Consider the following 72,089-nt stretch of genomic DNA (forward strand, 5'->3'; position numbering starts at 1 on the left):
GAAGCAGCACGCAAAATGCACCGCACCTGCAGCACAGTGGTGTGAAGAGTCCCAAAGAATTTAAAGGGATTGCTTTTTTGTTGCGTTTTTAGCACAGTACAAACACAACAAAACACATCAGTGTGAAAGCAACCGAAGATATTTAAACAGCCTAGTCAAAAAATATTTTTTTACAAGCATATAGCCCAGTGCTTAATTTGGTGTCATGCACACTGGGAGTTTGCACAGCTCTTCTGAATTCCTTTTCTCCTCGCAAGAGGAAAGCAGCGTTAAAAAGTGTGCCTAAAGCCACATTTTGCATTGGGCATCCAGTCGTTTCTTTACCAGCATATTAATTTACTCTGGTCACTGAAATGAATGAATACTCCCACACTCCAAAGCAGGGGTGTATTTACCACAAGGCGCTTGCCTAGGGTGGCATTTTTGAGTGGGGCAGCGTCTCCCCCAGAAGAAGGGATGAAAGAAGGGACACACTCACCATGGAAACCATGTGAGATCCGAGAGAGGCTGTGGGCTACTTGATGGTGTATGTAGAGCCTGACTCTTGTTCCCGGGGATGCCTGGAGCTGTGAAGATGAGTGTCTTTTTCTCTATCGCCGGGGGGGGGGGGGGGGTAAGTGGAAGGCTGTCCTGTGAGGGGGTAGGGGTGTAGTTGGTCAATGTCAGGCTTTCTCTGAGGGAGGGGGAAGGGGGGGGGGGGTTGACAATTTTTGTGTTGCCTAGGGCAGCAAAAAACCTAAATACACCACTGCTCCAAAGACATGTTGAGAGGTTAACTGGCTCCTGTCTAAATTGGCCCTAGCATGTGTATGTATGAATGTAAGTTAGGAACCTTAGATTGTACACCCCTTGAGGGTTAGGGACTGATGTGAATTTACAATATATGTATGTAAAGCACTGTGCAAAATTGACGGCGTTATAGAAGTACCTGAAATAAATACTCAAATGCGTTTAGATGCATTTACACATGTTTAAGCGCGTTCTGCGTTTTTTTTCTGCCAAAATGCCCCTCCTGAACATGCAAGTGATGGGGCTTTTTTTTTGCCTCTAAATGCCTATGTGTGCGTGGCCACATAGACTAACAGAGCAGCATTTAGGCAGAAAAAAATGTCAAAACGCCCTTAAAAGTGGCGTTTGATGCCCAATATGCATAAAGCCTTAAGCAATAATATCACACAGGTGCTAACAATCAATGACAAAGACTTGGTTGACATAAACGGATTAACTAAAATAGATACAGCAGCATGGAGAAAAGGTGCAAGGAACAGCAACAAAATGTTGTGATGCAAGACATGCTTTAGCATACCACTAGAACATTCCTAAGTGTGAATGTCTAAAGCCTTTGCACCTCAGTAGACCATGACAAAGGCATCATCATGTTCTCATTAGGTTAAAAAGTTACTAGAAACTTTGTGGACCTGGTCCAAAGTTCAGATTACCTTATTGTCATAATGAGACTGTTTACTTTATTTGCGTTCTGAAAAGTTTCTTCTTTCTTAGCAGAAGCCCTCTTCACAGATGAGGATGTGTACATTGTGGATTTCCAGGTATTGGAGTAGTTTTGGCTTCTAGAAACGTGACAGAATTAGTATGTATTTGTAATGTGAACTGAAGAGCCTGTGCCGTCACCCACTACCCCACCACTTTCCACTCCCCCTACATCAGCCTCTCTACCTTTTTTCCCTAAATCAACCCTTAAAATTATTTTAATAAGGGGGAAATGTCCCTTACATTGATATTCAGTGGAAAGAATGTCCATTAACAGTGGTGGTCAGAATGCCAGCTAAAAATATCACACGTCATGCTGCTGACTCTGCTTGGTGGTGTTAGAACTATGAAGGCACCAGATGGGAGGCCAAGCAGCCATGACCTAAGGAACCCCTTACAACCTCTGGAGAAACTCTAGAGTTCTACATACCTCTGGCTGAGAATGGCTACTGTGGATATGCTTTCAATATAGGCTGACTCACCCAGTATCCTTCCTACTCCATAATGAATATCCACCTTTCATGAGTAAAGCTACCACATCAAAGTGCTACACAGAATATCATTGTCAGCAGAGGGTTCCACACTTGAGTGTTGAACTATCCATCCATGCCTGCAAGCATAACTACGTCTTCCAATACAGAGGCCACTGGGTATTAATTCTGATGGAGTGATTGGCTTGTGGGGAGTGGAGCTAGTTAGACAGCGAGCTCCTCTCTAATGCCTGCAACTCCTAAAAGGCTTTCTAATGTCTGTGGGAAGAAAAGCAGTCAAAAACTGTGAAATTAAGCAGAATCTTAAGATAAGGCACAATTGCATTTACAGATTTAAAAAGAGAAGCTCTGGTTGAGGCAGCCTGTCATCAGGTTTGAATTTCCAAAGAATCAAGGGAACTTTTAGTGACTGCTCAATGGATGTTTGATCAGGCCTGTAACCTTTACACTGTCATTTTGAATCCATTGGAACTTTGAGTTCCTCTATGTGCCATGTCCCTGTGTGCTGTTCTGCTAAGATTTGCACCTCTTGACTGTGCTGCTGGTACTGCTTTACCTGGACTTTTTGTGTGGAACCATCTCTAATGTAGGGGGATTTCTAGGATCCGTAGTCCACCCTGAAGATACCAGCCCTGGATACTGCCTACATGGACTCAGCCAAGCATGCACTCTTACCTATGCAGGTACACTGGGGCAACCACAAGCCTGAGTTAGGGATTAGAGAAGATAGGGAAAACATGTTACTGTTGTTATCTGGAATGACCACGTTTTCCAGTAAAGCTTTGAAACTTTGTCTTTGCCTGGTCTCTTGTTATTCCAAAGAGGTGTAATGCAAGTAACTGGCACACATGTGGTTTTCAACCTGGGTCAGTAGAAACATTGGGGTCTGACGGCAGCAGTGGTTGCCAAGGGTAATTGAGGTCTAGCAAATAGCCTGTCATGAAGCATGTAGTGAGGGAGTTGTTGGCATTATCTCCACTGGAGGCCCATCTCCCATAGCAACGGGACCAGACCAGCACTCAGAGGTCCCCAGCCTGTGCACTAAGTACAGAAGAGGAAGAATTAACAGAGGACGCATGGGGGGTTATTTACTAAACCTGGTTGACTCAGAATCTTGGGCACCTGTGCATGGTAGCCAATCAGCTTCTAACCTCAGCATGTTCAGTTAAGCTTCAGCAATAAAACCTGGAAGCTGATTGGTTTTTATGCAGAAGTGGACAAGATTCTGAGTCAACCAGGTTTAGTAAATAAACCCCATGGGGTCTGTGCTAGGTGCTCGGTGTGGTTCCATTCTGTTACTGGGTGTGAGGTAGTGAGATACGCTGGACAGGTGGAGTGGACATTGTCTCAGCGCGTCCCTGCTAAATGCAGCAAGTTACATTGAAGGTGTACATTGACACGGGGACAGAGAATGTTAACTGGAGGACAGTTTATTGTTCAAGTGTACATGATGTACCAGAGGTCAGAGGTCCGCCTTAAAGTTGAGTTATCCCTGTAAAAGACCCCCTGCTTTGTCCCATGGTATTGATGAGCACGGCACAGTAAAGGTACCCCATGTGTAAAGTGAGTGACCCTGTTCAAGGTACCTAGCATAGCTCAGAAGAATCCAACCTAAGTAGGCCTCCTATGTGACCCACATTTGGTGCATAATGAGGAGGGGAACATGGAGGACTTGTCATCCGCCTGCCCTACAATTAGACTCTTATTCTCCATTAACCATTTATATGACCTCTACAAGCTTTGTGTGTGCATTCTTCATGTCATTTAACAACCCTTTCATTGATTTTCAAGTTTCTGGTCTCTGCGTGCTTTTTTTGTGCTCTTTGACAGTTGGTTTTATTCTTCTATGTATAGTATATAGCTGTCAGCATTCCAGGTTCCAGATTTCTCATGAACTTGAGAAAGGAAGTCGATGTCCAAAAACATTTCTTGGCATGTTGCATACAGTAGAACAGCTACACAGTTAATAATGAAATAAAATTGATAATGAAGCCAATGTTAAATGTCTCTGAAATGTATCACAAAATACTGTCCGAAAGTCCACTTAAAATTAGGGGTCATATGCATATCAGTTTAGTTGGGCTGGCTGCAGGTGGGCAGATGCCTCACAAAAAAGTAGTTGGCATTGCCTGTTTTTACTTGTGTCAAAGAAGCTTTAGACCCCCTTCACAATCTTCTCTCCAGAAAATTCCACAACTGGATACGGGGAAAATGCAGTGAAAGCCTCAATTCCTTGCCTCCATAGAAAAGGGGATGATCACTTCCTACTCACACAATTTTATACTTTATTCACTCCTCTAGTAAACACCTACATGGTATACCTAGTATGTTAATCAGTGCTCACATTTGTTGCATTGTTGGCTATCAGTAGGATGTGTTTATCTATCCTGACCCATGACTTCACACCACTGTACAGATAAGGGCTGGTCCTCTACAGATTTAATTCTGAAAATAGTTAACAAGGACTCATCTTTGTCATTTTAGATGTTCCATAAAGTTTTTCTTTGATGGACTGATTTTGTTTTACCAATTCAGCATCTACCAGAGGCAGATTCATTTTTTACCCCTATTTATATTGCGATCTTACCTACCACCACAGTTGCTAGGTCAAAAGTTAATTTTTGATGAAGATGAAATAAAACCAAATTTACAAGGTTTCTTAACAGGAGATAAGCTGAAATGAGATAAAGAAATTCCACTGGGAGGACAGATTACATAGGGTATAAAGAATTTACAATAAGCAAATAGTTATTTATTATCTATATACTTGTAGTGCTACCCCTGTAGGGGACGCTTGATGATGCTTGTCCCCAGTGGTTGCCCTGATCTTGCAAGCCTCCCAACACCTCTGACACTCTGGGTTCAGACATATTTCAATAGTAGAGAATAAGAATGCCAGAGACAATTCTTTGGTAACACCTCTATTTTACACTTCAACAGAGTAGACCAAAGTAATGATGGACTAGGCTCCGACTCCAAAGTTGCAGGCTCGTGGACTCCATCACAGATGCCTTGACAGAACTCGGGGCCAGCAACAACCAAATGGGTTTCAAACTCAGAATTATATTCGGGCCTTATCACCAAGCCTCCATTACTAGGGCCTTCTGAATCTCGATGCCCCGTCCTGTGGGTGGACTAGCTGTTTTCAGTTTTAATTTTGGTGGCGTGAGGGATATTGCCACTCCTGGCTCTCAGGCTTCTCCTCCGTATTCCCCAACTGGGGGAGAGGTGTCGTTCTTTTCATGAGGCTGTGGCCACAAACAATCAGTCACCATCTCTTCTCCATCACTTTCATCCTCTTCCAATGCTTGAATATTAGTTTGACATTGCCGGCGTGATCTGGGCCTAAAGGTTGCGTGGTTCAATTGGTTCTGAGTCAGGACGCTGAGGTATTCAGATGGAATCTGACATCGGCAGCAAGTGATGCCAAACAGCGGGTCTGTTTCCCCTTCAGGGTGGATTTGATAAACTGGTAGCCCAGAAAATTGCTTGCAGACGATATATTGTGGGATCGCCAATGATCAGCTAGCTTGTGTTTCCCAGATACTTCCAGGTTTCTCAACAGCACATGATCCCCCGGCTGAAGGTCCTGTACTTTCACTTGTAGGTCAAAGTTCCTTTTATTTCATTGCTCTCGCGTGGTTGCAGTCCCTCTCGCCTTTTCATAAGCTTGCTTCAAATTTATCGTAGTCTGTCAACATACCCCTTCTTAGAAGTCAATCATGTGTGATCTGTGGGGGTTCCAAAAACTAGGTCAACTGGCAGTCGATCTTCTCTACCAAACATTATTCTGTAGGGGGAATACCCAGTGACATAGTTTGTCCCTTTGTCACTCTGTAGTAACTCATTGAGTAATCTTTGTGAAATTCACTACAAATCTCCAATAATAGGAGCAGAACCCCAAGAAAGACCTCAATTAAGTGACTGTTCTTGGTCTGGGCCACGTGGTAACTGCCTCCATTTTCTTAGGGTCAGTGGCAATTCCTTCTACTGAAACGACATGTCCTAGGTAGGTGACAGAAGTCTGATAGAACTGATATTTGTGCAATGACAACTTCAATCCTACTTCATGGAGCCTCAGAAGAACCTTCTCAAGTCTCGCTTTGTGTTCTTCCAAAGTCTTCCTGAAAACGACGATGTCATCCTAGTACACCAAGACCTCAATTAGGTTCATGTCTTCCACTGTACGACCTATGAGCCATTGAACTGTGGCAGGGGCCCCTCATAGCATTTGAAGCATCTAATTGAACTCGAAGAACCCTAATTGGCAGATGAACGCCATCTTTTCTCGATCGTCCAGATCCATGGGGATCTGCTCGTACCCACTTTTCAGATCTAAGACACTGAACCATTTCACCCCTGCCAGACATTGAAAGGCATCTTGAATTCGAGGACTGGTGTACTGATCAGGAATGGTTCCTCTGTTCAGAGTTTTGTAGTCAATACACATCCGTAGGGTCCCATTTTTCTTCCTCACTACTACTATAGTATAAGTGTAAAGGCTCCTGGATTCTCAAATGATTCCCAACTTCTTCAACTCAGCAAGTTGTTCTCTGAGGTCTACTAGGTCACCCAAAGGTATTTGCCTCGCTCTCTCTCTAAACAGTCTGTTTTCCTGCAGCCGAATCCTATGCTGAGCACTTTTAGCACATCCCACATCAAAGTCATTCTTGAAAAACATCTTTTCCCATCTTAACAACTGATCCTTGACACTTTTTCTCCACTTAAGAGATAATGGGGTGTGCGAGGAAGAAGACTTCCCTTTCGAGTTTTCTCTGGACTCTCCCTTCACCAGATCAGTAGATGTTACCAGAGTAGCTGAACTCACTTGTCCAATCAACATTCTGGGCTTTAAACCGATAGGGAAGTTGGTAACATTCCGGACTAACTGGCACCTTTCCTCTATTCTGGGAAAAGGCTCTTATGGGCATTATTTCTAGGAGCAGCTCCACTCCCATCTCTCCTTGTTGCGAATCAGTCCCAAAGACGACGAAAGGTCCTGGCTGATCCCAAGTTAAGTTGACCGTGGCCATCATACACACGGAACAAAAAATGTGGTCGGCAACTTCAACATCCATCTAAACTTCTTTATTTCTTGCACAGGAGTAAGTAAAATGTTACCATGTTTCGGAAAATAGCCTTGTTCACATGTTAGCATTTTACTTACTCCTCTTCAAGAAATAAAGAAGTTTAGATGGATGTTGGAGCTGTCAGCCACATTTTTTGTTCATATTGAAATTCGGTGTATTGAGGACACTCAGTGAGTCAGAGCACCTGTCTTTTGAATTCCATGTTTGATTCACAGATCTGTTACCTGCAGTGAGTGCTGCACCTGTTTCTCTTCATATCACTATATCACCAGGCTGCAGCACTCTTTCTCTGGCTCCTAGCCTCCACAATCTTCCCACTCCTTCTGTTGAGGCTCTCTGCTCGTGGACCACCTGTCGAAGGGCTTGATGCAATTGAGGTTGTATTTCTTTGAGTGTGAGGTCTTCATTTTGAGCTAGGGGAATAAGCAACCTTCTCACTAGATCAGTGCTGGTTCCAGTTAACAGGGAGTTTTGTCTTGTTCCTGGCAATCTGGAACATACAATTTCTAATATATCAAATGTCTCCATCTTCCCTTTGATGGACCAAATGTTATTTTAACTGGAATGTAGCCATCATAAGGAAATTTTTCAGAGTCAGTACACAAGATCTCCAACTTATCCAACTTGCCCAAAGGGATATTTTTTGGATACTTGTCATAAAAGTCTCTGTATAGCAAAGTTACTTGAGCCCCGGTATCTAGCAGTGCCTTATGTGATGGGCGCAGCGTCAGACCCCCAGCCCTTCTCACCAACTTGTGACCGATTGACTAGCCAATCTAAAACTGCGCTATCACGTGCGTAACAATGCCACGCTCAGCTGCACCCTGCAAAAAGATTTTCCAGCTCACTGGACCACAATCTATATGCCGCAGCCTGAGAGCGATTGTTGCTGGGTCAGGTTAATTACGCAATTAACCCTTCACACTGCCACCACTGCCTTTTTGTATGGAGAAGGAGGAAACTCGCCAATCTTAGCAGTAACACTATGATGTTTGAATAAGCGTCTGCATACACACTGTCACCGCAGGCAGATGTATGCAGAAGTTTAAAGCACACAGTAGCGCTCTTCAGAGACAGGGATTCTTAGTTTGCATTAAAGAGCTTTAGAAACAGTTCAAAACTTTTCAGAAAATAGGATTTATTACTAAAAAGGTCAAAATGGTGCAATAAAAATATTTACAGAAAAAGATGTAGCCATTATATATATATATATATATATATATAAAAATACAGAGAGCAATAACACAGCAGAGAGATAAAGAAAGAAGTTTAAGAAGGTAGAATACTTGCAGAAGTCCTGGTTTAAGCAGCGTTCAAGTGTCCTGAACAAAAGGGTACAATTTCTCCCAAAGTTGGTTCCTGATGTTAAAAGGGAGACCTCTTCATCTTCCTTCCCCAGGCATAACAGCCTTTTTCTAGGAACCCAGCAGGGTGTCTCCTTAAAGCAGAGAACCAATCGCCACATTTGGGGAGGGGTGTTTAGGCGGGGAACTCAGACTATGACCAAATCCCTTGCGGTTTATATCATGGTCAATAACCTTCCATAGGTACATGTAGCATCCTATTCACTGGTAGGATAATATGCAGAATGATATTCTGAACATCCAGATACCAGATATGACATATCAGCTTGGGACGGTTAAGGAGATATCGCTTTCTGCTCTCGGGTAGGTGTAATCTAGGGGTGTAAGGTATCAGGTGACTCGCAGTAAACTGACCAATCTGAATATATGTTTTGTGTTATTGTATGTATTCCCTACGAGAAGTTATGAAAGTGTATGAAAAAGTGGTTTCCCAAATGAGATATAAGTTTTACTGCTATTTCGGAAAGCTTTTCAAGTCCAGTGACTGACGGATTTATAGCTTTACGATCACCTCAAAGCAAGAGTCTGCCAGACACACTGGAATCTGCTAATTGGGTTTACAATCATGAAGTGTATCCAGCTGTGCCTGATGCACTCCTGAACTCAGCCACACCAGACCACCTGCCACTCAACAGAAAGAGAGGGGGGCTGATTTGGAGTTAGAATGACACAAGATGGAGGATCTTTAGCAAAATGGATGTTTGCATCCATCTTTGTGTGCACGATTGCTACACCTTAGTGTACACTCCCTCCACCTGAACCACCACTATAGAAAAGAGGCCTACAAGCTTCTCAGGTAAATAAACTGGTGTTACATGGTTGCTTGACCTTTCGTTCTCCCTGCTAGTTGTTGGCAGTGTCACAGTGTCTTTAGAATTAAATGGTGCATTGACTATCTGTGCATTTCCACCTGGCTCTGGTGGCTTCCGACTAAGCATCGTTGAGGTTTCCGTTGAGCTTCTAGGAGACTTCTTCCTACATTTGTATGGATTTCAGACTCTTCTGTCTTTTTGAGCACTGGCTTTTCTCAGAGCCCTCCGTTAACTCCTTCACAGAGTCCTTATGAGGTTTCCCCCTTTCTTGGTGAGGAGAAGCTTCTGTATAGCCTTTAGTACTTCAGCCATTAGATCTGGCTCAGCCTTGTTCCTGGGGCATTGAACTGTAAATTTTCCAGAGTACTGAGCCCTAAAATTCAATGAAGTTAAACAGATATGCTGTGGTACTGCTCAAATCAAAGGTCTCCTTGTGACAGAGATGTAAAGATGTCTGCATGCAGTGGCTCTAGAGTGAAGACAGAGGTTGAGCATCCACCAGCTCATCAATCTTGTAGATAGCACTGCCTCCTAGAAACAGGCTCTTGGCTGTCTGCAGAGATGTGTAGAGTTACCACCTGACAGTCTGTCAGCACAGCGGGGTCTGTGTGGAGGCCGGACAGTGACAGCCCCAGTGCAGAGAGTGAATGATGCAAACCCAGTGTGGCAATTGGCGTCACAGCTATGTCGAACTGCTGCCTAGTATCCCTCAGCTGCAGGCCCACAATTTTTCTCTTGAGGAGAATGGCAGTCTCCCTGCTTCCATCTCTGAAACTCACGCCAAGAGAGCTAGCCCACCCCATGAGAAGAATATATCCCCTCCCAGAATCCTTCTGGTTTGCCAGCTCTCTGGTATGTGTAGTTCAGTCAGCACTAAGGAATACAGTGTTCAATAACTATAGGACTACAGATCCCAAACTTCTCTGCTGTAGGCAAATTGTTCCACTCTGCTAACAGGAACTGATGTAGCTGTCCCAGTATTTGGCACTACGGGAAAAGGCTTAATTATAATCCCATCCGTAAGTGTCCCTGAATTGCACAGTGACATAATAGGCACTTGGCTGCATACTAGATATCTAGATTTTAAAAAATAAACAAAAAAACTACAAAGTATTCTGGTGTAGTTCATGCCTTTCAACTGTGGCCATGGTCATTCAGCTTCCTGGCTTCAAGGATACCATTCATTTAAATATATGCATTGGTATGTGCTCATTCTTACCACTACCCTTTCACTGCCACAAATGTATCAACGGAATAAAAAAAAAAAAAGGGGAGGAAGCAATGCCATCTGAGTTTATATTAAAAGCAACAGAATTTAATAACACAAAATTAGCAACATATCTATCTGTATGCCACTAACATGACTGAGCTTACCTTTGTACCATATGCCTATAGAGATGGAGAGGGCTTATTTTTTATTAAATGCTCGATATACCCCAAAGTTAGAACCCCTGCTTGTTCTCCTTGTCTTTAGTGGATTTCTCCCACTGCACAATACACACTGGGGTTACCAGTGCATAATTTGGTCCTACTCAAAGTTGAATTCCAGGTTAGACTTTAAATAGTTTGTTTGGGCCAAGCTAGCCCAAACAAATAATTTCCTGTGTGTGCAATACTATACTACAGTAACATCAGCAATATACAATATATGGCACTGTATTCTGCAACAGTACAGGCAACTTCTTGCCTGTTGCCAAAAATAATTCAAATTGGCCTGAACATTTCCCCACTATTCGGGAAAGGTTTTTTATCTTTTTTTTTTTTTTTTTTTAGGTGGAGAGGTAGGCAGATGATGTCAAGATTTTCACCTTGGCCAGCCAGAGGAAGCCTTTATATAAATATAAGGCTTTTCCTGAATGACTGAGAAGCATTCAGGCTGACTTGATTAATTTCCAGCAGCAGATATGGAATTGAGCATACTGTTGCGGAACACAGCATGTAAGTAAACCTAGAATTCCACTTTAAATTCCTGCTTCCTAACTGCTAGTTTCCAGTCTACCTTGAAACCGGGGGAAGGTTGAGCTCAGATCCAGCAACTCAGCCCCATTAAATTCTACAAGTGCTGTGTAATAAACTTAAATGAAGGAATGCGCTAAAACCACAAACTATTCCTAATTTAGTGTAGAAACATTAGTGCAAAAGATATATATATATATCTATTCTCAATTAATATAAAAAAATATCAAAATTATGTGCAAAACTATTTTTTAGTGCATAAGTAATTTAAATAATTAAATTTGTGAATATAAAAAAATGTCCAATTCTGAATTTCTTCAAATGTCCAAACAAATCCTTTTCAGATTCAGGTGCTCTCAAAGAAATTGTGCCAAAATCCACCACCAAAATAAAGTTGGGTAACTCACCAGAGCTCCATGCTGATCAATCTCTAGATCAGCAAAAAACGCTTTTTGCTCTGGGAGCAGATGCAATGAATCAACTTCTCAGGTGTGATGATCAATAGCTACACAATCATCCATAAGGTAGGTATCCACCACTCAATATAATGGTTCCAGGAGCATTATATCACTCTCTCTTTTTATATCTCTCCACTGAGGTCATGTTTGGGAATGAAAGAGAAAATCATGGTGCAGCCAGTTTTTTTATAAAAGTATCCAACAATTTAATAAAGATTTACACTCACAAAAAGGGTGTCTTCAACGACGTCTTCAAGGGGCGGCATTCATGACGAAACTAGTAGGGCTTGGCTTGCTGGATGCTGACGTCTGTGAAGAAAATTGAGTCACGAGCGCTGTAGTGAGTGTGAGGGGAACAGGAGACTGTTATACCATTTGCTGTTTTATGCTGTTATACTGGTGTCGGTGAAGACACCCTTTTTGTGAGTGTAAATCTTTATTAAATTGTGTAGCCTGGTGGTGATAGCACCATGCTGTGGGGATGTTTTTCAGCAGCAGGGACTGGGAGACTGGTCAGGGTTGAGGGAAAGATGAATAGAGCAAAGTACACAGAAATCTTCAATGAAAACTTGTTCCACTGCACTCAGGACCTCAGACTGGGCCAAAGGTTCACCTTCCAACATGACACAGCCAAGATAACACAGGCATGGTTTAGGGACAACTCTGAATGTCCTAGAGTGGCCCAGCCAGAGCCCTGACAATAACCCTATTAAGCATCTCTAGAGAGACCTAAAAATGGCTTTCCACCAACGGTCCCCATCCAACCTGTCTGAGCTTGAGAGGATTTGCAACGAAGGTGAGAAAATCCCCCAGTCCAGATGTGCAGTGCTTTTCGGGTCACACCTAAAAAGACTTGAGGCTGTAATTGCTGCCAAAGGTGCTTCAGCAAACTACTGAGTAAAGGGTCTGAATACTTAAATACATGTGATATTTTAGTTTTTTATTTTTAATAAATTCACAGACATTTCTAAAATTCTGTTTTCACTTTGTCATTATGGGGTGTAGAGTGTAGATTAATGAGCATAAAATAAATGTAAAACTGTAGTTTCAGGATGTAACATAACAAAAGAGTGACGGGGTGTAAATACTTTATAAATGCTCTGTACCTGAATTCTTCATATTCAGCGGAGATAGCAAGAAAGCTGTTGAACAGGTTTCATGAATTTGGAGCAGTACTTTCTAGTATGACCATAACACCAGAAAAGTGTTGCAAATGCTTTATTGAATAGCTCCCACTGAAATTAAAAGAAGAAAAGTTGCAAAAGTGTGAAAAATATACAAGTAAAGCAGTGTGTGTATCTATCTATCTATATATATATGACCCCCTACAGTCTGGCTTCCGTCCCTTGCACTCCACCGACACCGCCCTACTTAAAATCACCAACAACCTCCTAACCGCCAAAGCCAATGGCCACTATTCTATCCTCCTGCTCCTCGACCTCTCCACGGCTTTCGACACTGTTGACCACCCTCTCCTCCTTGCCAAACTGCACTCCCTTGGCATCAGGGACGCTGCTCTCTCCTGGTTCTCCTCCTACCTTTCCCAACGCTCCTTCAGCGTCACCTACAACACTGCCACCTCCCCCTCCCTCCCCCTCTCTGTCGGGGTCCCCCAAGGCTTTGTCCTCGGGCCCCTCCTCTTCTCCATCTATACCTCCTCACTTGGCAAACTTATTCACTCCCACGGCTTCAATTACCACCTCTATGCCGACGACACCCAAATTTACCTCTCCACTCCCCACATCACCCCCTCACACTCTGCCCGCATCGTCCACCTCCTAAATGACATATCAGACTGGATGTCGCTCCATTTCCTCAAACTTAACCTATCCAAAACCGAGCTCCTGGTCTTCCCCCCACCCCGCGCCCCCTCCCCATCCTCTCCATCACTACTAACAATGCCACCATCTCTCCCACCCCACATGCTAAAGTCCTGGGTGTCACCCTAGACTCCCACCTCTCCTTCCTACCCCACATCCAACTGCTATCTAGATCTTGCAGGCTCCACCTCCGCAACATCTCCAAGATACACACATTCCTCAACCCAGACACCACCAAACAACTCGTACACTCCCTCATCATCTCACGCCTGGACTATTGCAATTCCCTTCTCACTGGCCTACCCAAATGAACGCTATCCCCACTCCAGTCGATCCTAAACTCTGCGGCTAGACTCATCCACCTCACCAACCGCTCCACATCTGCCTCCCCCCTCTGCCAATCCCTTCATTGGCTCCCGATTGCCCAACGCATCAAATTCAAACTGCTAACTCTGACCTACAAAGCCATTCACAACGCCGCCCCAAACTACATAACTGACCTGATACCCAAATACTTCCCTGCCCGTGCCCTCCGCTCCTCACAGGACCTCCTATTCTCTAGCTCCCTGGTCTCCTCCTCCCACGCCCGATTGCAGGACTTCTCTAGGACTTCCCCCATCCTCTGGAACCCCCTCCCCCAATCCATCAGACTGTCACCTACCCTCCTCACCTTCAGGCGCACCCTGAAAACCCTCCTCTTCAGAGAAGCCTACCCCAACCTCACCTAACAACTAACCTCCTCCACTCCTCCCACCACTCCATCCCCCACAGCCATTTCCTCCTGTACCACCTTCCCCTCCCTCCTAGATTGTAAGCTCGAAAGAGCAGGGCCCTCGAACCCCTCGTGTATTGTATTGTTACTGTCTTGTGTCATGTTCTGTGCCCCCTGCTACTGTACAGCGCTGAGCATACCCTTTGACGCTATATAAATACTGTATAATAATAAATAATATATATATATATATATATATATATATATATATATATATATATATATATATATACACACACACACACACACACACACACACACACACACACACACACACACACAGTTGTATTCAAAATAATAGCAGTGTGTTGAAAAAAGTGAATAAAGCTCAAAATCCTTCTAATAGCTTTTATTTCCATACACACAAATGCATTGGGGCCACTACACATTCTATTCCAAATCAAAACATGAAGAAAAATATATCAAATTTGTGTTGTTCCTCTAAAAAAAAAATTGAAGAAACGTGAATATTAGACTGTTCAAAAAAATAGCAGTGTTTGTATTCTTCTTTACAAACTCAAACATTCACTATATAAACTGAAAAATGTTTGAAGATTTTGCTTTCCTTTGAATCACTTAATTAATATTTCGTTGTATAAGCACTGTTTCTGAGAACTGCTGTACATCTGTGTTGCATGGAGTCAACCAACTTCTGGCACCTGTGAACAGGTATTCTAGACCAGGATGATTGGACTACATTCCACAGTTCTTCTCTATTTCTTGGTTTTGCCTCAGAAACTGCATTTTTGATGTCACCCCACAAGTTTTCTATTGGATTAAGATCCGGGGATTGGGCTGGCCACTCCATAACTTCAATCTTGTTGGTCTGGAACCAAGATGTTGCATGTTTACTGGTGTGTTTGGGGTCGTTGTCTTGTTGGAACACCCATTTCAAGGGCATTTCCTCTTCAGCATAAGGCAGCATGACCTCTTCAAGTATTCTGATGTATTCAAACTGATCCATGATCCCTGGTATGCGATAAATAGGCCCAACACCGTAGTATGAGAAACATCCCCATATCATGATGCTTGCGCAACCATGCTTCACTGTCTTCACAGTGTACTGTGGCTTGAATTCAGTGTTTTGGGGGTCGTCTGACAAACTGTCTCTGGCCACTAGACCCAAAAAGAACAATCTTACTTTCATCAGTCCACAAAATGTTGCGCCATTTCTCTTTAGGCCAGTCAATGTGCTCTTTGGCAAATTGTAACCTCTTCAGCACATGTCTTTTTTCCAACAGTGGGACTTTGCGGGGGCTTCTTGCAGATAGCTTGGCTTCACATAGGCGTCTTCTAATTGTAACAGTACTCACAGGTAACTTTAGACCTTCTTTGATCTTCCTGGAGCTGATTGTTGGCTGAGTCCTTGCCATTTTGGCTATTCTTCTATCCATTCGAATGGTAGTTTTTCGCTTTCTTCCATGTCTTTCAGGTTTTGGTTGCCATTTTAAAGCATTTGCAATCATTTTAGCTGAGCAGCCTATCCTTTTCTGCACTTCTTTATATGTTTTCCCCTCTCCAATAAACTTTTTAATTAAGGTGCTCTGTTCTTCTGGACAATGTCTGGAACGACCCATTTTCCTCAGAATTTCAGAGAGAAATGCACTGTAACCAGCATGTGCAACATTTGCTGCCTTCCTTCCTTAAATAAGGGCAATAATTGCCACCTGTTTTTCAAAGAATGAATGACCTCACTAATAGAACTCCACACTGCTATTATTTTGAACATGCCCCTTTCAATTAGTGATTCAATTACACAGAATCATCAGCATGCATGTCATGACTGTTGGGTCTGTTGGATTTCTATTACTCTACTACACCTGCTAGTAAATTATTTGCCATGTAGAAATATAATTTCTACCAAAAACAGTGACTGATCAGGTTAGTGATGTCTGACTGCTATTATTTGGGAGGGGGAGAGAGGGGGAGAGGGAGAGAGGGAGAGAGGGAGAGAGGGGGAGAGGGGGAGGGGGGGAGAGGGGGAGAGGGAGAATGTGAACTTGTTTCTTTGGCCTCCATATGTAAAGTATGGGTTTCTTTGTAACATGTTTAAGGTCGATTTTCTTTCTTATCTATATATTTTCCCTTTTAGCCTAGGACTTTTTTTTTTTGTTAACAAATATTGTCTTAAGTTATTTAAGCTGATCTTTCATAAGGAGTCAAGGTTCAAATCTGTCAGCAAAATCTGAATTCTGATACTAATATATAAACACCCATCTAAGTACAGTCTTGAAGCCCAGGCCAAAATACTATAGGGCTTGAGTACGCAAGCATTGTTTTTCTGTGTTTGATATGCACATCAAACACAGATCAGTTTGTATTACTTTAAAGTAGTGTAGATGAAGGTTCAGAGGTTGCATTTGACCTGATTTGCAAACTTGTTTGTCAAACGCTGTGCTTTGCATTCAAAAGCAAACCTTTGTGCAGTGCTGTTTTTCAAAGGAAAACACATTTGTCAAAAACGTACATCTATACAAGCCCCATGATTTCTTAGCTATAAATTAGGCAAAGCAATTTCAAATATGAAGCCAGTGCATATAAAATAAACTCTGAACTCATGTACGTAAATGAATGAATGTAAAAATGAGACAAAAATGGCTCCCACATAGCTATAAGAGATGAGATAACACATAATGTATGATAAAACTACATAAAACTGCCCTTAGCAGAGCTGCATAGATATCACAAAGGATAGACATCTGCTATAGCTTTCATGTGGTAAGGGTTTTCAAGTATGCAGCCACTGATTAAGGATGCTTTTTCTAAAGGAACGAGTAGGCTGCCAAAGCTGACTTCTCATTCTGCAGGTGCTAGTTACCTGGCTGTCATTCATAGCTTCTGCTTCCTTCAATTTGAGTCACTGACCCAGAACAACTGTGCACATCAGACGTTCTGAGTTTATGGATCTACATCAAAGCATTCAAATCAGAAAGTCAACATAACAGCCAGGAAACTAACATTTTCAGGATGAAGACAGCAATGTTACATGTTTCTCTCAGGAAAGGTTGGTTCATGCCATGACCACACATGAATCACAGAAATGATTCACAGGCTGTGTTTATTTCAACCCATTTATTTTGAATGGGCTAAAATCACACTGCACCAAAAGCATTGCAAGCACTACTTTTTAAAATGCACTGCAACTGAATCATATGGTACAAAAGTACTATGCAATCCGGTGCGCACAAGGGCACTGTGTTTGTGACCTGCATTTGGGGTGTTGTTAACTTTGTATTGACATACAAAATGGAGTGCGTATCTGTGCGATTCATGTGCAGGCATGGTGTGAATCCCACTAAACCCACATCATAAAAAACTATCAAATGCTGTATTGCTTGATGATCATACTACATAGTTACATATAGTTACATAGTTAATCTGGCTGAAAAAAAAGACAAAAGTCCATCCAGTTCAACCATATAGTCCTATACCCACAGTTGATCCAGAGGAAGGCAAAAATGAGACAACACATAATGTATGATAAAACTACATAAAACTGCCCTTAGCAGAGCTGCATAGATATCAGAAAGGATAGACATCTGCAGACCTCATTCACTATGGGATTTGTTTTCTGTATTCTGCAAAAAAAACCTTGTTAATCCTGCTGTTCTCTGTCTCCCACTTCTATCCTTTTCCCGAAAGCAGCTAGTGATTTTGCAGAGCAGTGTTGTCAGCTAGTGCACATGCTCAGTTTTCAGTGAGATTTTATGCTGATCATTTCCTCCCTATCATGTCTGAGCAGCAATGACTATAGAGTCACTCATGTGCATGTATACACAGAAATGACAGCCCACTCCCTCCCTTCTCTTCCTCTATGGCCACTAAACAGCTAAACACAATAGGGGTGGGAGATTCCTTGACTGATGGAGGGTTTACCTCTCTGTTATTCTAAGACAGGCTTGAGAGGACTGACACATCCTGTGACTGGCAGAAATCCACCTACACCATGTTATTTTCAAAAAATAATAAAGATTTGAGATATATATATATATATATATATATATATATATATATATATATATATATAAATAACAATTTAAAACAGTTTATTGATATTAATTTATTTTCACTCAGTATTCCAAGGGCTGTTTTTTTTTTTTTTTATTTTGAACATGTGACCAGCAGCACTACAAGCTGCTCCTGCAACTGTTTCCCTGCAGAAAGGTTGGGAAAGAGCTGAGTCATGTGACAGCTGTATATCACATAGGAAAAAAGTACTTAGATTTTTTTTCACTAATACAGTGCCATCATCCACATACAGAAAGAGAAGGGATAATTGAACGTAAATAGTGTTTAGTGTCACTTTAACGGTACTCATGGTGCTCAAGACCAAATGTTGATCTGAACCAGACTGGAGGAAGGACAGAATACATACATGGACTACTTTATATAAGGACAGTTCCTCATCTTGCACAAAGCAAACTAGGCCTTCCAGGTGTGATGGATGTGATGGTAGAGTTTATGAGAAGTTGACTTTCTGCTCTTCAAGAGGGTAAGGATGTATTGCTATGGATATGTGATTTTTTTTTATAGCTTAGACATGTGATTTTTAAGTTCGACTGATTTATGAGCAGCACAGGAAGCTCCTTACAGAAAACTAGGTAACAGGTGGAGGGAAGGAGGAATTTTGAACAAGCCATGTGCAGGGACAAAGACAGAGTTGTTTAGAGAGACAAAGGAGAACAGCTGTCCTGGAGACTTGAAAGAAAAACAGTGTGTTGAAGGACTTTGAGATGTTTTTTGTGCTGGACTTTGAAGGAAAATCCCAGAACCATGTGAAGACTCCATTACCAGAAAGAACTAAGTTAGGTGACTCTTAGTGTATGACACAGATAGTCAGCTTGTACATGTTTTGAGCATATTTTGTTATGATATGTGTTTTCTGCAGTTGTAGGTGCAGATTTTTTCTCTTTAGTAAAAGCATTAATGCACTACAGAGGTCTAAGCTTCCTTGGCTTTTATCGCAAAAACCTTTAATAGATGCAAGCAAAACAAGGGTTGAATCCAAAAGGCCCTTGTCCTTCAGGACAATTGCTACAACAGCCATGCCATTAAAGCCATTGACCAAGAAACAGGTACATTGGCCCCTGGGACAGGAGATCTTGATGATCCAAAAGTGCTGATGAACAGTCTGTCAGGAGCTTGGGTATCACTGGAACGCCCCCTTTCTAATCCTGCAGAGTGGATAAGGGTGAAACAGGGAGGGCAGAAAGGCATTGGCTAGTGCTAAATGGTTAGTAGATCCGCCTGGCAGTACTAGGGTCGTTGGTTCGAATCCCAGCCACGGCACCACCTGCCTGGAGTTTGCATGTTCTCCCTGTGTCTGCATGGGTTTCCTCCAGGTACTCCAGTTTCCTCTCACACTCCAAAGACATGCTGGTAGGTTAATTGGATCCTGTCTAAATTGGCCCTAGTATGTGTATGTATGAATGTACGTTAGGGACCTTAGATTGTACACCCCTTGAGGGTTAGGGACTAATGTAAACATACACTATATATGTAAAGCACTGCATAAATTGACAGCAATATATACAGCAAGTACCTCTAATAAATAAATTAAATTAAAAAATAGATCAAGTTAAACTGATCCCACAGCATTACCAGAATATCTACTGTGAAGGCCCAGGGTTCCCTGGACTTGAAACCGGTCCATTTTGCTACTGGATCTGGGAAGTAGGGAGTCTATCATCTGATGCTCCCCCTTGTAGCAAATTTCTTGAAAGACCTCTAGATAGAGAGCCCATTCCCACAAATGACTGAAAAGATGACAAAACACACCTGTCAATTTTTCACACCTGTGAGATGTTGGCAATGGAGAGGTCTGGAATGGGAAAGTTCTGCCCAAGACAGGATTAAGTCTGCTTCCCTTTAATTGAAACTTATGGTGCCACCTTGAAAACTGATGCAGGTCATGGCATTGTCTAACTATATTCTTGCCAGATGTATTTGCAATAGAGGAGTCTAGCAGTGAAGGGATAACCAAGTTGCACCGAGTTCCAAAATGTTGAGTGGAAGGTAAGCCCCCTCTGAAGATCAAGTCCATTGCACCAAAAAGTTCAGGAGTGCTCCTGCTCCCCAGCCCAATAGTCTGACATCTGTCACGAGAACAGCTCACAACTGTGGAGGAGAAAGGTTTCCCTAAATCCAGAGATTGAGCAAGAAGTTTAAATGCAACTGGTTGATTTGTACCACCCGGCCAGAATGTTGAGTTGTAACAGGCTGGCGTGAACTGGGCATATGACACCACCTCAAAGGAGGTCACCATTAAATCCAAGATCCTCACGCATGCAGAAACCAAGGTCTTCCTTTGACATAAGAACAGAGATAGAAGTTTGTCTTCAGACAGAAAGGCTCTAAACAAATTCCAACATCCAATCTAGTTACTCCAATCTGTGAGATAAGTCTGGTGATGGCATCTGTAGATTGAGGATCCAACCAAAGTTCTGCAGAACCTGTACGGTCTGATGGATGTTGGCTGACAAGAACAGGGATCACTGATCCTTTAAAACTGGTAACGCTGATCTTCTACTGCAAAATGCAGACATAGTTGACGAGTTGGAAATATTGGAATGTGCATCCCAGATGTCTGTTGAGGACAGAAAATCACCCAGAAGGAAGGCAATGACTGACCTGGTATTTTCCATGCAGAACTGCTTAAGAGTTTTGACTAAAATATTAGAAGCATTCTCCTGGTGGAACTGGGGTAATGACCCCCTGGCTTGATAGCTGGCGGACAGCTGAAAACATCTCTGCCTACTTTGACAGGGAAGGAATAAAGTTGGAGAATGAAGCGGGAGGAGGTACAGTGCAAAACGTCAGTTTGCAGCCTCTAAAAACAATATTCTGGAGCCAGGCTCAGATGTCTTGGAACCAGAAGGCCAAGACGTCCAAGAGAGATCACCCACACATTTCTTTTAGGAAAGGAAGTGGCAGCATCCCATGGTCATTCACAGCTATCTTATTTATTGTAAATTATATTACAGAATTATTGAAACATGAAATCCCATTTAGCGATTTCAGCAGGAGCAACCCACTGCCCAAAATGCCTTAGGTGCCCTGATATTCCTGGGTTGATGGTGTAGCAATTGTGCACACAGAGATGGATGCGGTCATCCATCTTGCTAAAGACCCTCCATCTTGTATCTCTCTCTCCCTACTCCAATCCCCCCTCCCTCTCTGTTGAGAGACACGTGGTCTGTATGATGCCGATTCAGTTTCAGATAGCTCAGTTTAATACAAGTCGCCTGATATCTTACAGCCCCTAGTTGAAGTCTACAAATAGTGAACTATGCCATGTTTGATATCTAGATGTTCAGCAGATGATTCTGCATATTAATCTACCCGTGGATAGGATGTTACATGTACCTAGGGAAGGTTATTGCCCTGGTATAACTTGTGAGGGATTTTGGTTCTAGCCTGAGTCCCCTGCCTACAACACCCTCCCCAAATGAGGCGATTGGTTCTCTGCTTCAAGGAGACACCCTGCTGAGTTCCTAGAAAAAGGCTGTTATGCTTGGAGCAGAGAGTTGAGTTGAAGAAATCTCCCTTTTAACATCGGAACCAACTCAGGAGACAGTACCATTTGCTCTGAAACTTGATCTGCTTAAACCAAGGCTGACGACAAGTATCTACCGCTCTAAACTTCTGTTATCTCTTTGCTGTGTTATTGCGCTCTGTATTATATAATATATATATATATACACACATATACACACACATATGCGCGCTGCATCTTTTTCTGTAAATATTGTTATTGCAACCTTTTGACCTTTTTAGTAATAAATCCTATTATCTGAAAAGTGTTGAACTGTTTCTAAAGCTCTTTAATGCAAACTAAGAATCCCTGTCTCTGAAGGGCGCTTAAACCTCTATATATCTCTGCCTGCAGTGACAGTGGTATACAGACGATTATTCAAACATCATAGTGTTATTGCTAATATTGGCAAGTTTCCTCCTTTTCTCTACAAAAAGGCGGTGGTGGCAGTGTGAAAGGTTAATTGCATAATTAACCTGACCCAGTAACAATCGCTCTCAGGCTGCGGCACATAGGTTGTGGTCCATTAGCTGGAAAATCTTTGTGCAGGGTGCAGCTGAGCATGGCATTGTTATGCACGTAACAGAGCGGTTTTAGATTGGCTAGTCCTTCGGTCACAAGTTGGTGAAAAGGGCTGGGGGTCTGACACCTCAATTGTCACAGCTGGGTCCAGAACCTTTCCTATCTCCCAAGCGATACTATTGACTAGTAAGGCTGCCCATCATGTTAACATACCAATTATGAAACTCGGAAAGCTGGATCTCAACCCACAACATATGCTGATAACAGAGCATCCAGGCATCCGGAACACTTATACCGAACACAGACCTGATGCACAAATCAGCAAAGTTTGTAGTTGTTCATTGGCTACAAACAGCAATCACGTATGGTCATTATTAGGGGTTCCTAAACATGCAGTAGCAGTGGTAGCATTGTTGAAGCACTGGAAGCATTAATTATTTGCATGGTGAAGCAACAGGACCTGTACAGCAGACCATGAATGGCATTAAAAGAGACAGGTGGCCAATTCCTTTTTCTCCTCCCATTGCTTCCAAGATGACAAAGCTAAGCAGATGCCTGAAAAGCTGGAACAGTTGCTCAATAGCTAACAGTTACATAAGTTTTAGCCAGTACCCTGGTTCTCGCTATTTTAATTTACAGATGATCTGGCTAGATCAGGGGTGGGCAAACTTTTTGACTTGAGGGCCGCAATGGGTTCATATATTGGACCCGGGGGCCGGACCAAGAGTAGATGAATGATGTGTATGTGTCATCCATAGTAAATATAGTAATATTCCCCCATAGTAATTAATCCCCCATATAGTAATTCATCCCCCCTATAGCAATTCATCCCCCCTATAGTAATTCATCCCCCCTATAGTAATTCATCCCCCATATAGTAATTCACCCCCCCTATAGTAATTCACCCCCCCTATAGTAATTCACCCCCCCTATAGTAATTCATCCCCCATATTGTAATTCATCCCCCATATTAAGTCCCCAAGTCCCCCGTGTCAATTCACTTACCTTTGCTCCGTGCGTTCCTCTCGCCGTGTTCACGCGCCGTTCCGGTGTAGCATGAAAATCTGTCTCCTATGAATATCTGTCCCCCTCGACGTATCTGCGCATGTGCCAGTTTCAGGCATTAGCAGCCGATCGGCGATCTCCGGCACATGCGCAGATACGTCGAGGGGACAGATCCTCATAGGAGACAGATTTTCATGCTACACCGGTCTTCAGGGCGGACTGTGAGAGGAGCCTAGCGGGAGCCTAGCTCCGCGGGCCGGATTAAAAGGTCCGCCGGGCCGTAGTTTGCCCATTGCTGGGCTAGATTCTCCAAGAATTATTTAAGAAATATAACTCAATAGCATTTTAAAATAAATACCACTTTAAGGGCTCATTTACTGTATACTTGCGGTCGGGAGGCACGCATGCCACAAAAAAATGATCCCCTTTTTATGTTCAGTTGGGCGGGTGACACAAATTCAAGTGAATGGTGAAAAGTGGTTGGGTGGTTCTTGAGCCTAAGGGCTTTTACCTAAAAGCCCATTGCTGTGAGCTCACTTTATTCGCTTAACTACCAGGACATTTTTAAAAGTATCTCAGTAGAAAAGGGGTACTTCTCACTGCCTTGAGGTACATCAACCCAAAACCGCTCACACTAGGAGAGGAACAAAAGAAGGCACTCTGGATTGTGGGGGTCATTAAACTTTATTAAATTAAAAACACATAAAATTCATATCTTGAATAAACAACTTGCATAGCTTGTAGAAACATCTGATGCCACTGCTCCCGACTCCGCCCTATGTATTTCCGCCAGTAGAATTCAAATTGCCTGTGACATAAAGAAGCATATTGAGAATTAGATGGAAAGTCAGAAGTCCATATCTTTGTACTGGGTCAGTGATTAAACAGAAAAAAAAAACAGCAGTGGATATCATTCTCACCTAGGCGAGGATCGAAGAAGTGGGAACAAGTACTACTAAAAGGTACTTGCTCCTTGAAAGAAACAAAAAAAAACAAAAACTATTATGTAACAGGCTAGGGGGGAGGATGAGGACAGTCATTTTTAGATGAATGTCTGCTTTATATACTGAAGCTGCAAATGTGTCTTTTGGAGGAGGAGAGTACAGCCTTGCAAGCCCTCATGCTTATTATAATGCAACAGGCTTCTTAAACAACAAAAGCAAAAAACCCACAAAAATAAATGTACCACAATGTGCAGATAAGGGAGACTGGATCATAGTATTTCACAGGAACTGCTCTACTTAGTTACTAAATACAAGTTGTAACCTGAAACTGGAAGTACAGCTCCCGGACACACAGCAGACATTAGCAGCTAGTTGTTACAGATCAGGTCAGTCTGCCTTTCTGTTGTCCATTCAAAGGCACACTGGACGTTTTAATACATGTTAGCTGTGTAAACTCATGTTAAAAACGTGATTTTTTCAGTGTTTTTGTATTAGCGTTTTGCCACTTTAGGTTTTTTTCTTTAACCAAAAAAAAAACTATTTTTTTTTAGTAAAAAAAAAAAGTCCAAAAACGGTGGTTTGCAGCGATTTACCACGTTTTACTGCATTTTTCAGTGTTAGAGCGTTTTTACAGCTAAAAAACTCCTCTAGAAACCCAAAAGTCCTGGGTTTTTTTTATCCAGGCAAAAAACACCCCTGGCAAAAAACGCTGATTATGGTCTATGTGTGAATGGACACATAGGATAACATGCTGGGGGGTTTACTGGCTGTAGAAAAAAAATGTCAAAAGCCAGAAACAACAGCTGTAAAAACGTCCACTGTGCATTCAGACAAAAGCTTACAACGACAGAGCATCAGTCATCCAAGCAATACAATTTGCATTGTGCTAAAATAAGTATATTAATATTACGTATACAGAGCAGTGCACAAACAAACTGATATTAAAGCCTATTTTTTTAATTAAAATAAAAAAAATGTTATATTTACCTACTCCTTGCAATGGTACTGCACAGAGTGCCCCAATCCTCTTCTGGAGTCCATTGCCAGTGTTGTCCTCTCCTTCCTGCGGGGGCCACCGTGTGGGTATGCCCATAGGCACACAGCATGGCTTGGCCACATGGCCCGCTACCTCCTCACAAGATATAACTGACAGCAGCTGTGTCTCCTGTGAAAGCAGGATGTGAAGGAAGAGGAACTGCAGCCAGGGCAATGTTGGCTCACTGACAAAGTGTTAGGGGGGCAGATTTTTTTTTTTTTTAAACATTGAAGCAGTTGTAAAGGCTTTCTTTTGCTAAAATAACAAACGTGTTATACTTACCTGCTCTGTGCAGTGGTATTGCACAGAGGCCCAATCATCCTCTTCTGGGGTCCCCTGCCAGTGTTCTTGGCTCCTCCTTTTCTGTGTCTGCTTCCATAGCAAATGGTTTGGCATATGTGCAGGCTCGATCCTGAGCTGGGCTGTGTGTATCTATAGGCGCACACACACAGTGCAGCTCGGCCTCGACCCGCCATCACAGGATTTAATTGACCCCAAGATGCCTGATGGAACTGTGAAACCGAGGACAGCTTCCTGGAACTATTTACAGGTGTTTACAGCAAAACAGTCCCTTTTGGAGAGCTAGCCAGCTCCTCCTGTAAAATTGCCCCAGACCCTAGATACTCCTTATCCAGCTGTTCCGGGTAAATTCCTGAGCAGGGGATCCAGTGTCTGCCACATGAATGGTGAAGCAGTCCTGGGTAGCAAGCTAATCCAGTTTCCCATTAGAGTGCCTCCTCCCCTATCTGGCCCAGGGGGTGCAGGTCCACTCAGTCAGTCCTTCACCTGTGCTGCTCTTGGGTCGGTGGCTGCTACCAGGCCTTCTAGCTGGGCAGCTCCTTCCCTGCCTCACAGGTGGTCCTCTCTCAGGGGGACGGTGAAGTCCAGAGTTTTCCTTCTTCCAAGGTCCTCTTTCCTGGAGGTCCCTCTCCCATCTGGGCCCCCTCCCAGGCTCCTCTCTCCAGCCTCACTTCCTCTCCATCTTCCATCCAAACTCTCTTGCTGCTGAGCAGGTTCAGTTACTCTTAAAGGCTGTCCTGGCCCCTTGCCAAGCCTCCTGTTGGGGATTGGCCAGGATCCTCTAAGAGTACAGACCAGCCACTCCTTGCCTCCACCCACTGCTTCTAGATCTTTCTCCAAAACTCTGGAGCAGGGGTAAATTCCAGAAAGCTGGCTATCACACCCAGGCTGCTACTCAGCCTTCCTAGCTAACCGTATACGGCCCGGCGGACCTTTTAATCCGGCCCGCGGAGCGTGGCAAACATTGGCTGTCAGGATGTAGGCGGGGCAGCGTGACGAACTCCTCTCCTCTCACAGTCCGCCCTGAAGACCGGAACGGCGCGGGAACATGGCGAGAGGAACGCGTGGAGCAAAGGTAAGTGAATTGACACAGTATGGGGAATGAATTACTATATGGGGGATGAATTACTAGGGGGGATGAATTACTATGGGGGATGAATTACTATAGGGCGGATGAATTACTATATGGCGGATGAATTACTATATGGCGGATGAATTACTATATGGCGGATGAATTACTATGGGGGATGAATTACTATATGGGGGATGAATTACTATATGGGGGATGAATTACTATAGGGGGGATGAATTACTATAGGGGGGATGAATTACTATAGGGGGGATGAATTACTATATGGGGGATGAATTACTATATGGGGGATTAATTACTATGCTTACTATGGGGGAATATTACTATACTTACTATGGATGGCATGGTAGTGGCTGGGCCGGCCAGCAGCTAGTCCGGCCCCCGGGTCCAATATATGAACCCATTGCGGCCCTCAAGTCAAAAGGTTTGCCCACCCCTGACCTAGAGTCTAGCTTCCCCTAGCTGACTAGGAGGGTGCTACATATATTAGGTTACACTGATATGAGCTTTTGTGCATTGCATAGAAATCCAAACATGCTGCATTTGTATGCAATGCACTTGTTTGGTGTGTACAGGGCACGTACAAAACTTTGTGTTGACCCTGTTGATCTATGCAGATTATTGGACATGGTGTGGTTAAACATTTTATGATGCATTTTCATAAAAATATATATATATATATATATGTGTGTGTGTGTGTGAAAAATGTTAATGCCCCAGCAGTGCTGCAGCTGTTGTGTTTAATAGACCTTGTGAGAGTGATTCACAGCCACAAGTAATTATGTAGACCTGACAGCACTGTGCTATGTTATGTAACCCTCTATATGGGTAGGGACTTTACACTGATCAGGTTGCTTGCAACATCTACATTTGTATTGTGAAAACAGGAATGTGTGGACAGTTGACAGTTCCACTGCTGCAAATGTGCTGGCAGAGCCTTATTATTAATAGGTGATATAGGCCCCAGAATTCAGGGGTCAAAGATGAATTTCAGGTATGGCAATTTTTATACAGTTAGGCCCTATTCACACCTTAGCGTTTTGTAGAGTGAAGCTCAAAGCTCCAAAATGCTCAGGGGGAAGAAAATCAATATTACTCTGTGGAGATGGTTCACATCTCCACTCCAAGTCCCCTGAAGCAGAATGCCTGAAGTTCAAAAACGTTTTGGAGCTACTTTTGTAGCTCAAATTAGGCAGATTTGCACATTTGTGGCACATTTTTATTCCCATAGAAAATAATAGAAACGTGCAATTGGCGCGTTTTTGTGCACTTTTGAGCATTTTGTGTGATTTTCTGCAAAAAAAAAAGTAATATATGAATAAAGAAATCTAAAATACATATATAAATACAAAATCATGATAAATAATTAACCCCTAACCTTAAAAAAACCAAACTGAAATAAATAATAATAATAAATAAAAACCCGAACAAAAAATACATTAATAATAATAAAAAATTATTGTTATTTTATTACTTTAGGTTTTAGGGGGTTAAGGTTATGGGTTAATTATTAATTTATTATTACAAGTATTTATGATTATTTTTATTTGTGTATTTATTTTACATTTATTATTAATAATAATGTATATTTTTTGTTCAGGTATAGGTGTTTAGTTTTTATAATTATTATTAACCACTTGCCCTCCTGAGGATTTAGCCCCCTTCCTGACCAGGCCAGTTTTTGCGTTACGGCACTGCGTTACTTTAACTTACAGTTGCGCAGTCATGCAACGCTGCACCCAAATCAAATTTACATCCTTTTTTCCCACAAATTGTGCTTTCTTTCGGTGGTATTTCATCGCCTGTGCGTTATTTATTTTTTGCCCTATAAAAAAAAGACCAACAATTTTGACTTTTTGCCATTAACCTCCCTGGAGGTATTCCCAAGTGTAGCTTGGGGTAAAGTTTCAGCACCACAAGCGGTAACCCCGAGCTACACTCGGGAATACCCTGCAGCATTGCTCTGGAATCTATTCTTCACTTACCTTGTCCTGCCTTCCCGCGATGTCCCTTCTGCAGTGTCCCTGGCAATGTCCTCCGGCCGATGCCGGCATCTGTCTTCCGGGTTCCGTTCCCTGCGACGTCAGGATGTACGGGGACGGAACTGGCGGGAAATTTAAAAATGTCAAAACGTGACATTCACTAAATACACTAAAATCACATAGTAAAACATTACTGTATCAAACCATTTCACATACATTTTGCCCCTAGTGCTTTGTCCTGTGCCCTGCCTGTATTTTTACTGTTTTCTGCCTGGAAACTGAGAAATGTCCATGGCGTCCAAAAAGCGTCCCTTTAGGTCAAAATCGGTTTTAGACCAGCTAGAGAACAGCGATAGTAAATTAGAACCACTTGCAGAATTGAGTGATAATGATTTGTGGGGAAATTCGGCATCAGACACTGAAAACGATTTTGCGACTAAGATCAGTGATGTGCAAACTTGGCGCTATATTTCAAATTTCAGTGTTTTTGGTTTGATTATATTATGAATTAAATTTATTATATTATTTTTTATGATTATTTATTAAATTATAATTTATGATTTCGTGTTTCAAATTTTAACATATGCTGGATGTTTACTAGACTCTTGCTCGGACAGATTTCAGTGAGTTATTTCTAAAAATTACAGGCCTACAATAAAAAAAACTACATATTTCCATGCAAAAAAATGTACTGCTTTGAGCACAGAAATACTGCTATAATCAGACCGCTAGGGAGGTTAAACATGTCCAGTAAAAATTTAAAAAAAAAAAAAATCAAAATTTCGTTATAAATTTAGGCCAAAATGTATTCTGTGACACGTCTTTGCTAAAAAAAAAAAAATTCCAATACGTGTAAATTAATTGATTTACGTGAAAGTTATACCGTTTACAAATGGCAGTATAGATACTGGATTTTTTTTTTTCTACTAGTAATGGTGGCGAATAGTGACTTATAGCGGGACTGCGGTGGGCATTCTGACACTGGGGGGAACTGACTTGGTGTCACTGACATCCACAGTGACACCAATACAGTGATCAGTGCTAAAAAAAAAAAAAAAAGCACTGACACTGTACTAATGGCACTAGACAGGAAGGGGTTAACATGAGGGGCTGGGAGTGTTTTACTGGGGGCAGGGTGTTGGTGCTTCACTGTAAGCACACTGCTCTGGATGGCTGTGCTGTGCTAGCAAACAAAGCAGTTCTCCTCCCCATCGGAGATGCTCGGAAATCGCGGATTACGGTTTGGTGGATGGGTAGACATCGCAAACAGCCTCCTGCCAGGATGAGCCTTGGCACCCGCTCTTGCCAAGATGGCTGCTGCTCCACCGCGGTGCGCTTTTCCCCAGCCTCTGCCCGGGAGTTGTTCAGGGAACTACCAGAGGCCTCCCTGCCCTCCTCACCGGCCGCTCTGGATCCACCAATGCTGCTCTCTCAGACTTCCCCCAGTGTGGATGGAGTGGAGGAGGCTGCAGAACCCACCCTGTCGGATGTTCTTACCACTATCAAGTTAAATCACTCTGATCTGATGGGGAAAGTGGAGGAGCTCAAACTTGATCTCACTATCATGTGCCAGGACATGCATAAGATTCGAGAGCGGGTGTCAGCCACTGAAAGGCGTATTGGTGATTTGGAGAATGTGCTCAACCCTCTCCTGCCTAAAGTTAATTTGTGCAGGGGTAAAGTTAAAGCTCTGGAAGATAAGGTGGATGACTTGGAAAATTGCCTTCGCAGAAACAACTTGTGGTTGGTGGGCCTGCCTGAAAGAGTGGAAGGGTTAGATCCGGTGGCCTTCCCGGAGAGCTGGCTGGAGTAGCCGGAGAGCCACTACTGCATGTCCACCTGCATTGTGATTGAAAAAGCTCATAGAGTCCCAGGTAGGCCTCTCCCTGAGGGAAGTCCCCCCCGCACCATGGCAATTCCCCTTCTAAACTACAGGGACAGGGACTCGATTCTGTGTGCTGCTCGCTTGAAAGGGAGCCTTCGCATCAACAACCCAGTGGTATCCCTCTTCTCTGATTATTCTCCTGCGGTCCACAACTTCAGGGCCAAATACCAACATGTCAAGCAGCAGCTTGGTGAGAAAGGGGTGAAATACTCTATGCTCTTCCCTGCTACTCTGTGTGTGGTACACCAAGATCAAGTGCACTTCTTCCAGTCCCCTGATATGGTTCTGCCATGGTTTGAATCCCTGCCACGTCCAGCAAGATCTCCTTCCAACCCCCCCGGTGCCTTGATGATTTTGCCAAAGACTCAGCATGCCTATGAACAAGCTTTTCCCTATCTTTTGGATGGGCATTCATTATCAGTCACACTGTAAGGAGGATTTCTGCCCTTCTGGTTGTCTGCTACTACAGGGTTCTACGTTTGTATTCCTGTTCTACTGTTTCTTTTTCTGAACATTGTTCTTTTGGACTGCTTTGGGACTTCAGGTCATGTTTCCCACGAGTGACCTCGGTTTTGGGATAAAGCCCACTCCTTTTTTCTGGAGCTGGGCAGAGGCTTTGTTTATTACACTGTTGCCTTTCTGCTCTGATTCTTTTGTTGGTTTGTGTGTGGTGTTGCTGTTTCGTGTGTTTGTTTTGTGTTGTTGTGCGTCATCTTCCCTCAGTGGTACTGAGCCATGATGGGGACTGTAGATGGCTCCTTGGGCCCTGTTGCCCCCCCCCCCCCCCACCTACTTAATCTGTCTCAGAGTTAGTCAATGTCTTCCGTAAGGTTCTTGTACTGGTATGTCTGTGGACTGATTTCTAAATTTAAAAGGGCCTGTTTTGAGCTCCTTAAATCCCACAATCCCCACGTACTATGCTTCCAGGAGACTCACTTAATGGGATCCAAGATCCTATCCCTTAAGAAACACTGGGGTTTACATGCATACCACTCTACCTATTCTAATTATGCCCGTGGGGTATCTGTATTGATTACCCTATCCATTTTCCAGTGATAGGGTAATTCTCGACCCTAAAGGTAAATATGTCCTTATACTATGATATCCCACTAATTCTGGTAACTGTCCAATTACTGAGTGTCCATTTATCTACATTGCCTTGTCTAGCTACTATTATGGGAGATTTCAACTCGGTTCTTGATCCAACATTGGACCGGATGAGGCCTCTCTTCTCTGACTCCAAATTGTTTCGACATTGGTGTGACTTCAATCACTATGTAGATATTTGGCGATGGAAATTTCCCATGGCCAGGATATATTCTTGCCAATCTAAACCATATCATGCGGTTTCCAGGCTGGACTACACTTTGGTGTACACTATGGTACTACCCTGGGTGCTCTCTGTTTCCCAAATGGTTTCAGACCACTGTATGCTGCGGGTGGAGTTGCAGTTGAGTCATAGGCCTGCCTTTCGATCCTGGAGGCTGTCCTCTCTGGATCGCCATGCCTGAATTTCAGGAACCCATTCGCACTGACATGATTAACTATTGGGCTACCAATGAGCACTCCTTTGAAATGGGATATCAGTGGGACGCCTTTAAGTCAGTAATTTGTGGTTCCTACAACTCAAATATTGTTCGATACCGTTCGGGTGCTAGGGCTACCCAACAACAGTTAGAGTCCTTGTCGTCATCTGCACGATCTCACTACACCTCTTCCCCTTCATCAGAGTAACGTGGTGCCTTGAGTGAGGCTCATTCTGCCCTGCAGCTCCACCTCATTGACTTGACACATAAACACTAGCTATATTTATCCACTAAGCTGCATGAACATAGTGGGAAGAATGACAAATTGTTGGCCTATCTTTCTCGTACAGAATCCATAGACAACTCTATACCTGAAATTAAATTGCCCGATGGTACAATTTCCTCCACCCCCATCATTATTAACCAGACTTTTGCTCATTTCTATGAATCTTTATGCTTGGATGCTGGAGCCCCTGCGGAGGACTCCGTTGCAGGTTTTTTTACTTCCCTTAAATTTCCCATTCTTAGTGAATTGAACCACTCTCTCCTTGAAAAACCATTATCTGTGGAAGAATATCAGCAGCTGTTCGCTCCTTGCCTCCAAACAAGACACCGGGGCTAGATGGGTTGCCCTCTGAATAGTATCAAACATATGGGGAGGACCTGGCCACACGCTTACATGGTGTTTTCAACTCAGCATTTGAGAATAGATCACTTCCAGATTCCATGAATGAGGCTCTAATAGTATTAATACCCAGGCCTGACAAGGACTTGTTGCAGTGTGGGTGTGGTGGAGGAGTTTGGGGAGGTGTCAGGCCTTTGGGTTGATTGGGGCAAGTCTTTAGCCTTTCCTATAGGCCCCATGGTCCCCTATGAATTGTCTACTTCTAAATTACAACTTTCAACCCAGTTTTGCTATTTAGGTATTCAAATCAAATTCACTCTGATCTCACTACCCTTGAGTCTCTCAATGTGATGCCCCTTGTTACACACATGGAAACTAGACTCCGTACCTGGGCTACGTTACCCCTTAATTTAATAGGGAGGATTAACATTTTCAAGATTATATATATTACCCAAATTTGTATATGTATTTAGGGCCTTGCCAATTTTTCTTCCTAGAAAATTTTAAAAAAATTGACTCAGTTTTGACTTCTTTCCTTTGGAATGGGTCGCACCCACAAGTAGCCAGGTCCTCGCTTCAGGCATCCAAGGTGGATGGGAGCTTGGTGTGTCCTAACCTCCATAACTATTCTATTGCCTCCCAGCTACCCTATATGTATGGTTGGTTTCGTGGCTCCTCTCCTGCCTCCTCCACCATTCTCCTGTGTGCCCAGTAAGGTTCTGCAGCCTCTCTTCGCGACACTCTTTATAGGTCTGTTGTTTCTCGGTGCTCCCACCATTCTGATAGATACTAGCTGGCTGGCCTGGCAGGAGGGGGCAAGGTATTAGCCCCATCTCCTGCAGTGTCCTCACAAATTCCCCTGTGGTACAACCCTAATATCCCTGAGCGTCTAGGTCACCCTGACCAAAGTTGGTGGAGTCGTCTTGGTGTCACTCATCTCTCTCATGTTTTTATTGACGATTGTTTTAGATCTTTTGATGACTTAAAGACCCAGTATAAAGTGGCTAACAATTTTTTTCATAATTTTTTGCTGCTACATCATGCTATACGGGTACAATTTGGGACTCTGACTCTGGAGCTTTCTGAATAGTCCCTTGAAATATGAATGTCAAACTCAGATATTGTTAAGTTGGCCACTACCTTCTATTCCCGTCTCCAGGCAGCTGGGACTAACCCTTTTCATACTGCTCTTCGTAAGTAGAAGGCGGTGCTTCTTGGGCTGCTAGAAGAGGGTTGAGAGGAGGTGGAGGTTTGCCTCCAAGATCTCCTCAGCACTGCTGATAGGTTTACTCAATTCAAGTATTAGATTGTACGCCCCTTGAGGGTTAGGGACTGATGTGAATGTACAAAATATATGTAAAGCGCTGCGTAAAATTGACGGCGCTATATAAGTACCTTAAATAAATAATAAAAATAAATAAGTTCATCCACCATCTTCATTACACCCCGGCTAGGTTGACCCGTATGGGCTTCGGATCTGTGGACGCTTGTCCCCATTGTGGCCTTGGGGGCACGGATCTGGTGCACATGTTTTGGGCCTGTCCGGCTCTTGCTTCGTACTGGCAGGACCTCTTTACTTTTTTTTTTACAAAACTCTACATTTGCTGGTTCCACCTACACCAGAAGTTGGCCTTTTGGGTATTTTGAATGATTTTGTACCTCAAACTCAGCCTAGAATATTACTACGTATGCTCCTGTTTTATGCTAGAAAACTTGTCTTGTTGAACTGGAAAAGTGTAACTCCGCCCTCAATACAGAGATTCTACTGAATGGTTAATCTTGACCTGTCTAAATACAAGCTGATCGACAAAGGGCAGGCCTGCCCTAAAAAGTTTCCAAATTTATGGCAACCCTGACTGGACATATCAGACTCTTTTCTACAACCTGAGAGAGGTTATTTTTTGGCACTAATGTAGTAGTGGCTATGGACTTTTTATTTCTCCTGCCGTTTATGAGGAATAGGTGTGAATTGTGTGCGTTTGGTTGTGTGTGCAACTGTATTCGTTTGTTTTTTTGGTTTGTTTATCATGGAATGTTTCTATATGTAACCGTTACTATTTTTTGAGATGAGCTCAAGATAGCCATGGCAAAAACCCGTTTACTGGGGTTGTTTCCCCCCTTTTACGTAACCCTTACTCTTATGTTCTTAGTTTGGGGCCCCTGTTGTTTATTTTTTATTTTTTGTTAATGTAACTGTTTTATGAAAACAAAACTAAATAAACCCCTTTTAAAAAAATATAAAAATAATAATGAGAATTTGTTTAATATACTTTTTAACGGTTAAGGTTAGGGGTTAATTATTAATTTATTATTACCGTATATACTCGAGTATAAGCCGACCCGAATATAAGCCGAGGTACCTAATGTTACAATAAAAAACTGGGAAAAACTATTGACTCGAGTATAAGCCGAGGGGGGAGGAATAGTGCCCCAACGTTGGTGTCAGTGGGGGGAGGAATAGTGCCCCATCGTTGGTGTCAGTGGGGGGAGGAATAGTGCTCCATCGTTGGTGTCAGTGGGGTGGTGTCAGTGGGGGGAGGAATAGTGCCCCATCGTTGGTGTCAGTGGGGGGAGGAATAGTGCCCCATCGTTGGTGACCCCTGCTCCAGCCTGGGCTCGCTCGCTCCCTCCCTCCCTCTCCCATGGTACACACTTACCGGTCAGATGTCTTCCTTCTCCGGCCGCTCTCCTCCTCTTCACTCGCTCGATCTTCGCGGTGCCGCTCGGCTCCTCCTCTCCAAGCTCCACCTCCTTGCCGGTGATTGGGCGCATGTGTGCCTCTCCTGAGCTACAGTTCCAGCGGCCAATCACCGGCGAGGATTGATCCCGGGGGTGTGTCCAGATGACAGGCACGGCATGTCATCTGCAGACGTTGACTCGAGTATAAGCCGAGAGGGCCGTTTTTCAGCACAAAAAATGTGCTGAAAAACTCGGCTTATACTCGAGTATATACGGTACATAGTATTTAAGATTATTTTAATTTACTTGTGTATTTAGTTTACATTTATTTATTCATTTATTATTACTACCCTAACAAAATATAAATAAGTAAATAAGAAAATAATAAATAAAACACTAACCCCAACCCAACCCTAACCCCTAATCCTAACCTAACTTCTAACCCCTTACCCTAACAAAAAACAAAATAATAATAAATTAAATAATAATAATAAAATAAATAAAAGCTGATGGAAAAACTGAAGCAGAAAAACCTAGCAACAAATTATGCAACAGATGATATTTTTCTCTATTGCTAATAAAAAGCTCAAAAACAGCTAAAAACGCTGTATGTAAAAATCACGGTAAAATATGTGTGAAAATTGCTATGCTCCGACGTGAGTGGAGCCTTACATATTTTTATCATTGATCATGGTATATATATGTATGTGCTATACATGTGGGATCCCTCTGGAAGCTTGAAATGACTGTAGCAGTCACTGCTGCTCCAGTGATCTCCACTTGTTTTTGGTTCCCGTGCTGAGCAGCTGCCCTGCTGCACTGTGAACACAGGAGATTGCTCTCTTGGCAAGGGCGATTTCAAGGAATGCTTTGCATTGTCTCAATAATTACAAATCATTTTCTGATTGAACGGGGAGATGTTGTGAACTCCACTTTGTCAAATCAGTGAACCCTTTGGAGGTTATTTACTAAAACTGGGGAGTACAAAATCTGGTGCAGCTGCAAATAGAATCCAAACAGCTTCCAGGTTTTATTATCAAAGCTTAGGCTGGCCATACACTATACAATTTTCTGTCCAATTTCCTTTAGATTTACCTTCAACTATGTAGTGCAAGGGTCTGCCTAATTGGACACAATTGAAATTGTTTAGGTTTGACCTCATATTATATGGTTTTTGGTAAATCTAAAGCAAAATTCTCAAGAAAATTGTATAATGTATGGCCAGTCGAAATTGAAAAAGCTGAAGTTAAAACCTGATTGGCTACCATGCATAGCTGCAATAGATTCTGAGTTCTCCAGTTTTAGTAAATCTCCCCTTTTGCATTCATTGAGAAAATGTAAAGAGTTCTCTGAATGGCGTGATCATGCTGAGAGAATGCCCTCCTGTGTTCAGTAAGCATGGCAGCCACTTGGCATGGGACCCGAAAGCTAGTGAAGATCACCGTAGTAGGGGTGTCTACTACAGCTATTTCCAGCTTCCATGGGGATCTCACAGGTATAGCACATAAATGCTTACAATGGTCCAAGCTGGAACAATATAACTATTTATTACAGGTACTTCTATACTGCCGTCAATTTACGCAGCACTTTACACATATATTGTACATTTACATCAGTCCCGAACCCTCAAGGGACGTACAAGCTAAGGTCCCTAACTTACATTCATACATACACATAACTATGCAACATAGTCCATTAAACATAAGGATTGAGAAGAGCAAAGTCTGCTTCTCCCAGGATGGAGAAGTCTTCAACTCATGAAATCCAGGAGTGAGCTCTAGTACAGTGTAACACGATAGCACTCATATTTGGATACAAAAATGGGAATGTGTTTATTATATTCAGATGTGAGGAATGCCATTGAGATGCTATTGCCATGCATTGACTTGTACAAAAAAATGTACAAACCGCTCTTAAGACGTTCCTGTACACCTAAAATGTCTGTCAGTATGTGTATACAGAATTGTTTTGCAGCTATGAAATGGAATCCTTTAACATAATCAGTCCCTTCCCCCACTCCCTCCCTCCCCCAGTCTGCTCCAAGTGTGCCTTTGGCAGATCTGGTTTTTATGACCTGTACTGCATTTACTTTAACCACTTCCCAACCACCCTATAGCAGATATACTGCTCCAGGGCGGCACGGGTGCGCAAAATCACATATATATACATGAGTTTTCATTTCCGGGTAAGGGGCGCGCTCGTGGTACGCACGCGCCCTACCGGCGCCGCCGCAGATGTCAATTACCTGGTCCCGGCCGTTGAATACTTGCCGGCACCCGGTGATTGCCGAGGATCTCCAACGGGGAGGAGTATGTAAACAATACAGTTCCCCCTGTCAGCTGGTGCACACTGCTTTGGATGGCTGTGCACAGCACAGCCATCCAAAGCAGTGTGATTACAGTGAAGCACAGACACACAGCCCAACATAAAACAGCACAGAGTTAACCCTTTGATCGCCCCTCATGTTAACCCCTTCCTGCCAAGTGCCATTAGTAGTGTCAGTGCTTTTTTTTTTTTTTAGCACTGATCACTGTATTGGTATCACTGTGGATGTCAGTGACAACAAGTCAGTTCCCCCCAGTGTCAGAATGCCTGCCGCAGTCCCGATATAAGTCGCTGATTACCGCCATTACTAGTAAAAATTTAAAAAAATTCCAGTATCTATACTGCCATTTGTAAACACTAAAATTTTCACGGAAACCATTTAATTTACATGTATTGGGATTTTTTTTTTTTTTAGCAAAGACATGTAGCATAATACACTTTGGCCTAAATTTATGACGAAATTTAATTTTTAAATTTTTTTTTACTTGACATGTTTAATAGCAAAAAGTCAAAAATATTTTTTTTCTCAAAATTGTCAGGTTTTTTTTTATAGTGAAAAAAATTTAAAAATGCACAGGCAATCAAATACCACTGAAAGAAAGCATAGGAAAAAAAAGGATGTACATTTCATTTGGGTGCAGCGTTGCATGACTGCACAATTGTCAGTTACAGTAATGCAGCGCCCTAACGCAAAAAAAACAAACAAAAAAAACAGGTGGCAGGATTGCCTCCTGAACAGAGGCTGCTTAGACGTGCTCTGAAAAGCAATCCACCACAAATCACTTTTCAGAGCTTTGGCTAGCGTGAACCTAGCTTTACAGCAGAAAGCAGTGCCAGCACTGAAAACGGATGGTGCTATCAGATGCTCTGATGTGTGAATATGAAAGAATAAGTGTTCTGATTGGATGGGATGGCAAGCGTAAAGTCACAACCCTGCTGCCTCTCCGCCTCATCCAATCATACAACACTCAGTTTGAATTCCTTGTGAAAAATGCAAAGCATTTGTTGAATAGCGGCTGACCTATCTTCACAAAGCAGCTACATGGCAAGGGACCCGTGGAGATCACTGGAGTAGTGGTCTTATTGGCCAGGTATGGTTTACAGTATATATAGTAACATTGGTCCAAGCTAGATCAATGTAACTACCTATAAAATATCCATACCTGGAATTCTACTTTAAATTATACTGTTTGTTGGTTTTGAAAAGCCAAAATAAAGCGGTGATAAAAAAAAACAAAAAAAAACGGGTTAGACCAATATTATTTGCACATATCTTGTGATGGTCCATGTTTCTGGAGGCATGGCAGGGAGTGCCATGATTTGTCTATATATTTTGTGCTATAATCCATGGTAGGAGGTATGTGAGGCTGTACTGACCTTTGCGCTGCCTAAAATGTTCAAGACATATCCACACAAAGCCATTTAATACACATTGTGGTGTGAATGAGCACTACAAAGGGAGAAATATTTGAGCAAATTATTTTTGTTCTGAAGATCAGGGATACTTCCAGACAAATCTCACACCCATGGAGGTGTACAGAACTGCTGGGTAAATATTATACAGGGTGTGATCACATCATTCCAGGCACACCCTGTGTATATGATAATTCAGCATATTTTAGCCAGGCATTCATGCTTCAGAGGTCTCACACCAGGTGCGGTGAGACTGCGTTGGGCGCCTATTCCAGCACAGTCCAACTGCACAAGGCAAATTGCTCTCTCTCTCTACTGTGTGCTGAAAAAATTGTGAGCAGGAAGTTCTTCTGGCACAGCGTGTATCACTGGCCTCACTGCATGTTAGCTGATAGATCATTGACATTTCATGTTGACTTAAAAAAAAAACAAAACAGAAAAACATGAAATGCCAGCGCCTCGACACTGCGTCGGCTCGTCTGGACCTTAGCAGTCCTTAGCACTCGCTCACAGGTGCAGCAAGCACTGCCACTCCTCTGAAACACCATCCACTCTCAGATCACTTTTCAGAGATGTTTGGAAAGTGGTAAGGAGGTGATATGTCACTTCCTCGCCACCTGATTTAATCTAATAATTGTACTACCATCCCACAATCATATGCCTTGCTTGCAGTTAGCAGCGTGGGCTCACAGATCTGCATTAAGCAGTGCCTGCTAAACGTGACATGCTGTTTATAGCGAGACTGCGGCAGGCATTCTGACACTGATGGGGGGGGAACTTACTGTCACTGACATCCCCAGTGACACGAATACAGTGATCGGTGCTAATAAAAAGCACGGACACTGTACTAATGACAGTGGGCAGGAAGGGGTTAACATGTGGGGTGATAAAAGGGTTACTGTGTGCTGTTTTACTAAACAGTTGTTGAGAAATACACAGCAGCATGTTCTTGCTGGCAGGAGAGAGACCTTTGTTTACACAAGGTCTCTCCCCTGTCATCTTTGCCAGGCGATCGTCGGGTGCCATCGGGAATCTCCAGGTGGGACCCCATGATTGACATCTGTAGCCGCCAATGGCGGCACAGGTAGAGAGGTGTGTGCGCCCCCTACCTGGAAATGCAAATCATGCATATATACACAGCCCTGCTGCAGTCATTCTACTATAAGGTGGCGGGCAAGCGGTTAAAGTAGAACTTCACCCAAGAGGGAAGTTCCACTTTAAGTCCTCCTCCACCATATTTGGCATGTCATTTTGCTTTTACAGGTACCCGCTCCCACTAGGCTTGGACGATCTGAGAAGTAATTCTACTCCCTTCCCTGCAGTCTTTTGGGACACATCATAGGTCCCAGAAGACTGTGGGACAGGGGCGGACTGACCATTGGGGAACTCGGGCACTGCCCGGGGTCAGTAGGGGGACCCATGCAATGTCCCTGGTACCTTTCAAAGGCTTTCTTGGGTGTGGTTTGGGTGTGTGCGACACAGGGGCCCCACGATCCCCTATTGCCTGGGGGCCCCATGAGTTGTCAGTCTGCCCCTGCTGTGGGAGCATACACAAAGTGCCATGTGGCTCACACATGCGCAGTGGACAGCCAGCAGCAAAGCCGCCTGCCCACAGTTAAGATGCAGGCACCTGGAACCCAAAGCTAGTGAAGAACTGGCCTGGGTGAGGATTGCGTTGGATCCCAGTGGCTAAAGGGTTAGCACTTCCGCCTGGCAGTACTAGGGTCATTGGTTCAAATCCCAACCACGGCACCACCTGCCTGGAGTTTGCATGTTCTCCCTGTGCCTGCGTGGGTTTCCTCCGGGTACTCGTTTCCTCCCACACTCCAAAGACATAATAGGTTAATTAGCTCCTGTCTAAATTGGCCCTAGTATGTGTATGTATGAATGTGAGTTAGGGACCTCAGATTATACACCCCTTGAGGGTTAGGGACTGATGTGAATGTACAATATATATGTAAAGCGCTGCTATATAGGTACCTAAACAAATAATCCCTGGCCCTGTAAGGGCAGATGATTCATGTAGCTTTTACTTCCTGGAAGCCCTGAAACTGTACTAATGACAGTTGGCAGGAAGGGGTTAACATGTGGGGTGATCAAAGGGTTAACTGTGTGCGGTTTTACTAAGGAAACATGTTACTGTGTATTTCTGTTCTGTGCAGAGAAATACACAGCAACATGTTCTCGCTGGCAGGAGAGAGATCTGTGTTGCTTACACACAGTTCTCTCCCTGGTCAGCTTTGCCAGGCAATCAACGTGGAATCTCTGGCCGGGACCCCGTGACTGACATCCGCATGCAGCCAGAAGGGTGTGCTTAGCGGAGAAAACCCTTCCTTCCCTGCTGAAGAATCCTGGGATGTATGACATCATTAGCCTAGACCAGAAACCAGGAAGCATATAATGTAAAAAAAAAAACTGTTTAAAGCCAATGAAAATGATATAATTTCCTATCTATTTACGAATGCTAGCAGCGTAAGGATTCAAAATAGTCCATGCTGATTGAGAGAGTGACATTCCGCTTTAGGTTTTGCTGTATGTTAGTGTTGGCAGGCAGGTGGTTGGAGAGAGCAGTAAAAACACAGCCCAACCACCTGGCTTTACCACCCCCCACCTAATGAGTCCCTGATAAGTACTTTGATTAATAATTATTGAATATTAATGTTCAGGAACAACCCAAGAGGTCTCAGGAATCCCGCACAGCAGAAGTAAGGACACGTAAAGCTGGATTCTTGTGAGCTACTATGGCGTATTTGTGAAATGAAAAATATAAACATGAATTCCGGAAACACACCGGGCTGCCCGTCTCCGCTCCCTCACCATCACTACGATCACCGTTCTCTCCGTTCATTATTTTCTCTCTGGTTATGTTGTTCAAAACTACGCGGGAAACCCAGATGTTTACTTCCGCCCCGTACAAAGAGAGGCGTGGTCGCACACACGTGACACCCACCGGTGGCCTGATTGGAGGGTTCTTTTAAAGAGTAGCAATGGCGCCAAATTCCGTCTGATGACTGGGTCGCGCGAAAAGCTGACATGCCAAGTCACCTGTTCTGGCGGGAGACCGGCCGAGCCGGAGTTCCTCCATTTATAAAATGATACCCTCAGTATCGTAGTAGCACAATGGGCGAGCGACATGTATTCCGTGTCCTTAACCCGCCGTTCTATGTGACATGAATTGGCCACACCTGATGAGTTGTGCTCAGTATAAAGGGAGGAGATCCCCGGTCCTCCGCATTGTGTGACTGGAATCTGTCACCTCAGAGTATGACGTGGCGGGAAGTATATGGGAGAGTTTCGTGGCCCTGCTAGATCACGGCATTTCCCGCTAGAACGTGATCTGAGGGGATCGGCGAAGCCGCCTTGCCCCGTATTCCAGTCACCTATATCTCGGGGAATGTCCTCCTTTCATAGCGAACGCTGACCGGCTGCCTCAGCAGAGTATTGCTTCCGAGTGTGATAACACCGGTGTTGTGTAACCTCCGTGAGGGGGAGGAGGCGGCTCTGATCCCGGGGGAGGGATCCCCGCCATGGAGGGCACACAGGGGGATTCCCATGGACTCTATACGGTCCCGCTTAGGCTGTACATGTATGACCCATATATGAGGTACAGGTAATGTCACTTGTATGTGCTCTGTGAGGTACTTGTACATCCGGGCTATTGTGCAGAAAGAGCGCGCTTTTCGGATTGGGGTTTGCATCAGCTGCCTCCCCCCGCCTCAGCATCTGATTGGTCGCATTAGAATTCCCTCCATTTGAGGCCATGACTTTGACCAATCGTCTTCACTGCTGGCTCCTCATTGGCTCTGCGGACCGGGCGCCAAATGCAAACTGCCGATAAATAAGGAGTCCGGAGAACTGTATGAGCTTGTCTCGTCCTCTGCTCAGTACACCGACACCTCCGTACACAGGCTCCGCGCTTCCCGCTCACCATGCTGTCCTCCCGCAAACCCTTCGGTGCTGTGAATGAGAACATGTCCCCCATGAAGGGCCTGAGCCTGACTGACAAGGAGAACACGGTGGGTGTGCAGCCCGTACCCCTGGGAGGGGGCGATATGAGGGGTGGCTTTGGCGGGTCTTCAGTTGTGTGTGGAGGAAATCTGTGTGTATTGTACACCCGATGTATATAGGAGGGAAGGGGGCTCAGGGCGATTATGAGGGGGGATGTATGCTGAGAATATGGACGGACCTGTCTTGTAGTGGGCACAGTCCTACAGAGATCAATGTTGGGTGGAATGGGGACCACTGGGTGTGGGGCCTGTGGGCCTGCTTGTGATTAGAAGGGTGGTTGAGCCATGTTTTTGCTACCTTGGTTGGGGATGCACACATGGTGCAGCAGAAATTCGCCCCCCCCCCCCCCCCGGTCACACCCAAGTGAATGGGGCTACACTGCAGCCAACAAGTGTGGTCATGGTGTTGCCCAGTATTGGGGTAAAAGCAGGCGGTGATACAATGTATAGCTGCCTGTCTACTGCTCTCTGAAAAGTGATCTGGATTGCTCTTCAGTATAAATGAGCCCATATAGGGATTCCTTGGTGTGGAGACTAACCCTCTGGGTTTGGGGGGGGGGGGGGAGAGAGGAAGGGTCTGTGAGGGCCCCTATGGGTGCCGGGGCTGAGCCTTCTGGGGTTAGGGGGTGGGGGCCCCTATGGGTGCCGGGGCTCAGCTTTCTGGGGTTGGGGGGGGCGGGGGCCCCTATGGGTGCAGGATAATGAGCCTTCTGTGATCCTGTCAGGGTAACATACCTCTGATTTCTGCTGTTATCGGTGAACTGCTCCAGCATTTGTTTGTCCATTGTAATGAAATTGTGATTTCATGTATTTGCAGCCACCTTCTCTGAGCAACACTCGGGTCCTAGCCAGCAAGACCGCCCGCAAGATTTTCAAGGATGCGGAGAATGAACCAGTAAGTTGTTACTCGTGATCAGGGACGGACTGACCATTTGAGCACTCGGGTACTGCCCGAGGGCCCGGGGTCAGTGGGGGGCACTATGAGATGCCCTTGGTACCTTTTCATTGGCTTTTTTGGGTGTGGGTGAGGACACGGGGGGGGGGGGCCCATGATCCCCTATTGCCCGGGGGCCCCATGAGTTGTCAGTCTGCTCGTGATGTCTAATCTGTAGAAGCTGCAAGGCAGTGTCTGCATTGCCTAAGCTGCTGCCATGTGCATTGATCTCTGCACTGCTAGCAATCCGGCTGCTTCTCCTTCCCCCACATGAGCTGTAAAGGTGGGTCTGTGCTGTGACTAGTAAGGTGGCTGATTGTCTGCAGTGTGGGTCTGGAGGAAGTTGCATCATTGTGTTCCATTTGTATCTTGCATAATGGCTCACTCATCCCAACCTGATTGGGAGACATTACTCAACATACAAGGCAACTTTCCTTGTGTCATTGTTTGATTCAACATGTGCTGTGTTGGTATGCACTGTAAAGCGTTGCATTATCATGCTACAATCTTACATGCTGTGATGCAGAATTGAAATGAAATCCAATTTGTGATATTTCATTACACCTAAAAAAACTGCAATGCCAGTGGGGGCATGCGCTATTTAGAGCGTAATTTGTACTTGTGGGAATGGGACAAAAGGGTTAATGTGTATAAGGACTGCTCCCTCGCTGCCCATTAAGGATTGGCACTTTTGGGGGAGAATAGGGAGCGGGCACCCAAATTTGACAGGTACACGCTCCCATTTCCAGTCTGATCGCCTAGGCCAGTGATGGCGAACCTTTTTGAGCCCGAGTGCCCAAACTGCAACCCAAAACCAACTTATTTCTTTCAAAGTGCCAACACTGCAATGAAACCTGAATATCGAGCTTTTGGTTTAGAAAAAACAACTCGTACAGTAGTGCAAACTAATTAACAGTACAGGGGATGACCAGAGACTGCGGAGACAGTACAGGGGATGACCAGAGACTGCGGAGACAGTACAGGGGATGACCAGAGACTGCGGAGACAGTACAGGGGATGACCAGAGACTGCGGAGACAGTACAGGGGATGACCAGAGACTGCGGAGACAGTACAGGGGATGACCAGAGACTGCGGAGACAGTACAGGGGATGACCAGAGACTGCGGAGACAGTACAGGGGATGACCAGAGACTGCGGAGACAGTACAGGGGATGACCAGAGACTGCGGAGACAGTACAGGGGATGACCAGAGACTGCGGAGACAGTACAGGGGATGACTGCTGACCTTTGGGGAGGGAGGGGGAGCGGGTACCTGAATTTGACAGGTACCCGCTCTTGCTTCCGCAGAGTTTTTTTTTTATCTTACCTGTTCCTTTATCCAGCCGCGCGTTGTCTTCCCGGCTTCTGTAGTGTGGGCGGACAGCCGGATGCCCAGTGCGCGAGAAGCGCTGCGCTTTGTGATTGGTCCGGCGGCTTCTGGGATCTGTCATGTGTCCCAGGTACCGCCTTACCATTCACAAAGAGCACTGCTTCTTGTGCATGCGCACTTGGGACCCGGCTGTCACGCACACTACAGCCGGGAAGACAGCGCGCCGCTGGATTCTCCTGGCGTGCCCACAGATAAGGCTCGGCGTGCCGGCTGTGGCACGCGTGCCACGGGTTCGCCATCACTGGCCTAGGCGATCGGAAACAGAAGGTGTCCTCCCAGGTGACAGGTCCCAGAAGACTACAGGACCATTCGTGAAGCGCAGTGCTACTCGTGCATGTGCAGTGGGTACCCGGCTGTGAAGCCACAAGCTATCACAGCCAGGTGCCCGCACTGAAGATGCCGGCCTCCTGGAATCCAGGATGGACGGTGAAACGGGCTGCGGGGGACACACCACGGGAGCGAGGGACAGGCAAGTGGCTGTTTTTAAAAATCAGCAGCTATAGTTTTGTAGCTGTTGACTTTTTTATTTTTTGACAGGTGAGTGAAACTCCACATTAACCGCCTCCCGTCTGCCATATAAGGCAATGACGGGCGCAAGGCGGTTCTGGGAGGACATCATATGACGTCCTCCCATTCTAACCGCGCATGCGTGGCTCCAGGAGCGTGCGGCGATCAGCGGTGCGCTGTGTCCCTCGGACACAGTGGATCACTGATCAACAGCCAAAGATTTCGGCTTGGTCATGTGATCAGCTATGTCCAAGCACAGCTGATCGCATGTAAATAGGGAAGTGCCGGTTATCTGCATTTCTCTCCTCGCGAGCTGTCACGCTGACAGCTCGAGAGGAGAGCCGGTGATCGGCATTCCTCAGAGGGGACATGGGCACTGATGATCAGTGTAGCCCCAGCAGTGTTACCTGTCAGTGCCCATCAATGCCAGCTGTCAGTGCCACATCAATGCAACATATCAGTGGCCATCTGAGCTGCCAGTCAGTGCTGCCTTTCAGTGCCCATCAGTGATGCCTGTCAATGCTCATCAGTGCCAATCACTGCAGCCTCGGTTCATATCCGTGAAGGAGAAAAATCACTTATTTACAAAATTTTAAAACAAAAACTAAACTTTTTTTTCCCAAAAATTTTTGGTTTGTTTAGCAAAAAAAAAAAAAACCCAGAGGTGATTAAATAACACCAAAATAAAGCTCTATCTGTCACAAAAAAAATGATAAAAATTTCATATGGGTACAGTGTTCAATGACCGCGCAATTGTCATTCAAAGTGACAGAACTGAAAGCTGATAATTGGCCTGGGCAGGAAGGGGGCATAAGTGCCCAGTAGGCTAGTGGTTAAAGAAATCACATGATTGTCGGTGGATTCCTCCTGTGAGCCCCTTGGAAGGCTTAATGAGATGCCATGCTAATGATGGCTTCCCCTTTTGCTTAAGTGACACGTTTACATTCAGGTGGAAGGTATACATGTTTTTGAATTTCTCTTGAGTTATGCTGACCTAACTTTCTTTTTAGGGGAAGCCTAATGAACAAAAGAACCCAACCATTCAAGATGAACCCCTTCTGAGAGATAACCCCCACCGCTTTGTCATCTTCCCCATCCAGTATCATGATATCTGGCAGATGTACAAGAAGGCAGAAGCCTCATTCTGGACGGCAGAAGAGGTAAGTGAACTCTGCAGCTGAGATACCACATCCCCTTTTGTATCTGCTCTTGAAATATCACAATGTACAAAACATTATAGTTGGCTGCTAGTGGAAAGCTCTAGACAATGAAAACATGGACTATGCATGGATCTTCAATTTATGCTCAGAATGGCTGGTTTTGGGAAGCTACCTGTTGTTGTCTTTGCAGACACTGTTTAGTTATTGGTTAGCTTTCCCAATTAATTTGGCTTCCTCTTGGGGCCCATTCACACTGATCATAGAAGAAGAAAATGCATAAAAATTATAACTTTAAATCCAGTGGAACTCTTCACACCAGTGTGGTGCACTTTTAAAATTCTTACATGGTTGCATTTCGGATTAGAAATCACAAAAAATGCGCCTCCACATTGAAATGAATGGGAAAACTCCCCAAATGCACCTGCAGTGCATTTTTGGAGCATTTCGAGTTACATGTACAAGTCTCACAGGTGTATGATTGGGGTCAAGTCTATAAAACATGGCAAAAACATATGCGTTTTTATGGTGGAGCAATGTGAAAGGGCCCTTAGATGAGATGGAAAAAGTTTGTTGTAGCAGGATGTATGCTTGCTTAACTCTTTTGCAGGCTTTTAAATGTTTTGGTTTTGTTTTGTCCCCCCATTATAGGTTGACCTCTCAAAAGACCTCCTACACTGGGAATCACTGAAAGAAGAGGAGAGGTGGTTTATTTCGCATGTGTTGGCTTTCTTTGCTGCCAGTGATGGAATTGTAAACGAGAACTTGGTTAGTGCACATATTTTACATGGGTAAAACTAATAACTTTTTTTTTTTTAAATGTTGATCAAGGTTTTGTATTCTTCCAATGTACTGTAATTAGAAATGGCCAACAAGTTGTAACTGAAATTTACTGGAAAGACTCGAGCCCTGACCTTCCTAATTTATGTTCCAACAGGTTGAGCGGTTCAGTCAGGAAGTACAAGTCACAGAAGCACGCTGTTTCTATGGCTTCCAAATTGCAATGGAAAACATTCATTCAGAGATGTACAGTCTTCTCATTGACACTTATATTAAAGATCCCAAAGAGAGGTAAGACTTGTGCTAGCAGGGATGCTGACCCATGTATTCAACTCTATAAAGTCTGCAAGCCTGTTCTAAGACTTTTTATTTATTCCCCTAAACTTCAGGGAGTTCCTGTTCAATGCAATTGAAACGCTGCCTTGTGTGAAAAAGAAGGCAGACTGGGCACTCCGCTGGATTAGTGACAAAAATGCAACCTATGGTAAGCACTAAAAGCTTGATCATGTTGGCTCTAAAGGTATTGCCAACTGACACTGCTGTTACCTGGCAGTTGATTCAGTGTAGTGTTTTGGGAAATATTGTACGGGGATGGTCTTGGTACTATAGGGGCATGGATGGGAGGGGAAGCTTGGTACAATAGTGAAGGGTTGGGACACCCGGACTAATTTTTTTGCTCTATACACCTTCCTGTCCTAGTGAACACTGATAAACCCCCACCCCTTCAATTTGTGGTATCAAAATCTGTCTGGCATTAGTATTTGAGGCAGGAATGATTTTGGTGATTTTCAAATTTGACACCAGTCCCACCAGCTACTGATCTGTAGCCCTGGACAAAGAGCTGTTAGACAGTTTGGTCATTGTGCTGTGGGCACACTTTGTACATAAGGGCTGTGCTTTATACCCTGCTAAAGTGCAAGGAAAAAATTTTCTCTTTAAATACTATGTGACTTTGCACCAGTGTGTGTGCTGCAGATGCACTGTTTTGGTGTGTTTATCACTACCTGTTTAAAAAGCGCATCAAAATAAATGTGAAATCAAAGGAAAATGCACCTTGGTTGCACTTTGGTGTGCTGTGAGTCGCATGTTTAATTTTCACAGGTGCATGCTGGATATTGGGCAACCAGAAATGCATGTGGTGTGTTTTTTTTTTTTTTTTGTTTTTTTTTTTTTTTTTTTTTTGTGTAGTAGTTTGAAAGGGCCCTAAATGGCCATCCAGCAATTCTTGTATGGTGGGTGACCCTCTTTGCTGCTGTGTCTGGTGCCTGTAAAGGGGTTGAGCAACTTTGTTGCAACAATCTGCACTAGAGTTTGTTTTGCTCTGAAAGTGTCTCTAAAGCCTAAAACGGTTTTTTATACATTCCTTGCATAAAGGTAAAAATTGGGGGTAAGTGTCTCAATGTCATTGCACAGAGCTGGTAAGTGTAAACCTGTCTATCTTTTATAAACCGGAGCCTCTATCAATTAAGAGCTAAGTTGCTGTTGTGTTTTTGATTCTTCTACTGGTTGCTAGATCACTACATATTCTGTCCTGTTCTCCCGCCCCCCCCCCCCCCAAAAAAAAGCTTGCTTCTGCATGGTAGGTGCTAACTGGCATATCTTTTCTACTGTGTAGGTGAGCGTGTGGTTGCATTTGCTGCTGTGGAGGGAATCTTTTTCTCTGGGTCCTTTGCATCCATCTTCTGGCTGAAGAAACGTGGGTTGATGCCTGGTCTCACATTCTCAAATGAACTAATCAGCAGAGATGAGGTAAGACCATCCCACCTCCTTCCTTTAAAAGCTAACCCTTTTGTATAGTGGGTTTTCGCACTTGCTAATTGACCTGTCTGGGTTTCTTACAGGGTTTGCACACAGACTTTGCTTGTCTTATGTTCAAACACCTTGTCCATAAGCCATCAGAAGATCGTGTCCGGGAACTGATAACTGATGCTGTCAGAATTGAACAGGTATGTGAGGTAATGGACAACTGCTAAAATGCAGTTCTGTTGGGAGGGGTCACTCCACACCACACGTTCCATACAGGGATGGGCAACCCTTTTGTTCTGTAAGGACTTGCTCTTGTCTGCCCCTCTGAAAAGTGGTCTGCAGTGTATCACTTTTCAGAGACATTTGATAGGGTGGTGAGGAGGCAATAGGTTGACTACTAGCTCCCTGGTTAACTCTGACAAATGCCAACCCATTGCACACAGTTGCAGTGTGGCCCATTGGCTTGAACAAACTGCTTTTGGCAGAAGTACCACCCTCAGAATGCAACATTTTTTTTATTTTACAGTATTTATAAAGCGCCGATAGTTCACTCAGCGCTGTACATTAAAAAGGGTGACAGAAGAATACCAATACAATGCAAAACATGAGGGGTTCGAGGGCCCTGCTCTTTTGAGCTTACAATCTAGAAGGGACGGGATAGTGGTACAGGAGGAGATAGCTGTGGGGGATGGAGTGGTAGGAAGAGTGGAGGAGGTCGGTCAAGTTAGCAGGGGGTAGGCTTCCCTGAAGAGATCGGTTTTCAGGGTGCACCTAAAGGAGAGGAGAGTAGGTGATAATCTGATGGGTTGGGGAAGTTCCAGAGGATGGGTGACACCCTGGAGAAGTCCTGGAGGCGGGCATGGGAGGAGGAGACCAGGGAACTAGAGAGAAGGAGGTCTTGTGAGGAGCGGAGTGTGCGTGCTGGGCGGTACTTGGATATTAGGTCAGTGATGTAGTTCGGGGCAGTATGGTGGACAGCTTTGTATGTCAGTGTTAGGATTTTAAATTTGATCTGTTGCGCAATCGGAAGCCAGTGGAGGGATTGGCAGAGGGGGTTGACATAAACTGAGCGGTTGGAAAGGTGAATGAGTCTGGCAGCCATATTCAGGATGGACTGAAGCGGGGATAGCCAGCGGCGAGGCAGGCCAGTGAGGAGGGAGTTGCAGTAGTCAAGTCGTGATATGATGAGGGAGTTGATGAGCTGTTTAGTGGTTTCTGGGGTTAGGAACGTGCGGATTTTGGCGATGTTGCGGAGGTGGAGTCTGCACGAGTTTGTTAAAGATTGGACTTGGGGCTGGAAGGATAGGTTGGAGTCCAGAATGACACAAAGTACTCTGGCCTGCAGGGCGGGTTTGATATTGGCGTTGTTGGATGTGATGGAGAAGTCAATGGGGGGTGGTGTCCGGGCTGGGGGGAAGACAAGAAACTCTGTTTTGGAGAGATTCAGTTTAAGGAAGTGGAGCGACATCCAATCTGATATGTTGCTCAGGTGTGTGATTCGGGCAGAGACCGAGGGGGTGAGGTGGGGGGTTGAGAGAGATTTGTGTGTCGTTGGCATAGAGGTGGTAGTTGAAGCCGTGAGAGTGTATGAGTTGGCCAAGGGAGGAGGTGTAGATGGAGAAGAGAAGGGGCCTGAGGACGGAGCCTTGAGGGACCCCAACAGAGAGGGGGAGTGAGGGGGAGGTGGTAGCATTTTAGGTAACGCTGAAAGAGCGTTGTGACAGGTAGGATGAGAGCCAGGAGAGAGCAGAATCTGAGGCCGAGGGAGTGTAGTATTTTGAGGAGGGGGTGGTCAACTGTGTCGAAGGCCGCAGAGAGGTCAAGGAGTAGGAGCACTGAATAGTGGCCATTAGCTTTTATTTTTGCTTGCCACAAAGCACTGCAACATATGTACAGCCATGGGCAGCTACATGCCATTTTTAGTGGGTGGTCAAACCATGCCCTCCCTGGGATACAAGTTTGCAGGAGCCATAATAGCTTGATACTGTATTCTTTGCCCCTCCTATTAGTCATTGGGTGATGACTACAGGGCCATCCATATGCTAAATAAAACATTGGTGCACCTCTTTAAAACTAGACTTGAGAAATTAATTTTATTCCTCATATATTAGGAAGTTTTAACCTGGGACTATAAACATTGCTTTCATCCTCTAGGAATTCTTGACTGATGCACTGCCTGTGAAGCTGATAGGCATGAATGGTGACCTGATGAAGCAATATATTGAGTTTGTGGCAGATCGTCTCTTGTTGGAGCTGGGCTTTAACAAGGTAACTATGTAATAGAAAAAAAAAAATGCTATCTGCAACTTCAAATACATCTAACATTCTACATGACTCGCATTGCATGATGGTTACAAGAATAGTAACGTACATGATTTGCTTTGAACCAAACTTGGCACCAGAGATTTCTGTAGGCCTTTTGCAGCCCAGAACAGGGAACTGTTTTTTTTTTTTTTGTTTGTTTGTGTTTTTGTTTGTTTGTGTTTTTTGTTTGTTTGTGTTGTGTTTTTTTTTTTTTTTTTTGGTTTGTTTGCTGGATTTGCCTTCATAAAGGAGATTTACTTATTTTGTCATTGAAAGAGGTTGAAATCAAAGTTTGGTTGACCTCAGCACAGTAAAAGGGAAGTCTTATTGGATGCAAGTTCTGGTTTCACCCTGGAGATTACCTTACTTGGAGAGACTTCCTCTGACTATGGAACAGGAAGTGAAGGGAACCAATGATCTTCCTGCAAGTGAGACATAGAGCTGCCTACAATGCTGGGAAGTACTGAGAAGGCGAGATGCTAAAGCTTTCAAGGAAGGAGGACCCCCTCAACCCTACACTGCACGCAGCTCACCCCCTGAACTCTGTATGCTGCTTTCACACCGTTTTTTTTTTTTTTTTTTTTTTTTTTTTTTTCCCCCCCTTCCATTTTTGTGTGAAAAATGGATGACCATCAAATCCTATAGAACTCTTTAACACTGGTCACTTGAGGATCCTCTGCAAGTTTTCAAAGTCATACCTGCTGCATGTTTTGTGCAGTAAAAGCACCAGATTTACCTCTGCTTTGAATAGAAAAAATGCACATGCAGTTGCACTTTTAGTGTGGTTTGAGGCTCCTACAAGGGTGTGGAAATTTTTGAAAAAACTACTTGTCCAGGGTCTAAATCGGTGCCCCAATCTTCTGGTTTTTCATGACAATCTACTTGTCCAGTAAAAAACAAAAGAAATTTTAACCAAAACCTTCTTTAAATCTGGGGCTTTTAAAAGCAAAAGGGTCTTTAAAGCAACTTGAATGGTTAATATTTTTAACATTGAGCTGTTTATCTCCTCCTCCCCTCCCTGCCTGTCTCCAGTACCTCACCCAGGTACTGGGGGAGGGGGGGGGGCGGGCAACCTTGCAGTGTAATGAGCACAGATTGGCTGCTCGTCATGGAAGGGGAGTAAGTGTAACCTGTGCAGAGGACTAAACTGGCTGCTGCTAGCAAAACCACAAATGTGTAATGGTGGACAGATGTGTATGTGCAAACATATGTAAATTGCTGTGCTGCCTCTACTGGAAAATTAATTAAATGAAGAAACTACCCTACTACATATAGGGTCCCCACAAATGTGCATATACTGCAATGGACTGACAAATGTATCCCTCCTACCCTTTGACTAAATAATAAACCTATATATATTCAACATGCTCAAACAACAATTGTGCTATAAAATTAATCGCAAATATACAATACCGTGAAATTCTATGCAAAAGACAATGTGTTTTGAGTCCCAATCAATATGCAAACATAAAAGTTCCAATGTGGGAAAAAAAATCTGCATCCACTGTCAATACTAGGTGATACAATAGTTAATCTTCTTAACTGTAGCAATCCTCTGCGAAGTGCTCCCTCTCCAGAGCCCCACTTGCCAAAAATAATTGACCACCTTGAATGGTAAGTCAAATATTGCATTAGATGTTGCAGCACTCCCCTGCAGTAAGTTGGCCGTCTGTGTGATCTTGACAGCTCTATACACTGGTAACTGACTCAATATTTTTTTTTTCAGGTACCTATATAGTGCTGTCAATTTACGCAGTGCTTTACACATATTGTACGTTCACATCAGTCCCGAACCCTCAAGGGGTGTACAATCTAAGGTCCCTAACCTACATTCATACATACACATACTGGGCCAATTTAGACAGGAGCCAATTGACCTACCAGCATGTTTTTGGAGTGTGGGAGGAAACGGGAGTACCCGGAGGAACCCGCACAGGGAGAACATGCAAACTCCAGGCAGGTGGTGCCGTGGCTGGGATTCAAACAAACGACCCTAGTAATGCCAGGCAGAAGTGCTAACCATTTAGCCACTGTTCTGCCCAATATGTGTAAACACCTCTAGATCAGTCGCTTGTGAAAACTTCTCCAGAACATCCACAGTACTCCACTGCCATAAAAACATCAAAGGGAAACTTCCATAGCATAACACCGTATTTATTCCGCTGTGGAAGCAATTTGGGCAGCAGTGCTGCTGCCTGAATGCTTCTGCCTGACAGGTGCTTGCCCACAGTTAAACTGAAATGACTACCTGCCCGGAACTACTTGTCAGGCGATATAAAATGAACATCCCTGTCATATCTTTTTGACGCAAAGCCATGTGCAATTCTTTGTTTTACCAGACTTCTTCATTCACAGGGGGTCCTGGCTGTGATGGGTAATTTTATTGTCCTGCCTAAGGGACCTACTGACTTCCCTTTTTTTGTTTCTAGCTTTTCAGGGTAGAAAATCCTTTCGACTTTATGGAGAACATTTCTCTGGAAGGGAAAACAAATTTCTTTGAGAAGAAAGTTGGTGAATATCAGAAGATGGGGGTTATGTCAAAGGCATCAGACCACGCATTCACTCTAGACGCTGACTTCTAAATGAACTGCTAAATCTTGACAGCTGTAACTTGGGATACTTTCAGCATGCAGGTTGGAAACTGTAAAGTGAATGGAAACTTGTTACAGTAAGGAACTAATAAGCTACCGGCATTATCTCATCAGATGTGGCTTCAAATCCCTTCTGACAGATCTACTATAGTGTCTGTGTTTTGGCACATGCTAGTTTACAGTAGGAGCATGAAACACTCATGGGTACAAAAACTTGTACAGCTTGGGGTATTTTAAAGGGTGCTGTGTACTCTGCAGGGGAACTGCTTGTTGGCAGTTTTTTTTTTTTTTTATGTAACTTTTTTTAATGTATTTTAAAGTCAAACTGTGGCACTTTAATAAAAGTCTTTTAAAATAAAAAAAATTTGAGAAGTGTGTAGTTTTTTTAAGTTGGTGGCTAATGTGCTACAGCAAGGATATTAAAGATCCTGTTAAATCGCCCTTTGTGTCAAGTCAGTTGACTTCAAAATTGAGAAACCCTCATTTTTAATAGACCCCTAAGAGTTGGCTGCTTTTTTCTAGATGAGAATTAACATTTTTCCAGTGTCAGATTTGACTTGTGGACTGTCCCTGTAACTGAGTTGCCCCTAATTCAATCAGCAGAAAGCATGAGCTTCGATGCTGGTAGAGCTCGGCTGTGACTAGTTTTCTAATTCTGACCAACTGGTTTCCGGTGTCCAAATTGGAATCCAGATTTCAGGGGTGTGGTGTCTCCTGCCGGGAAGTTGGCTTCTGGAGAAAATTGCTACTCCTTGGTTATAGGTATCTTTCCTGAATTCCTCAGAAGGGAGTGTGGCATCAGATTTCCCAAAATTGACTTCCAGGACAGCACTTGAGAGCAATATTCATTCCAGATCAACTAATGTATAAAATCCTTCAAGTGGTTGTAAAGGCAGGGTTTTCTTGCCTTCATGCATTCTATGCAGACCCCTACATGCAGCTCCAGCTACCCCCCCTATTCTTGCCTAAGCTGGTATCTATCGATCTGTGTATGAGAGCCTCAGCTCTTACTCTTCATTGGCTTAGATAAAGCAGCAAGAGCCAATGGCTCCTGTCAGTCAGCCAGTAAGGAGGGGTGGGGCTAAGCATGCTCTTGTGGACACAGGGCTGGCTCAGTAGCAAGTAAGGACTAGTGCCCCATTGGCAAGTGGCTTGCTGTGGGGTATTCGGCAAGGAGCAGCCAGCAGTGCAGGTGGAGGACCCAAGAGGCAGACTGGAGTTGCTCTGCAAAAACCCTTGCACAGATCAGGCAAGTATGAAATGTAGCTTGAACGGGGTAAAAAAACCTTTTATCACCTATAGGTTGATGGACAGGCTTCATGTTGTTGGAACCTTTCCTGGGGTGGGGGGACTTGCTCTTCCAGGTGTCTGCTCCACCTTGCCTTCATACAGGTATGGCTGCCCTATGGGCCGTGTCTCCTATGCCTGCTGAGGTCCTGTATCTAGTGATGCTTCTCCCTTGGTATCAATGTGTAAACTTCCAGACTTGATTCCTTTCCCAGCAATGCCTTAAATATTACTATCCAATGCTTCACTCTCATAACAAATGTCAGAGGGGCAGGGCAAAAGATTGTCTTTTGTAGCAGGCAGACAACTGCTGCCCTGATGGGCAAGGTAAAGTAGGGAGCTCTAAACTGGGAGCAAAAACTAAATTCAGGTGAGGTTAGGCAGCAGGTCATCTATACTTGGGATATGTAATGCTGTGACAATCCACACAATGGAGACACTGGCAGTATACAGTAATTGGCTGCAGTTGTTGAAGTGGCTGACAAGGCTACCCCAGCTTGCAATGTTCAATCCAGCAGTTTGCTAAAGCCCCCAGAGCCTGCTGCCAATAAGATGACACCATTTATTTGAGGTTACTAATGCAGCTGTCAGTTGACAATTCTGCTGGAAGGGTTTGGGAACAGCTGGTATTGGAAAGATGCCCAACAGTCAAAATGTACCTTCCAAACTTAAAAAGCCTAGGTAAATGTTCACTACAAACATCAAGTCAGTTGATCATTGATGGGCAGGGTGAATCTGAATGTTGGTGACACATCAGCTGATGGACTTGCAGTGTTCAAATGAGAAGTTGCAGGGTCTGCATCTCTTCAGAAGTAATTGTCTCTTTTGGGAGCATCTGTCCAAAGGATGTGGTGTTTTGGCTAGCCATTTATGTAAAGAGGAAACTGTACAAACTGTATGGAGCAGTCTTTCAACCAGGGTGCCTTCTTTGTTCCTCGAGGGCCCTTGCAGAATTTGCCCAAAACATGAATTTTTTTGATGGGTTTTCTTTCAATGTATATCAGGCCTGGTTCACACAATGCAGTTTGCATCTGTGTTTTTGATGCATTGAGTCTTTTTGGCCAATTTGTTGCTGGGCATATAAAATGTAACATGCATTTTTGCTGTGTGTGTGTTTCCCCCCCCAATGCATTTCAGCCCGGTTTCCTCACCAAGTCACAATTTTTAAATGTGGGGTTTTTTGGCCAACTTGGGGCTGGGCAGATTAAAAATAAAAGCAAAATGTGTGAAAATTCAGCAAAAACACGTGTGGCTTTTTTTTTTTTTTTTTTGCAAAAGTGCTCCAAAAACTGCTCGGTATGAAAGCAGCCTATTTTGCTGAATGTGCTGAAAATAAATTTGTATTAAAGTCAAATAAAAAATAAATATGTAAAAACCTGTATTTTCAGTGACGTATTCTGAAGTTTCTTTGTGTAGCTAAAAGGCAGGCTTGTTCCAGCTGCTGGCTTCTATACGAACGTTGGCCAATTTTTTTGACATTTTGCGAAGACACCCCTGAAGAAACTTCAAGGCACCCTGGTTGAGAAGCTGCACTAGACCATGTCCCTACTGTTGTCCAGCCACACCAGCTTGCCAATGCCCTTTTGGCTCAATCTTTGTCTCAAATTGCCACTAGCTTCTACATTCGGAACCTTCGCTATTCTAGCTATGTGGGCACAGTCTGATTATTGACTGAGCTGTATATTACCAAGCTCCTTGGTTTGTTTCCCGTTTTCTGCACTTGAGTCTCATATCCGTCGTCCAGACTAGGTATCGCCGGCTGCTGCTTTCCTATTAGTACTGCTCTCCCTTATGCAGAAGACACTGTCCTGAAGAAGCTATGTATGTAGGTGAAACGCAACAGTCTATTCTTAAACTTTACTCCTTTGGAATTACAATCCGTGTAATATTATGATACAGGATTTATATAGTGCCAACTGTTTGCTCAGCACTTTACAATATAAAGGGTGACAATACAGTTCAATACAAGAGGGATAGGAGGGCCCTGCTCCTTGGATAGGTGACATGCGTTTTATATGCAAAAGGGATATGTTCTGTACTATTTTTTTTTTTCTTCCCCCTGTTGTGTTAGAGGGTTTTGTAATTCTAAAAAAAAATCCTTTTTGTGAACATTTTTAATAAACTGTCATATTTTTATGATAGTGTGGTCTTTCACTGTGCCTAAAATATCTGCTAGTTTGGCTGTACATTTTTTTTTTTGGTCCAGAAATTTTTTTCGTTACACTTTTAGGATGTGGCACTAGGAAACTTAATACTATTTTTTTATCCTGCTTGTAATGCAGAATTCCTATTAATGTCACGGAGTTTGCACTAAGCCCGGGTGCAAAGGAGTTAAGCCAGGTTCTGCATTCTCCAAGGCTTTTCTGAGTTCTACCTTCCACTCTGTGCTAACAAAATAGGGGAGGGCTCTGCTCTGAGCCATGGCCTGCATGAGAAAGAGAGGCACAGCAGCCAGATGTAACCATCAGCAACATTCTGAGCACCTTTTGGGAAGATCGCCCTGGAACCAGGACTCTTCCACACTATGGACTGTTACCTTGGAAGGCACACAACCCCTGTTAGATGTGTGGCTCGAGATATCAGTGACTTCTAGGGCTGCCATCTTTTGAGTGTTCAAACCCAGGGCTGGCCTTCCTTTTCTGTGAGCCCCTATCGCTCCTTCTGACTACAGTAACCCACCTTCCTGCCTAATAATCCTGACTTACTCTTCCACATTAGCCACCTGCTCCATGAGCATAGAATAGCTGGTTGTTATGGGGGCAGGCTGCTCATCTGCTGTCAGTGGGATTCCCTGCTGACAGCAGAATATAAACAAATCGGTGCTGGCATTTTAAAAAAAAAAAAAAGGAAAAAAACAACACCAGGCCCTTCACTCTTATCCCTTGACCCGCCCCTTTACTGTCGGCAATGGGAACCAGTACTGTCAGTTGGTAGAAGCCTAGCAATGCTAAATAAACAAAGGGGCAGGATATCCTACTGTTACTGGTGCTCCTGCTCCTTTGTATATTTACCATTGGTGGGAACTGGACATGTCACACTGGGAGGCAAGTGACGAGTGTGGAGCTCTTTTTTCCCAAATTGTCTTTCAGGACAGCACTTAGAACTCCACCCTCTTTTAGGAAACATTGCAATGTCGTTCTTTACAACTGAGGCCATGGTGGAAGTATCTTGCCTTTTAGTTTCCTCCTCCATGGTGGAAGAGCTACGGGGACCATTGGTGGGGACTTTTTCCCCTTGGGGGCCATCTCGGCACCCCCCACTGACAGGTGGGGTGAGTTCTGGAGTCCTTTCTCTTGTCCCAATCCCATGAGGGCTCTGGCTGGCTGAAATTCCTGCCTCAGACTCAGGGCTGCAGAGACGGGACTCCTACAGGCTTTGCAACTCTCCAGTGCTCCCACTAGCGGCAAGTTCCAAGGGCAGGTGTTGTCCCTTCCAGAGAAGGTGGGGTGTAGGCAGCTTCGGGCTCTGACCACTGGAGTGCAGGAAGAAGGGGGGGCCCAGGCTGGTGTACATTTTCAGTCCTTGCAGTGGAAAGAAGACCAGGAAAATTTAAAACAGCCTGTGGATTTCCGCTGTGCCTTCCTGCAGCTATGGAGATGATGGCGACCAGCGACGGTGGTGAGAGCAGGAGCCACAGACACCAGCCAGGCCCATGTAGGTAAGGGCAGCAGCTCCTGTTTGTACCTAAGGGCTGTTTTCTCCCTCCCCCCTTCCCCTTTTATTTTAATAGGGAGGAGGAGCCTGCACTTACTTGCTCAACTCACTCATCCATATCTTTATGGACCTTGCTTTGTGCACTGGTGCGCAGTCATGATGGAACAGGAAGGGGCCATCCCCAAACTGTTCCCACAGAGTTGGGAGCATGAAATTGTCCAAAATATCTTGGTGTGCTGATGCCTTAAGAGTTCCTTTCACTGGAACTAAGGGGCCAAGCCCAACCCCTGAAAAACAACCCCACAACATAATCCCCCCTCCACCAAACTATACACTTGGCACAATGCAGTCAGGCAAGTACCGTTCTGGCAACCACCAAACCCAGACACGCCCATTGAATCGCAAGACAGAAGTTTGATTCGTCACTCCAGAGAACACGTCTCCACTGCTCCAGAGCTTTGCATTGCACTTGGTGATGTAAGGCTTGGATGCAGCTGCTCAGCCATGGAAACCCATTCCATGAAGCTCTCTACGCGCTGTTGTTGTGCTAATCTGAAGGCCATGTGACGTTTGGAGGTCTTTAGCTATTGACTCTGCAGACAGTTGGTGACTTCTGCGCACTGTGTGCCTCAGCATGCGCTGACCCCGCTCTGTCATTTTATGTGGCCTACCACTTCGTGGCTGAGTTGCTGATGTTCCCAATTGCTTCCACTTTGTTATAATACCACTAAAAGTTGACCGTGGAATATTTAGTAGCAAGGAAATTTCACAGATGGACTTATTGCACAGGTGGCAACCTATCATGGTACCACGCTTGAATTCACGGAGCTCCTGAGAGCGACCCATTCTTTCACAAATGTTTGTAGAAGCAGTCTGCATGCCTAGGTGTTTGATTTTATGCACCTGTGGCCATGGAGGTGATTGGAACACCTGAATCCAATGATTTGGAGGGATGTCCCATTACTTTTCATGATATAGTGTATATCTGACTCTCTGAAAAGATGAGGAGGACAGGTTAAAAGATCTTCTAGATCAGCAATGGGCAAACTACGGCCCGGCGGACCTTTTAATCCGGCCCGCGGAGCAAGGCTCCCGCTAGGCTCCTCTCAAAGTCCGCCCTGAAGACCGGTGTAGCATGAAAATCTGTCTCCTATGAGGATCTGTCCCCCTCGACGTATCTGCGCATGTGCCGGAGATCGCAGATCGGCTGCTAATGCCTGAAACTGGCACATGCGCAGATACGTCGAGGGGGACAGATCCTCATAGGAGACAGATTTTCATGCTACACTGGAACGGCGCGGGAACACGGCGAGAGGAACGCGCGGAGCAAAGGTAAGTGAATTGACACAGGGGGGACTTGGGGACTTAATATGGGGGATGAATTACTAAATGGGGGATGAATTACTATAGGGGGGATTAATTACTATGCTTACTATGGGGGAATATTACTATACTTACTATGGATGACACATACACATCATTCATCTACTCTTGGTCCGGCCCCCGGGTCCAATATATGAACCCATTGCGGCTCTCAAGTCAAAAAGTTTGCCCACCCCTGTTCTAGATGCAAACTGACTCTTGAATATGTGGATGATTTGTTGAAGACAATTTATGCTACCCTGGACATTCAGGAAGATATGGTCCAGTTATCCTTGCATGATAGAATGTACCAGAAACTATAGAAAAGAGAGGGAATAGTCAAAACACTGACTGCCTTATCACTATATTAGTGTTGCTGTCTAAACCGTAATCAGGCCAGAGAGAACAAGGTCACATACTGAGGGTAAAGCCCCCTATATGAGACAAGTGGTTAATCCGACAGCAAACAAGGCTTGTATCAGAAATTGTAATGAAAAAGTTTATTATTTATTCATAGCAGAAAAATTCCAATGCATAGAAAATATTTGTGACTATCAATGGTTCAGTACAGATTGTACTGCAGGATATATATACACATGTATAGGGCCCATTGGCAATAGATGGTTCCAATAATGATGGTACTCTTCACAGAGAGATCTCGTGTGATGAATACCACAGGGAATGATAGCGACGATTCCAAGGTCACCGGCAATGATCCAAAAATGAAGGCTAGAAGGGATCAGAAAATGACTGGAAAGCTAGTAGTTGACGTATGGTACATCTAAGGTACAGCCAATAATCCCAGCCCATTTAGATCAAATATAAAGTCACTGTTTGACCCAGCAATGTATTATCACATGGATAGCACTGGCTTGGCCAATATACAGTAAATTGCAGATGCTGGGATAGCGGATTGCCCATTTGACACAACAATGGCTATACAAGAAATCTGCAAGTTCGTAGCCAGTCCACGTGGAAATAGAGGACACAATGACTCAGCCTCAATGTTCATCCAGCAACTGAACAAGACCAGTGGCAAAAGTGGAGTTTTCAAGCTCACTTTTGGTGCTAATTCATCCCAGGAACTGAAGCAATCATTATCCAAATGGTCAGTAATGGGTAGGTCTGCTCAATTTTGCTAGTTGTGGCAGTGATAGTCCTGATGCTGCTTAGGGGAAATAAGCTGGTACTGACTGTTGATACAATGGAGATTCAAAGCCGCAGCTTGCCGGTCATCTCTCCCTCCACATGGTCCATTGCCATCATAGCTTGGCTTGGGGGCCTGATAGTGTGATGTCACTTGATGCTCTGTGACGTCAAAGTGTTTCGCTTACATACAAGCGTACCTTCCTCAGGACAAGCCTTGTTTGCTGTCAGATTAACCACTTGTCTTATATAGGGGACTTTACCTTCAGTATGTGACCTTGTTCTCTTTAGAATGTACCAGGGCCTCGGTGAGGTTAAATGTCAGATTTTTCCAGTGCACAAGGTCCTTTCAGAGTCTGTAAATGGTATAGAAAGACCCAGAGAGGGCTCCTTTTTTCTCTAAATCGCTTAAGAGAAGATTCTCTTTTGAGGAAGATGAATCTCAAGTTTGGATCAAAATGGCTAGATTAGATGTGGCTTTTGTTCAGGTTTTGAGGCATATGGACCTGGCATTTGAGGATATGGGCATCCTAAAGGATTCCATGGATAAAAGGGCAGATTCCCGTCTGCACAAGGCATGGGACTCAATTCTAGCCAATCTGAGGCCAGCTATGACTATGACTGTTGTGGCCAGAAACCTTGAGCACTGGCTTGATCAGTTGAAAAAACATATAGAGGCTGGGACACCTTGGGAAGAGCTGTTAGAAACCTTTCCTATTCTTTTCAAAGCAGTTGGTTATATGGCTGTTCTGCTGAATCTATTAGAATGTCAGCCAGATCCCCCACCTTAGTAAATTCAGCCTGGTGTGCTTTGTGGTTAAAGACATGTTCTGGAGATTCAGCTTCTAAAGTAAAGCTTTGTGGTATTCCTTTTTCGGGAAATCTTTTATTTGGCCCTGATCTTGAGACCGTCTTGTATAGAACAGCGGATAAGAAGTCTTCCCTAGCTGAGAAAAAGAAGGCTCCTATTGGGAGAAAGAATTTTCAACTGACCCAAGGCCTAAGGATTCGGGCCATAAAAAGCCCTAGAACCCCCAAAGGGTCGAGGCAAAAGGGGGGTTTAGACCCCCAGAGCCATTCGCAAAAAGTCAATGATGGTTTCCGAGCTGTGGGGGACGACTTTGTTTCGTACAAGAAGTTTTGGTTGGATACAACATTTTCAGTAAGAAATCTTCTTACTGTGGGGTGCTTCATAGCATCTATAGACCTGAGGGATGCATGCATGCACACACCTATCTCCAAAACCTCAAAAAGGTTTCTTCGGCTGGCAGTCATTTGAAGTGAATCCTCAAATTACCATTCCAGAGTTGGTTCGATTCTGGACATGCCTGTAGATGCATTGACACCACCTTTTTTCCCTGCACATGCTGCATCAGTGAATTATGTGCTGAGAATCCCCCTAATAACAAAGTATGAGAGATATGTAAATACAAGCTGTGGTTTTCTGCATTTGTGACAAGCATCACATACAAACTCCATAGGAACCTATGTACAGTATATCATTCAATACATATCTAAAGGGAGATATAATTGTGCGGGGTTTGTTTTATTTTAATAAAATAATTATTGTTATTGTAAAGTCTACAATGTAACAATGTAAAATTCCTCTAACAATCAAAAAAACTCAACTGTACTTGATCCAACCCCCATATTCATACAAACCAATCACATGGCTCTAAATTTGCCCCTTTAGGGTATTTAGAAATTGGAGAGGGCTCTACGTGCTGGTCAGTTGTATGGAATGCTATAGTTCCATTTTGGGTAATATAAGGGTTATAAGAGCTTGAAAAGGTCTCCAATAATTTCTGTGTAGCCCCCTCCTAGTTAGGTGCTAGCTAGGTTAGGTAAATTTAGTTCTTTAGCTCCTCTGTAATCAGTGGAGCAGTTTGTGACTGCTTTGATCTGCTCTGAGTTTCACTGGTTGTGGGTTTGACTTTTTCCCCCTGTTTTCTGGAGAGTTCTGGAAAGTAGTGGGCTGGGAAAGTTGAATCCGCTATTTGAATATTAATGTGCTCAGTGCCCAGTAAGAGGCTGGTAGAATGCATACATCGTTTAACCCCTTGGCGCCTCCCAGCCCTTTAAGGATTTCAGAAGCCGGGAGGCGGGGCAGGGTTTTAGGGTCATGTAACCGCTGTGATTCGCTGTCATGGTGGTCCCATGATCGGGAAAGGTTCTGATCGAAAGAGGAGATTGGGACCTTTCCGTGAGTACCGGACATGTGTGCTAGGAGCGCGCAGAGCGCGTGCTCTCAGCACATATGTTTTTCTTAATTGAACGCAAATGTGCGGCCGGGAGGCACATTTGCGTGCAGCTGGCGTCAAGAGATTAAGGCTTATAGCAGAGAAGTTGTTGTCCAGAAGATCCCAGCCTGAAGGGCTGCTGCCCTTCTGGGCAGTCCAGCTGTGCTTCTTCATTTGCTCATTGAGATCCCAGCTGTATTAGCTGGGGGGGAGCTATTCTACTGAAATCTGGAGCTGATTGAGGAATATACAATTAGAAGATGCCTATGTGAAGCCAAGCTATCTGCAAGAAGCCCCCGCAAAGTCCCACTGTTGAAAAAAAGACGTGCTGAAGAGGTTACAATTTGCCAAAGAGCACATTGACTGGCCTAAAGAGAAATGGCGCAACATTTTGTGGACTGATGAAAGTAAGATTGTTCTTTTTGGGTCTAGTGGCCGGAGACAGTTTGTCAGACGACCCCCAAACACTGAATTCAAGCCACAGTACACTGTGAAGACAGTGAAGCATGGTTGTGCAAGCATCATGATATGGGGATGTTTCTCATACTGCGGTGTTGGGCCTATTTATCGCATACCAGGGATCATGGATCAGTTTGAATACATCAGAATACATGAAGAGGTCATGCTGCCTTATGCTGAAGAGGAAATGCCCTTGAAATGGGTGTTCCAACAAGACAACGGCCCCAAACACACCAGTAAACGTGCAACATCTTGGTTCCAGACCGACAAGATTGACGTTATGGAGCGGCCATCCCAATCCCCGGATCTTAATCCAATAGAAAACTTGTGGGGTGACATCAAAAATGCAGTTTCTGAGGCAAAACCAAGAAATAGAGAAGAACTGTGGAATGTAGTCCAATCATCCTGGGCTGGAATACCTGTTCACAGGGACCAGAAGTTGGTGGACTCCATGCAACACATATGTACAGCAGTTCTCAGAAACAGTGCTTATACAACTAAATATTAATTAAGTGATTCAAAGGAAAGCAAAATCTTCAAACATTTTTTAGTTTATATAGTGAATGTTTGAGTTTGTAAAGAAGAATACAAACACTGCTATTTTTTTGAACAGTCTAATATTCACTCTTCTTTAATTTATTTAAAGGAACAACACAAATTTGATATATTTTTCTTCATGTTTTGATTTGGAATAGAATGTGTAGTGTTCCCAATGCATTTGTGTGTATGGAAATAAAAGCTATTAGAAGGATTTTGAGCTTTATTCACTTTTTTCAACACACTGCTATTATTTTGAACACAACTGTATGTAAAGCACTGCGCAAATTGACGTTGCTATATAAGTACCTGAAATAAATAAAATAAATAAATGTACCAGAGTGCTGTGCAGCCCCCCCCCCCAATCACTTCCACCTTGTAAGATTTAAACACATACTGGAAGTGTGTAAAACTCCTCACTGCTGCTGAAATATGCCATACATCAATATATCATATTTTGGTATATTCACCGAAATAAATAGTTTGAGTAGATCATTTGAGGACCTATTTAAACTATCCAATCAACCTGTATCCTGTAGTAGATTGTACAGTATGATTGTAACATGTGTGGCCTGAAGGTATAATGGATCTTACACTGAACTGGAAAGCAGTCAATGACAAGTTAAGAAAAAGTATGAGCAAAATAAAAAAAATGACATATGTGCTGTAGTCTGGCAGTAGCATTCAGGGCTCATTCACATCATCTCCATTGAGCTGTGATGATTTGCATAGCATGGCACCACATGTTGCAAAACTTCGATGCATAAACTTAAATGCTAAATTCACCATCTCCAGAAAATAGTATATGTAGTCAAAGGGCCTCAGAGGCAATAGAAAATGTACAACTTTGTTAAATGTTCAGTCGTTTTATTGCTATAGACCTGGAAGCCTGACTGATAAACTCCCAATTAGCAATCCTTACATCCTGCCTTCTTGCTATGACAGGAAAATCTTGGAGGCTCACTCCCAGCATGCTGCCTACCCGCAAAAGAGATGTCACCAGGGTACACTATGGGAAGAAGACAAGCTGGTGGAGGCAGCGTGATGCTTTGGGCAGTGTATTGCTGGGAAACCTTGAGTCCTGCCATTTTTGGATGCTACTTGACACGTACCATCTACCTAAACATTGTTGCTGACCGAATACACCCCTTCATGGAAACTGTATTCCCTGATCCCCCTCTTTCAACAGGATAATGCGCTCTGCTACACCATGGGATGTGCTGCAAAAAGTCTGATTACTGAAGACCATACCTCACAACTTACAGGACTTAAAGGATGGCTGGTCGGTGTATAAAAGGAACGGACACATGCATCACAATTTGTTTCTACTGGACATGCATATGTTTGAATTGGCCTAAGCCTTGGTTCACACTGATGCAGTGCGGAATTTGCTGTTTTCTGTGTGAATTCCGCACCGCATCAGAATCGCACCCCGTTCGTGCAAACTGCTGCAGGTGTGTATGTTAACAACACACCGAAAGCGGTTCGCAAAACATGATGCAATATGCAGAATCAGATTGCATAGGTATGAATACCCATGCAATTCGATTCTAGTGCAGACCAAAATAAGGGTCCTGCATCTTTCTGATGCAGTGCGATTAGAGCCATGCAAAATGTATGGCCTCAATCACACACGCACACAAATCGCATGTGATTTGCACAGGAATTTGGTGCAGTTCCTGTGCGAGTCACATGCGATATACCGCACCGCATATACAGGTGAAACTCGAAAAATTAGAATATCGTGCAAAAGTTCATTTATTTCAGTAATGCAACTTAAAAGATGAAACTAATATATGAGATAGACTCATTACATGCAAAGCAAGATAGTTCAAGCCGTGATTTGTCATAATTGTGATGATTATGGCTTACAGCTCATGAAAACCCCAAATCCACAATCTCAGAAAATTAGAATATTACATGCAATCAATAAAACAAGGATTGTACATAGAACAATATCGGACCTCTGAAAAGTATAAGCATGCATATGTACTCAGTACTTGGTTTGGGCCCCTTTTGCAGCAATTACTGCCTCAATGTGGCGTGGCATGGAAGCTATCAGCCTGTGGCACTACTGAGGTGTTATAGAAGACCAGGATGCTTCAATAGCGGCCTTCAGCTCTTCTGCATTGTTCGGTCTCATGTCTCTCGTCTTTCTCTTGGCAATGCCCCATAGATTCTCTATGGGGTTCAGGTCAGGCGAGTTTGCTGGCCAATCAAGCACAGTAATCCCACAGTCATTGAACCAGGTTTTGGTGCTTTTGGCAGTGTGGGCAGGTGCCAAGTCCTGCTGGAAAATGAAGTCAGCATCCCCATAAAGCTCGTCTGTGGAAGGAAGCATGAAGTGCTCCAAAATCTCCTGGTAGACGGCTGCGTTGACCCTGGACTTAATGAAGCACAGTGGACCAACACCAGCAGATGACATGGTTCCCCAAATCAACACAGACTGTGGAAACTTCACACTGGACTTCAAGCATCTTGCAGTGTGTGCCTCTCCATTCTTCCTCCATACTCTGGGTCCTTGGTTTCCAAATGAGATGCAAAAGTTGCTCTCATCAGAAAAGAGGACTTTGGACCACTGAGCAACAGACCAGGTCTGTTTTTATTTAGCCCAAGTAAGACGCTTCTGACGTTGTTTGTTGTTCAGGAGCGGCTTGACAAGAGGAATACAACATTTGAAACCCATGTCCAGGATCTGTCTGTGTGTGGTGGCTCTTGATGCACTGACTCCAGCCTCAGTCCACTCCTTGTGAAAGTCCCCAACACTTTTGAATGGCCTTTTCCTGACAATCCTCTCTAGGCTGCGGTCATCCCTGCTGCTTGTGCACCTTTTTCTTCCACACTTTTCCCTTCCACATAACTTTCTATTAATGTGCTTTGATACAGCACTTTGGGAACATCCAACTTCTTTTGCAATTACCTTTTGAGGCCTTCCCTCCTTATGGAGGGTGTCAATGATGGTTTTCTGCACAACTGTCAGGTCAGCAGTCTTTCCCATGATTGTGATTCCTACTGAACCAGACTGAGAGACCATTTAAAGGCTCAGGAACCTTTTGCAGGTGTTATGGCTTAATTAGCTGATTAGAGTGGGACACATTGAGCCGAGAATATTGCACCTTTTCACAATATTCAGATTTTCTGATATTGTGGATTTGGGGTTTTCATGAGCTGTAAGCCAAAATCATCACAATTATGGCAAATCACGGCTTGAACTATCTTACTTTGCATGTAATGAGTCTATCTTATATATTAGTTTCACCTTTTAAGTTGCATTACTGAAATAAATTAACTTTTGCATGATATTCTAATTTTTAGAGTTTCACCTGTATGTGAAATCAGGCTTACTTAGGTAAATGAAATCCCTTATATTATCACTCCATGGTCTCTATAAATATTATAGGACAATTTTATTTTACAATGTGGCCACTAGATGGCAATAGTGTACCATGATGATAGTTTGGATTGGATAAAAGAGTGATATTTTTACATTAGAAGCCCTGAAACTACTAGAGCTGCTCAAAGTGACACTGAACAGTATTCTTATGCTCCACAAATTATGTATGCACATGTAGCAAGTAAATGAATAAACCTCCCAGTTAAATTACTTTCCAACTGCTCTGTTGAAAAACCACATAGGCGTTATTGCTGCAATGCGTTGCATTTTTGATGTTTTTTTTCATGCAGTTTTGGTGCATTTGCACTGCAGTTTTTCCTCCACTGGACAAAGCATTTCCCACAGCGTGTATGCTTTTTTGGTGCGGTTTCCATTCATTTCAATGGAGAGATGCGTTTTTCATACTTTTTTTTAATTGAACAAACATGCACAAAAAATGCAGCAAGCAGGACTTTGAAAAATACAACTGAAGTGCTTCACTAGATTTAAAGGGATGCATTTTTCTTACTCTTTTTTTATGCTTTTTTTAACTGAACAAAAACGGATCAGTGTAAAAGCAGCCTAATGCTATTACTAGGCTGTCACTAGAGGGAGCTCTAATAATTTGTAGTGTGACTTCAGGAGACTAAGGCTCCATGTACACAGGACACTTCTGAACGATGGAAACTGACTGCTGGAAAACGTAGGTTGAAAAATGTTTGTTTTGCTGCGTTTATGAGCGTTTACGTTTAGAAGCGTTTTTAAAAGATAACCTCAGGAGACCTTCCAAAATGCACACAATGCACTGAAAAACAGTAAAAAATTAACTATTTCAGACATTTTGAGAGAAATAGAGAGAGCAAAAGCAGAGAGAGATTTGTTGTTATTTGTTGAGATTAGCTGTCTTTTTTTTTTTTTTTGGATGTGTTCCAGCTCATTTCTGTGCAGAAATTATTGCAGCAGTATCTAACATATTTTCTTTCATGCGAAACCTCAAAGTATGGTGTACCAGGTTCATTTGAGTACCGGAAAAACGGTTTGCATGCATTTTTCATGATGAAAAAAAGGCTCTGGACAGCATCTGAAAATGGAAGAGTTAAAAAAAATTTCTAAATGCAAACGCTTATAAATGTGGTTGAAACGCTGATAAAATCTACTCCTGAATGCAAGTTTGGTGCATTCAAAAAAACTACTGTAAACTCAACTGCCTGTAAATGACATGGACACATAGGAAAACATTAGGGAGAGTTCAGGGGCTGCTGAAAAAAATGCAGAAAAGCTCCTAAACATGAGTTTATCAGCTGCAGTGTACATGAGCCTAACAACCAATGAGCTCACATTAAACTAGGAATGGGCAAGTGAGCAACATGTGCTTTCTGTTCTGCTCTTGATACAGGTTAGCCACATTTGGTCTATGTTATCGTTGTTCAGCTTTGTGTTTGTTCTTACATTCGCTTTCTCGATTTAGTATCCTTTATGTTTGCAATGGTAACTCTCTAACAAATTGATGCACTTTTCCATATGGTCTACACTGCCACTATAGGAAAGTAATTATCTGTACAGTGTGATTTATTTCTATTTGTCACATTGTAAGCTGTGTACCGGGGTGGGCTCCTACAGTGAAGTCACGAACGAGGAAAGCAACCCCAACACCAGCTTTTGCCACAATTTTACTTAGATGTGGCAAATAAGCACAACCACAGATGCTGGAAACATGCAATAAATTTACATATACCCAGCCCAAAGGCTGAGACCCTTGTGCTGCACAGCACGGTGCCTTCTGATGGATGAAGGTAGAAAGTTAAATAATTTACCTACTGGCGGGCATAAATAAGCTGCCACACCTTACCTGTTATTACCCTAAAAAAGCAGGAATCAGTGTATGGTATGGGGTAGCCTGCGGTGCAGCACAACAGCTTAAAATCCTACACAAATCTACAGTATTCCCCCTCCTGTAACTGGTCCTGTAGCACGTGCCTGAGTATTCCTTCTGAGCAAAATGCCAAACTGGCTTGAGTTTGTAGGATTTTATCAGCTCTCCAATGTGAAATGTCCCTTTAGTTGTGGAGTCCTTCCAATAATCAGTAACAACACTTGCGGCCTGACACAAACAGAGACCCTAACTAAATAACTATAGGCCTGGACTCAGTCTCTGGGCGCCAACACTGAAATTAGGTGCGTGCACGATCTTACCAACCCAGGTCTGCTTTGTATCCACTGGTGACTCTGAACAGAACAAATGTCTCTCCAACAAGCATGCAGTCTTGCCGTATATGTTGCTTAGTTCCTCTGCTCTCATCAGCCTTCCTGGCATCAATCTCATCAGCTTCCTGGCAGCAATCTCATCAGCATTCCTGGCAGCAATCTCTGGTTACTGAGGAGCACTCTCACACCTGGATGTCATCAGATTCTCAGCTCACAAGGCCCCCCTCATTCACCATTCTCCAGAACATGGCTGCTCTCTCTCCTCTGTGTAAAAACTCCACCTCTTCATGAATATAGAAATCTCTATGCAGTCTGAGGCTGTGTTAGAAAAACAGTGACATCTTGTGGCTAAACTGCAGAATGTCAATGAAAACATTTAATTTACTCCACACAAGCAGTATTCAAACAATGAGAGCTGTTTCCCCATCTCACAACATTAAACTCGGAATGAGCAAGTGAGCTGAATGTGTTTTCTGTTTTCCTCTTGATACAGATATTGCAGGCTGCATCTTTTTCGCACTCAGATCACCAACAATCCTGTAACATTTGTGGGCTCATCTGGAATTGGTGCAATCACAGCAGAACAGGTCACAGAGAAGAACAGTAAAGTGACAGACTTCAGGGAGGCTGCACAGAACATATAATGGCTGATCCAGCATCAGTGAAGAAGCTGCAGCGGCACATTCAGAAGCTATAGCATGCATTGTCTGAGATCAGCTGTACTCACTGGCTATCTTGATGCAGGAAAAAAGAAGGTAAAGCTGTTCCTCAAACCACAGGTTCAACATGGAGATCTGTGAGTGCATCAGGAAGCACCTGCAAGGAGAAGTATGCAATGCAGAGGACAGAGCTACGGCATACCTTCTCTAGGTGAAAGAACAGGTTTTGTCTTTGATAAGTGAAAGCAGCTCTGAAAATCCTAATATATAAGTGAGGCAAGAGATTGTGGACCATCTTTCAGAGAGGACAACACCTTCCCACCCGGCCTATAGCAGAATGACGGCCGGGCGGGACACTCGCTGTTGTGACTGGGCATCATATGACGTCCTGTGAAAACGAGTCGCTCACGCGGCCACAGTGGCGCAATCTGTCACCGGCTGTGTCCACTGGACACAGCTGATGACATGTCACTACACCGATCCGTTGCCAGTGTCATGTGACAGCTGTGACCAATCACATCAGATCACATGTCAATTGTATACAATGGATGGCTTCCTGTCATGCCATCCATTGTATACAATCAGTGGCATCCCAAGGCAGGTGCAGGGGGTGCGCTCCGCACCGGGTGACACC

General features: G+C 43.9%; 1 protein-coding gene and 1 long non-coding RNA gene across 2 annotated transcripts; one reads left to right on the forward strand and one right to left on the reverse strand.

Moving 5' to 3' along the window:
- Positions 1 to 23,977: 23,977 nt before the first annotated feature.
- On the reverse strand, positions 23,978 to 42,555 carry LOC149467231 (uncharacterized). The gene is made up of 3 exons (XR_016311990.1): positions 41,935 to 42,555; positions 28,668 to 28,786; positions 23,978 to 24,120 (listed from the first exon to the last, which is right to left on the reverse strand). It is a non-coding gene; the product is annotated as an uncharacterized LOC149467231 (long non-coding RNA).
- Positions 42,556 to 42,971: 416 nt separating this feature from the next.
- RRM2 (ribonucleotide reductase regulatory subunit M2) lies at positions 42,972 to 54,897 on the forward strand. Its single transcript, XM_089672037.1, has 10 exons — positions 42,972 to 43,133; positions 43,942 to 44,019; positions 46,966 to 47,115; positions 47,764 to 47,880; positions 48,050 to 48,183; positions 48,282 to 48,376; positions 49,508 to 49,641; positions 49,734 to 49,838; positions 51,793 to 51,906; positions 54,372 to 54,897. The coding sequence occupies exons 1-10, from the start codon at positions 43,047 to 43,049 to the stop codon at positions 54,522 to 54,524; spliced, it is 1,167 nt and encodes a 388-aa protein (XP_089528163.1). The 5' UTR covers positions 42,972 to 43,046; the 3' UTR covers positions 54,525 to 54,897.
- Positions 54,898 to 72,089: the final 17,192 nt, after the last annotated feature.

This window comes from Staurois parvus, unplaced genomic scaffold (assembly GCF_062004578.1).
Source record: "Staurois parvus isolate SC_StPar_1 unplaced genomic scaffold, SC_StPar_1.0 ptg000118l, whole genome shotgun sequence".
Lineage (NCBI taxonomy): Eukaryota > Metazoa > Chordata > Amphibia > Anura > Ranidae > Staurois > Staurois parvus.

Coding starts and splice junctions, on each gene's coding strand:
- RRM2 (XM_089672037.1), top strand. CDS start 43,047: ATGCTGTCCTCCCGCAAACCCTTCGGTGCTGTGAATGAGAACATGTCC. Junction 47,881..48,049: donor GAATTGTAAACGAGAACTTG/GTTAGTGCACAT, acceptor ATGTTCCAACAG/GTTGAGCGGTTCAGTCAGGA. Junction 48,184..48,281: donor ATTAAAGATCCCAAAGAGAG/GTAAGACTTGTG, acceptor CCTAAACTTCAG/GGAGTTCCTGTTCAATGCAA.